Genomic DNA, 71,463 nt, shown 5'->3' with positions numbered 1-71,463 from the left:
CTCATTGAGCCGTCGACACTTTTCGGCAATATCGGCTCTCAGCGGAAGTTGGGAGCGGCGGAGAGTAATCCTTTGGCGAGCCGATTGCACCCTTGACTTAAAGACCGACAGGGTAACAGCGGGCCAGAGCTTCACTTGCAGGGTCATAGGGAGATGAGGCTGGATATCCTCGAGGATGCCTTTGGCTTCCTCGGAATTGTCAATCAGAGTCTCAGTTGAGGCAGAAAGCAAGTCTTTGAGACGCTGAAGTGGACCACGGACCGTACTAGGGTTCGGCTCTCCACTTGCCTTGGAAGAAGTGGGTTCGATGGATTCTGGATCGAACGTCAGCAAGCTCGAGAGATCACAACCCTGATAGGGCAAACAGGGTGAGTTAGCATGCAATGAAGAAATTGATGGAGCTAAGGAGGAGGGGCATACCTCTCCCATTGTAGGAGGAACAGCCGATGACGTGACGATCGGCTTTTCTGTGGACTGAGATGGGTCAGCCACTTGGGCAGCCGCGATCGCCGAGGTGGCTAGGTCCAGGGTGGCGGACGGCATCGGTATCTCCTCAACGTCTCCGCTAGAAGTTTTTTCGGCCTGCAAGAGGAAGTGATTAGCCGATCCACACATGACGACGGGAAAGCATGAAGTATGACCAAGAAGATGATTACATTTGAAACCTCCTGGCTTGATGAAGAGGCTCGTGGGTTCTTACGAGCCCTTTTGACGCAGCGGCGCTTCGTGCGTGACCCCGATCTGCTCGGGGCTTGGGGGGCAGGGGGTTCAGTGATCGACCTTTTCTTGGAAGCCGGCGCTGGTGAAGCCGTCTGGCTCTGGGTGGTGGACCTCTCGGAATTACCCGAGCTCGAGTCCCCCTGACTGGTTTCTTCGGCCCCGCTGGAGGTTCCTTCAGTGGAGGCCTGTAGGAAAGAATACGAGCGTATTGTAAACAAATTGTTGAAAGCGGACAAGTGTCTACAGGGTCTGGACCAACTTACACGCAAGCTTTCTTGGGCCGGAGCTTTATGCTTCAGGGTTTTTCTGGCAGCCACCTTCCTCACTGCCGTCCTCGCCTGAGTCGAGGCTCGGGGGGCAACCGGCCCCGAAGATGCTTTACTCTTGGGAGCCGATTTCGGTGAAATTGGCTGACTCTGCATTATGACTTTCTTCAGGGGTGGCGAGCTCTGGCAGAAGAGAACCACTGGTGCCGGAGGAAGAAATACGAAAGGGGAACCGTCGGCTTGTGTGGGAGCCAGACCATCTTGTTGCTGCCAGGAGAAAGAGTCAGGTCACAGACGATCACCATAAGGCGGTTACAGGAAATGCTTAAGTAATGGTACAGTGCACGGGGATGTCATACTCGGCGTCAAGCTCTCTCAGCAGCGGTCCTAGAGCCCTCCTGAAGACGTGGGTCTTCCACATAGACCACCAAGTTTCAAAACCATCGGTAGTGAAGGAAAAGCGGAGGTCGTGAGGAATTAAGATGGCCAAAGCATCAAAGAAGGTATAACACCTTTGGGCAGTGAGGATGTCAGGCAGTTCAGCTCTACTTGCTGTCAGGTGGTGTAAGAAGAAGTGTGGAGGCACCTGTCCAAGACCAAGCTGTCGGGCTGCCACTACCGGTTGGTAACACTCATAACCAGGCTTTATGATCCGGTTCGAGGTACTCATGCCAATAGGGAGGAAGCAAGGACGAATCATGAGGGAGTACAAATGCTGTGTGCTGGCGTCATCGGCAAAGTCATCCAATCGGAAAGAGACTGGGTTTTCAAAATTCGCCGATTCAGTGTAAGGATCGAACAGGGGGTTGTCCAAACCTTGGAAGAAAATCTTAAACCACCCTGCTGCTTCCTTGGGGATCAGCCTGCTGCCCGGGAGACCATACAGGGCTTGGCCGTAGCTGGTGCATCGAATTTCCTTTCCATTTACATCCGGAAAGGTGCAGGTGGTCAGCGAAGGGAAGTCTGGAATTTGGTTTTGAAAGTATAGTTGGGCCCACAACTGAATGAACCACCAGGGGCCGCCAGTTTTAACTGTCTTTCGAGAGAACAGCTTGACAGACATCAGTTGAAGGGATCGATAAATCTCTCCAAGAAATAGTTTGCCTAGGCCGAGTTGGGTGCCTTTAGCAAGTTCATAGGCCAGGGAGAGGTAATTCTTGGTGGGAGCAAGTGATGGGCCGCAGAATATGAAGTGCTCCAGCCAGAAATTCAGAAAGGCTGTGTGCTCCCTCTCCATCACGGGGCCTTTGGTTTTCATATAACGATTGAGATAGGCGCCCCAGCTGGTACACTCTTTTTTAGAGGAGAGAGTGAAAGGGACTTTTGGCAGTTTGAATGCAGAAGGGCTGGGGGATGCAATGTCTAGCCCTGTGATCATGGCCACATCCAACAAGGTCGGTGTCATAGGGCCATGACCAAACATGAAGCAGTTCAGTGCATCAGACCAGAAGTAGCCGATGGTTTTCAGGATGTTCTCATTCTTCTCAAGAGGAGATAATGATAATGACAGGGCATCGGCTATCCCTATGGTTTCCCAAGTGGCATAGTGGGATTTTGATACTCTATTGTACCATGCCACCCAACCCTCAGGGGGATTAGGCCAAGCTCGCAGGCAGTCGGCCCAGGAAGTCAGATCTAGGTTCTGGCTCACAAAGGGGATTCTGTTAGCTTCGCACGAAATTAACAGGGCAGGACTCTCAGAAGAACGAGGACCGAGGCACATCGAGTTTGCGAGAGAAGGATGTGGCAGAAGAATGTCTGAAACCTAAATTAGTAGCGGAGCGAGACATTAATTCAGGTGTTTGCCATTAATCCCATGTCAAGTCGAACGGCGAGAGGAGGTTGAGGATTACCTTCAGTCCGGAAGCCGTGGTATCGGTATTGGATGATTCCGCCATGGGATGCGTTGAAGGAGCTGGGGGCGGCGCGGTCGAGATCTGTTGTGGGTTGGAACTGCTCAGGCGGCGATTTGGGGATCTGAGTTTGCCTTTTCAGATGGAGGTCGCAGGTTACCGTTTGGAAGGGCGGCTAGGTCGACGTTACTCGCGTTTTTATGATAGAGGCCGATGCGATGCCATCGGCTCTTTTTTGGAGATTGTGTGAATTTGACTATCGGCAAAACAATTGACTGGAAATGCTTCTTCATTAACAAAGGAGGGTTTTTTACAATGAAGAGCCGATTGCTCAGAGAGGAACAAAAGAAGAGCCGATTGCTCGCGTACGACTGATGTTATGTCACTAATCCTCGCTGCCCTCGTCGTCGGCATCGTAGCTATCACCGGCGCTGCTTCCAGGGAACTCCTCGTCGCTGCTGCTCCAGCCCTCGGCCGGAGCTTCTTCCTCTGCGTCGTCATCGTCATCTTCACTATCTGCCCAAACACGGAGACGCTTCGCCGGCGGGTATCCAGTGGAGGAGGAGGAGTCATCTTCCTCCTCTTCTTCCTCCGCATCCTCGTCTTCCTCTTCCTTATCATGGGAAGTGGGATTCCTCCAGGAGGAGGAGTCATCGTCGTTTTCGCTCTCCAGTTCTCCTTCAACGAGGAGGTGGAGGTCGCCTTCCTCATCGGTCAGGGGTATGTCGCCGTCTGACATGAGATCGAAGTCCCACTCGAGCTCCGATATTGGCTCGTTTGGGGAGGAAGATTGGAAAGAAAGGCCGGAGGAGACGGAGAGGGAAGAAGACATTGCTACAGAGAAAGAGGGTTTTTAGTGCCGACAGCAAGAACAGAGGAAGGGGATGAAGGGGGCTAGTCAATCGGCACAGTTTAATAAAGAGGAGCCTAATGGGGGATTTAAAGCCATTGCGGTTTCCAGGGAAATGGTGCTAAAATTATCAAAGTTTTGCAAGAAGTTAAGGAGACAAGACATCATGGTAAAGGATACTGCAACGGTTCTGCTATGACATGACCCGACGAAGGAACGGAGTGATTTTGGAATTGATAATTCCAAAACCAGGGGGGCATGTGTTATCACCAGAATTTGACCAAGTCAGAGGTGGGCCACGATCAAGATGGGCTTGAAGATTATATATGGAGAAAATACGTAGATCGGCCTTATATGCAAAGTTGGGCTAGATTGCCCTTATATCTGTAATATAGTAGATCGTATTTTAGATAGAGTTTTACCCGAGCACGGTTAGGTGCACGCCTAAATTAGAAAGTCCCTTGGACTATAAATATGTATCTAGGGTTTATGGAATAAACAACAACACACGTTCACCCAAACAAATCAATCTCGGCGCATCGCCAACTCCTTCGTCTCGAGGGTTTCTACCGGTAAGCGACATGCTGCCTAGATCGCATCTTGCGATCTAGGCAGCATAAGCTCCACGTTGTTCATGCGTTGCTCGTACTGAAGCCTTGTTGATGGCGAGCAACGTAGTTATCATAGATATGTTAGGGTTAGCATAGTTCTTCGCGTAATATGCTATCGTAGTGCAACCCTTGCATGTCTAGCCGCCCTCATACCTATCTTAGGTGTGGGGGCGGCACCCCGCTTGATCATTATTTAGTAGATCTGATCCGTTACGATTGCTCCTTGTTCTACAAGGATTAGTTTAATATCTGCAATAGTTAGGCCTTACAAAGGGGGGGAGGATCCAGCGGCACGTAGGGTGTCGTTCGCTAGTCCTAAACAGGATGTTCCGGGGATCAACTTCGTGTTGGTTTTTAGGCCTTGTTTAGGATCGGCTTACGATTACCGTGCGTGGCCGCGAGGCCCAACCTGGAGTAGGATGATCCGATTATGCGGTGAAAACCCTAAATCGTCGTAGATCTCATTAGCTTTATCTTGATCAAGCAGGACCACCATATATTCGTGCACCCCGTACGAATCATGGGTGGATCGGCTCCTTGAGCCGATTCACAGGATAACCTGAGAGCCGATCGAGGCTCGTATTTAATGTTTACGTGTATGCCATGCAGGAAACTAAGCGAGGCATCTCCATCACCTTCCTGACCAGGTATAGGTCAGGTGGCACGCCCTTGCAATCAGCATCGGACGTGCGACCAGAAGGCTTTGCGGGCCGTCGCTCGGAGGGACCTCAGCCAGCTGCAGCTCTAGGTTGTTCCCGGCTCTACAGTGTTGACCGTCGCTGCCCGCCGGTGGGTTTTGGCAGTCAACACAAGTTGAAAGCAACCGCTGAAACTTAATCTTCCTTTATGTTGCTTCAATACCTTTTACTTTGAATTATTGCTTTATGAGTTAACTCTTATGCAAGACTTATTGATGCTTGTCTTGAAAGTACTATTCATGAAAAGTCTTTGCTATATGATTAAGTTGTTTACTCATGTCATTACCATTGTTTTGATCGCTGCATTCATTACATATGCTTACAATAGTATGATCAAGGTTATGATGGCATGTCACTCCAGAAATTATCTTTGTTATCGTTTACCTGCTCGGGACGAGCAGGAACTAAGCTTGGGGATGCTGATACGTCTCCAACGTATCGATAATTTCTTATGTTCCATGCCACATTATTGATGATATCTACATGTTTTATGCATACTTTATGTCATTATTATGCGTTTTCCGGAACTAACCTATTGACGAGATGCCGAAGGGTCGATTCTTTGTTTCTGCTGTTTTTGGTTTCAGAAATCCTAGTAAGGAAATATTCTCGGAATCGGACGAAATCAACGCCCAGGGTCCTATTTTTCCACGAAGCTTCCAGAAGTCCGAAGGGGAAACGAAGTGGGGCCACGAGGTGGGGACACAGTAGGGCGGCGCGGCCCAAGTCCTGGCCGCGCCGGCCTAGTGTGTGGCCCCACCAGGACTCCACCGACCTTGCCCTTCCGCCTACTTAAAGTCTCCGTCGCGAAAACCCTACCACGTTCGACGAAACCAGAGAAAACCTTCCAGAGCCGCCGCCATCGCGAAGCCAAGATCCGGGGACAGAGTCTGTTCGGCACGCCGCCGGGACGGGGAAGTGCCCCCGGAAGGCTTCTCCATCGACACCACCGCCATCTTCATCACCGCTGCTGTCTCCCATGAGGAGGGAGTAGTTCTCCATCAAGGCTCGGGGCTGTACCGGTAGCTATGTGGTTCATCTCTCTCCTATGTGTTTCAATACAATAATCTCATGAGTTGCCTTACATGATTGAGATTCATATGATGATGCTTGTAATCTAGATGTCATTATGCTAGTCAAGTGGATTTTACTTATGTGATCTCCGGAGACTCCTTGTCCCACGTGTGTAAAGGTGACAGTGTGTGCACCGTGTGGGTCGCTTAGGCTATATTTCACAGAATACTTATTCGCTGTTATGAATGGCATAGTGAAGTGCTTATTTATATCTCTTTATGATTGCAATGTGTTTTGTATCACAATTTATCTGTGTGCTACTCTAGTGATGTTATTAAAGTAGTTTATTCCTCCTGCACGGTGTAATGGTGACAGTGTGTGCATCGTGTAGTACTTGGCGTAGGCTATGATTGTGATCTCTTGTAGATTGTGAAGTTAACTATTGCTATGATAGTATTGATGTGATCTATTCCTCCTTTCGTAGTGTGAAGGTGACAGTGTGCATGCTATGTTAGTACTTGGTTTGGTTATGTTGATCTGTTATGCACTCTAAGGTTATTTAAATATGAACATTGAATATTGTGGAGCTTGTTAACTCCGGCATTGAGGGTTCGTGTAATCCTACACAGTTAGTGGTGTTCATCATCCAACAAGAGGGTGTAGAGTCTAGCATCTATTTATTTATTCTGTTATGTGATCAATGTTGAGAGTGTCCACTAGTGAAAGTATGATCCCTAGGCCTTGTTACTAAATATCGCTATCATTTGCTTGTTTACTTGTTACATTACATGTTTACTTCTGCAGTATTACTACCATCAATCGCACGCCTTGACAAGCACTTTTACACGCCGTACTACTGCTCATATTCATTCATACCACTTGTATTTCACTATCTCTTCGCCGAACTAGTGCACCTATTAGGTGTGTTGGGGACACAAGAGACTTCTTGTATCGTGATTGCAGGGTTGCATGAGAGGGATATCTTTGACCTCTTCCTCCCTGAGTTCGATAAACCTTGGGTGATCCACTTAAGGGAAACTTGCTGCTGTTCTACAAACCTCTGCTCTTGGAGGCCCAACACTGTCTACAAGAATAGAAGCACCCCGTAGACATCAAACTCCGGCAGGGCTTCGCCTATGCGCTGCAGGAGTTGTGGTGGAGGAGGAGGCGGCTAGGGTTTGGGGAGTAGCTAGGGTTTGGGGTGCCGACCAAGGGGGTGCGGCCAACTTGTGGTCTTAGGGTGGCCGGCCCCCTCCCCTTGCTCCTCCTTATATAGGTGGAAGCCCCAAGTCTTGTCTCCCAAGTCTTCGAATAAGACCCCAACTCCAAAACCTACCTTTGGTGGGAAACCTACTAAAGGGGGGAGTCCTACTCAAGGTGGGACTCCCACCTTTCCTTGAGGTGGGGTGGCCGGCCACCCTTGGTGGAGCCCACCTAGGACTCCTCCCCTTAGGGTTTGGCCGGCCAAGCTTGTGGAGTCCCCTTCCATAGTGCCTTTCTTCCGGACTTTTCTAGAACCTTCTAGAATCTTCCATAAATGCACCGGATCATTTCCAAACTTGGAATATGACTTCCTATATATGAATCTTATTCTCCGGACCATTCCGGAACTCCTCGTGATGTCCTGGATCCCATCCGAGACTCCGAACAAAACTTCGAACTCCATTCCATATTCCATATCTACTCAAACGACATCAAACCTTAAGTGTGTCACCCTACGGTTCGCGAACTATGCAGACATGGTTGAGACTTCTCTCCGATCAATAACCAATAGCGGGATCTGGAGATCCATAATGGCTCCCACATATTCAACGATGACTTAGTGATCGATTGAACCATTTACATACGATACCGATTCCCTTTGTCACGCGATATTTTACTTGTCCGAGGTTTGATCATCGGTATCACGATACCTTGTTCAACCTCGTCTCTGACAAGTACTCTTTACTCGTACCGTGGTATGTGGTCTCTTATGAACCATTCATATGCTTGCAAGCTAATTAGACGACATTCCACCGAGAGGGCCCGGAGTATATCTATCCGTCATCGGGATGGACAAATTCCACTATTGATCCATATGCCTCAACTCATACTTTCCGGATACCTAATCTCACCTTTATAACCACCCATTTACGCAGTGGCGTTTGATGTAATCAAAGTACCCTTCCGGCATAAGTGATTTACATGATCTCATGGTCGAAAGGACTAGGTAACTATGTATCAAAAGCTTATAGCAAATGAACTTAATGACGTGATCTTATGCTACGCTTAATTGGGTGTGTCCATTACATCATTCACATAATGACATAACCTTGTTATTAATAACATCCAATGTTCATGATCACGAAACTATGATCATCTATTAATCAACAAGCTAGTTATACAAGAGACTTACTAGGGACTCATTGTTGTTTACATAACACACATGTATCAATGTTTCGGTTAATACAATTATAGCATGGTATATAAAAATTTATCATAAACACAAAAATATATAATAACCAATTTATTATTACCTCTTGGGCATATCTCCAACAGGAGAGGCCGCCTTTCGGCCATGGAGTACACTGACGAAATCATCGGCGTGAGAAACCTCCTCAGAGAAGCCGAATCTCTCCCCTTTGTAGATCCAGGCGCCAGCTGTTGCAGCAACTCGAGCTCCACCCTTCCTCGCCTCCATGGCGAGTGAAAAGAGGAGATCTTGCAACAGGATTGCGGTTCCCGAAGCCACCAAGGACGCAAATCTTGGCCTTATTTGATTGCATGGACACTCACCTCGCTCGTCACCACATCTAGCTCCCACCATGGAAGCACCGCGATCATAGAAAGAAGAAGAACCCACACCAGATCTGGCCGGACAGATCTGTATTTCCTCCCCCGCATGACGCCAAGCTATGACATAGAGCCAACTCCTAGCACTATGGCTACACATAGTATGTGTAGTTACTCCGACGCATCTCCTCCGCCATCTCCGGCCGGCAAGGCCACCAAGGAGTGCTTAAGATTTGCCAGGCTTTTCTCGGTGGACTCTCAACGATGTTGGAATGAGAGCGAGCAGGGGAGAGGAAAAGTTTGTACGCGCTAACGGATTGGGAATTTGGGATTGGATACTTCATATATAGATTCACACCCTACCATTTTCCTCCGTCTAAGGAAAAGATTTCTTTTAAGATGTACCACCATATGACTACTCAAGACTGAATGACGCAAGTTTCAAGATTGATAAATACCACATACATCTCATTACTGAGAGTACCAATTAACAATTCTCTTTTGAAACAAATGGCGCACTTTACTGATAAAAAACCAGCAAATTGTACATTACATCAATCAATTGTGTGAATGCTTCAATCAAGTCAAGGCGGTCGGATTCATCCAAGATTTTTCAGTAACTACAGCATCGATGAGATTAGTCATCATCAATTCATCATCAACATTGTACCAAGCAGGCACCGACATACATGTCAATGAGAAAAGATGGCCATGATTATTATACGTGCGAAGGCCAATAGCGCGTCAGACCGAGTAAAACATGGGAAATCACACGTAGGCGAGCTGGAAGTGCCTCGTGCAGTCGTGCGTGTGAGTGTGATGCATATAGACACGAAATAATCAAATAAACACAGTTAGGAACTGAGTCTGCGAAATCGCGTCTCTAGCTACCGGGTCGTTGAGGTGTTAATTTAAGCTTCTAATAAGTCCCGCATTGCTTCTCACGACCTCAACAGCTAGTGTAGGTCAGTGCTTGCCATCCGAACACAGCTCGTCGCCTCGTCAGCTAACTTGGACGCAGACACACGAACATAATCAGTACGTTGACAAAACAACACGTAATGGACCATCTCAAAGTCCGCACGTATTGTCGAGTTCAGATTACTAGCAACCTGGCTTTGCGCTGTAGTGCAAGCCTCCTGTACTAACAGTTTCGTCAGCTGCGCTTAGACTAGTTACAATGTAAAGTATTTTTTTTTTTACGGAACCTTGTCAGAGGGCGGGAAGCTCCCCCATTGCATTATAGGAAGAGGGAAAGTGGTCCAGTTAATAAGGGAAACCGGACCCAAAGATCATACATGCACGGTTAATCAAGGGAAAACCGGCGAAGACCGCGCACCTCACACCCCACTACAATCAAGGCACATCATCTGATCCAGATACAAGAGTCCCTAGGCCCAAGACCATCGGACACAACTTGTACCCAACCAACCTGAAACTGCAACCTCTAGAGCACACAAGCAACAAGATGGGTGCTCGTGAAGAACCGCGCGACCACGACTAATCATTGACCTCTACCAACTCTTCGAAAGACTCTGCTAGCCTATGCTCAGCACGCTTGGCAGTCGGAATGCTGCAATCCTTATTCTTCTTTTCAAGGCATCCACTACGCCTTCTGGCACAAGCGGAGCCCCCATCAAGTTGCACAAGGATCGGTGCATCGAGCAACAAAAGCGGCTCAGAGCAGCAGAAACTGCTCAAGTACCCATCCAGCAAGGTGGACGAAGACGGCCCGGTGGCACGCCATTGCCACCAAGCGGTGCGGGCCTCTCCATGCCATCACCCAAAGGACTAGAACCAACAACATTGGCTTGCTTCTCCACGTCTTGGATCACCATCTGGGGCAGGACACCATCCAAACCAGGGGGAGCAACCGAGGTCTGCACATCCATCTCAGATGAACAGCCAGCCACAACATCCGCATATGTCTCCTCACCAACTGTCGTGCTGAAAGGCCCAGTGTTCTCATGCCCGCCCGACGAGGAATTGGCGAGGACAAGGCTGCCACCAATCGCTTCCATAAGATCCCAAATTCTTGAGACCTGATCAGTTCACCCATGCACAGCAGCAACCAAATCGCGAAGAGGTTTGAACACCTCCTCCAAACGAGCAGCGAACATCGCATGATACTAGTTTATAAAATCACTCCTACAATATATGGTATCATAAGGTAGTAGTCTCGCGAATCCCTTTAAGTTGAGTTGCATTGAGTTTAATCCGAGCCAATTAAAGTAGATCGAAGGAAGTATTATAGTTTCATCACATTTTGTAGAATTTAAATTTAAATTTATGTACGTGATGTATTCGCTATTAAATTTTCTAGTTTTACGTGGTATGATACGGTATCTACCTGTGATACTATTCCACCTCTCTACTCATTAATTGTTGTGTGACTTGTGTCACATGAGATTTTTGCCAGCATAATGTATTATACTCCCTCTGTCCTAAAATAGAATGCCTATAATATTTGGATAAAGTCAAACTATATAGAAAAAGTATCAACATCCGTAATCCTAAATTAATATTTTTAAAACCATCATGAAATATATTTTGATATTATGTGCATTTGAAATTTTAGATGTTGATATTTTTTTGTACATAGTTGCATCCTAATTTGGTAAGGAGGAAGTTTTTTTTTGTACATAGTATGATAGTACTACTTTCACTGTTGCTAGTTTTATCATTACTTTTTTTTTTGAGAAACTATCATACTTAATTGATTGACAATCATTGCTTGTGGGCTTACTCTTTTTCTTTGCGTGCCAGACCTGATGGCGATTTGCTGGGTATGGACGGATCAGGGTTGGATTTTTGTTTCTGATAAAATAAAAATGCTCTAAATGACCATGAAAATCTGCATCCACAGGATACAACCTTGAAAGATTCAAATGTTCCATGCACACACAATCTGAATAGGTATTCGCAAAACACTGAAATAAAAATCATGTTGTTTCACCAATGAAGAAATTTGTCTAAGATAATAGAAGACCGATGCAAAGACTGAACTATCATCCTGCAGGCTGGAGTGGAAGAAATCTAGTTACTAACTCCCTTTGTTCACTAGTCCAATATAGAACTTCACTAAAATATTTTATACTATTAGCGAACAGAGAAAGTATTATTTCTAGAGAGTAAATAAAATTGCCAAGCATAAGCCCCGCGAACCAGAAGCCACATTGAGAAGTGCTTAATTAATCGTTTCATCATCGCGACGAAAAGCACATTGTTTGCTCACATGTCAGCTAAGCCTCCCAAGATTGTCCCCTGGTAGTAGCTGAACCTTGAGGATGACTGAATATTGTTCTTCTTTGGAACTTGGAAGACAAAGGCAGGCAGGAGCAAAGCAAATTGAACGGGGATGCCTTCTTGTGGCAAAGGTGCAAGATCAGGAATCAGGTTCTCGCTTCACATCCACCTTGCCTTTCCTTGTACAGAGTACCAAAATCAGAAAAACACGGGAGCGCCTTTCTCCTCTTCCGGATTCAGCAGATCGTAATGGCTAGTTAAGTACTGAACTGACATCAATGTTTTGGATTATCAAACAAGAATTGAGCTAATAAACCTTTCATCATCATCAAAATTAGTAAGGATTACATTTGTACAGCGAGTACCGAATACCGCTCTGAAAGAGAGAAAAAAAAAGGCGCGGACGACGCGGTCCACCACGCGCGTACTCCGCCGCGCCCATCACCCGGAAAGCACGCCCCCGGCAGCGGCGAGGAGCCCGTAGGACGCGTCCCGCCGCACGGCCGCGCCGGCGACGCTGGTCCCGGCGGCCTCGTGCCGGCGCTTCTCGCGGCCGACGGCGCCGCCTTCCACACCGGCGTCGTCGTCCTCCTCCCCGGTCGGCATCTCGGCGCGGCACAACGGGCAGGTGCTCCGGATCCCGAGCCAGGGCGCGATGCATCCGGCGTGGTACCAGTGCGCGCAGGGGAGGCGCACGACGGCGTCGGCGACGGCGATCTCGTCCGTGCAGACCGCGCAGACGGTGCCGGCCACGCCCGGCGGCGCGCGCACGGCCGGCGGGGGCTTCCGCGCCGGCGCCGGCGTTTCCGCGGTGGTCCGGGGGTGGTCGACCGGGAAGGACTCGTCGTCGACGTGGTCGACGACGAGCGGGTTCCGGCCGAGGATGGAGGAGAGCAGGTACCGCGCGGTGATCCAGTCGTCGTCCATGTCCAAGAACGTACCTTTGCTGGTGCTGGGGGATCTGAGAGGCAGGGGGAGAGGAAGAGAAGGGAGAAGGTTTGGGGATGAGCCCTGGTGGGGATTAAATAGGCTTCTTCCTCTGCTACTAGTACTGAAGTTTGTCGCTTTCTCTCTTCAGATGTCGTAGCCAGAGAGTAATTAACGATTCTGTTAGGCGTACGCCGCGTTTATACGTATATCCTTTTATCTTATCCTGGTTTAGGCTCACGTGGTGGAACGGATAACATCATGGCACACTCATTGCTGACGTGACGATCAAAGCGACTCGTGCTACTACAAGAGTTTGTGAATTTCCAACCTCAATAGATAGAGAAAATCCCTAGCTTGATTCAGGGTACGATTGACTTGAAGTGTTGCAGGGTCTGAACTCTGATGTGGTGTATGTATCCCTAGACAAGAGTCAAGAAGGCGAGCAAACGTGGAGGCCGAAACGCAGATCAGAAGAATTGGTGGTAGTAGACGATCGTTGACAGTGCAGTGAGTAGGAGTCGTGCGGGGGGAGATAAGGAGGGGACGCGTAATAGTCGGACCAGATAATGAGATAAGCCAGGCGTTACGTCTTCTCCTTGGGCTCTCTCGGTGAGTGACGATGCACAATGCGTCCATGCGTGCGTGCCGTGGAGGAGCTAGCTACTATCCGGCTCAATTCTATGGGCGTCGAGGTTGATGGGCGCACGCAGAGTCCAGACCGGAGCGAGGACAACTCTGCGAGCGCATGGAGCCGTGGCCAGCAGAGTCCAGACCAACTTGTTGAGGAACCGATAACTTCGGTGCTTTCCGTATCACTGACGTGTACATTTATCTTGGCCACCGTGGATAAGTGAACAAAAACTTTTCTGTAATTCAGCTCAAGTTGCGGAGGTTTTATCCAGTTCTGAATCCCAGCTCTTTTATTTTGGGTACCCAAAGCGTCCATCGAAATTTTTAATCATATCGTAAATATGGAAAATATCTAGCAGAGTGCAGCTTGTGTGAGTGCCAAGCCATATAGGACGAACCCTATGGTTTTACCTTCATACTTATGAACATGGTATTCAAACATTTTATCGTGGTGGACCTACTCTTAGAATACAAACTTTATATTTGCAGCCTTGTTTGGCTTACGCACTGGTTGAAGTTGTCGAGTTCTTGCTTTACCTGAATTCTACCTTTTCATTGGGTACGCATTTGTTTCTGGTGTTTACCACCAACAATGGTCTCGAAGATTTTTTCCGTTCCATCTTTGCCGAATATTTCTCCGAATTTTCTATCCTTCGGGTGCGCGAACAGCGCTTTCGATGAGAGTAGTTGTTGAGGCTATGTTTGGGTACTTCGAGCATAGACTCAAAAGGACTTTATGACCCACTCTATAACATCCACGTTAGCACTGGACTAACCGTGACAACCCAAGCAACTGTGAGCCAACTGTTTAGCCCACATGATAGAATCAGCCAGATCTGTAAAATAAACGGATCAAATTCAATGTTACAATCCAATTTCATCTTGGTAATACTGGTCCAAAACCCACTTGGTCTCCAAGACGGGCCGCAAGAGCCTCCACTAGCAGGGACCAGTGACAAATTTTCATATCTTCGGTGACAAATATTTTTGTCACCTTTCCATATTCGTTGACAAAAAAATTACCGTCGCATCTGATTTTCTATGAGGGGGCTTTGGTGACGATCCTCGTGACCGTCAATTTTTGTCACGGGCATATTTTCGGTAACGAAAGGGTCATGTCACCAAATATCATTTATGTTGTAGTGACGTCTCGTGGAGGCCATGAAACCTATCTGATCATGGCCATGGCAAACAAGAGCTCGAACAAGAGAAACCCAACGAGTTTAGACGAGAAGGATTCAGAAATTGTAACCGTTGCCCGGGGCATCCTTCTTTCAGGCGCAGTCGTACGGATCATCCGCCATGGTCGTTGTCGCAGAAGGTCCAATGTGAGATGCAACAAAGGGGAACCGATGAGTATGGCAGCACGGATGAAGTGGCGTGAACGACGTGCGAGTACAAGGCAACCGACCATGTACAAAACATTAATTACAATTAGTTGGGGTGTTTTTCTCGAATCCAAGTCTACGTTTTTTTCGATAAAAGGAATATATTAATATCGAGAGATACCAATTACACGCAACCTCTGCAACAACACACCACCCTAATGGCACTACGGATGCACACAGCTAAAAAAAAGGAAAAGAAAACTAAGAAACAAAAGTCCCACTACAGTATCTCGGGCCTAACAACAGCAATACATCCACCACCATGACAACAGCTGAATTGCAGACTCTCCAAAAAACGACGCCTCCAAGAAGGGAACAGTGCTCCAACACCGTCGCCGCTCGATCAAAGATCTTAGGTTTTCACCCTGAAGATAGTCCCCACTCTCAAAACAATACCTCAAGCAAGGTCACTGCCAGGCACAACCAGTTAAGACCAGATCTTGGGTTTTCACCCTGAAAGGTAGGAATCTGTGCTTCACATGTGTTGTCGCTCCCACTTTCATACCGCTATTGTGAAGCCCGGACACTAAGCAAGCCCCTCAACAGCGCGGAGACTTGAACCTCCCTTAGCTAGTCCTCCCTTCCGGTCTTCATGAAATTCTCTTCTTTCGACTTTCATCATGGATCCATAGTCACTTGATGTCAACACAGAAAAAGAGCTTCGCGCCGCTCCCTCCAGAACCAAACGGTCGGAATAAACACATGGGTGCGCACGATCGAATACCTCTGATCCAGCAAACTCCAGGCAAAGACTGTTATATTCACCGGCGGAGCCTTCCGAAACTCAACCATCCGGCCAGATCACAAGTCCAGGCCTCCGGTAGGTCCTCCTCTTCACGCAAGAGAGGCTCTAGGACCGCCGCCTTTATTCAGGTCGGACCCCCACGTCGGCGACCATCCCGGGCTGGGCAACCCAACCTTACACGTGCGACGAAATCCTGCGATATCTCTTCGATCCGAGTGGGTTTTGCAAAATAAAAAATCCAACGTGGCACCATTCGAACTCTTTTGTACGAATGTGCAAACGCTTGACAAGTTGCTGTACCACCCGGCCTCCATTTTCAAGTTTGTGTACTAATTTGCTACTAACGTCCAAGTTATATCCCAGATTTTTTTTTTGAGAACTATATATCCCAGGTGTTCATACCTCAAATAACAAAGAGTGCGACGCGCGGCCGGGTCCGAGTGGACGTGCAACCTGGAAAACCTTCCATGCAGTAGAGCCTCGTGGGCCGTAAAAGTCCATTATGCCCAAACAAACAACGGGTCCGATTTTGGAATACAATAATCCTAGACTTACGGACACTTTTGCCTACGGAAACTATACGGGATTATTTGGAGTTATTTGATTGGCTGTGTTTTTAATCCTTGCTGAAAAACCAGACCACGTTCCTGCCATGCAGTGTTATTGTGTGAGTCCGTAAAGAAATTTCTGTAGTAATTTATGTAGAATCGCCGCGTTGCCCATACATGTGGCATTACATGTACAATGGTCTTATCTTAGTCTTATCTTAGAAATGCCACATAAAATAATTGCTGAGTTGGAGGAAAGAGAAACAAAAAAAGATCTTTGCCTTCTCTTGGCTAAGAGATCATCTCTTAGCACAATATGTCTCACCATATTTTTAGGAATGCACGAGACTAAAGATAAGACTAAAAAATAACCCATTGTATACCATGTTTTGTTGTCATATCAAAAGGCATAAAATAAGATTGTCTTATCAACCATTGTACATGCCCTTACTGTTTGGAATATGAGTTGGCAATTTGGTTTGTCGCCGCCCGCTCAGAATCCCTTGCATTTGTTGCGTTCCCTTCCAAAGAAGCACCAACACGCGTAAGAGCATGTCTAACAGGCCCCGTATTTTTTCGCCCCTTAAAACGCGAGTAGAGGGCCCTGTATTCACTTTTCGCTAGCCGAAAACTCGGACGAGCTAGCAGACCCCGTATCCCACCCCGTAAAACAGAATATTCTGTTTTACGGGGTGGGATACGGGGTCTGCTAGCTCGTCCGAGTTTTCAACCCCTTAAAACAGGGTTTTTTGACAAATTGCATATTAGAACCAACACACCATTCACATAAAATAAATGTTTTACATCACACAATAATCGTCATAATTATTACAATAATGTTTTTCGGAAATGTCAACAAATGTTCTAATGGAAGAATTAAACAAATAACAAATGTTTCACACATACAACAAATAGGAAATGAATGTTTCACACATACAACAATGGGAAATAAATGTAATAAATCATTGGCCATGCAACTGCCAATGGTGATCAATCAAATCTTGGGTGAGCTGGTGATGAGTCTCGGCATTTTCAATGCCTCGATGAGCTGCAAGAAAAGCTTCAAGCCGATCAGGGTTCCTCTCGGGCTGCACTCGGGTGCCAACATTGTCATAGAAACATGGCAAGTTTAAACCTCTTTCATCTTCAATGATCATGTTGTGAAGAATCACACAACATGTCATGACATCAACAAGAGTTTCCTTGTCCCAAAACCTAGCAGGACCCCGGACAATTGCAAACCTTGCTTGCAAGACACCAAAAGCTCTCTCAATATCCTTGCGGCATGCCTCTTGATTTCTGGTGAAGCAAGCTTCCTTTCTTGTCAAAGGTCTGTCCTTTTTCTCTTTTATGGACTTGACAAGGGTTGCATAGTTAGGGTAAATACCATCTGTGAGATAGTACCCCATGGTGTACTCATTGTTCATAACTTTATAGTTACAAGGTGGAGCATCACCCTTAACTAGTCTTGCAAACAAAGGGGATCTATTCAAGATGTTGATGTCGTTGAGTGTCCCCGGCAATCCAAAAAAAGCATGCCAAATCCATAAGTCTTGAGAGGCCACAGCTTCAAGAACAATGGTAGCATCACGGCTTTTGCCACAATATATTCCATGCCATGCTTTTGGACAATTTTTCCATGTCCAATGCATGCAATCCAAACTACCAAGCATCCCCGGCCACCCCCTCTTTTCATTGATCTCCATGAGCCTTTTTGTATCATCCTCATTTGGAGCTCGGAGATACTTCTCTCCATACAACTTGATCACCATCTTGGCAAACATACGCACGCAATCCGTGGTTGTTTGCACACCAATGCGAAGGTACTCATCAGTATAATCTGCTGGTATACCGTATGCAATAACCCTCATGGCGGCAGAATTTTTTTGGTATGGGCTAAATCCCATGACTTGGGCAGCATTTCTTCTTTGCTTGAAATAATCGCAATTTGCCTCGCAATCTTTGACGATTCTCTCGAACAAAGACCTACGCATTCGGTACCGTCTACGGAAGAGGCGGGGAGGATAGGTTGATACGTCTCCGACGTATCGATAATTTCTTATGTTCCATGCCACATTATTGATGTTATCTACATGTTTTATGCACACTTTATGTCATATTCGTGCATTTTCTGGAACTAACCTATTAACAAGATGCCGAAGTGCCGATTCTTTGTTTTCTGCTGTTTTTGGTTTCAGAAATCCTAGTAAGGAAATATTCTCGGAATTGGACGAAATCAAAGCCCAGGGGCCTATTTTCTCACGAAGCTTCCAGAAGTCCGAAGGAGAGACGAAGAGGGGCCACGGAGGGGCCACACCATAGGGCGGCGCGGCCCCCCCCTTGGCCGCGCCGGCCTGTAGTGTAGGGCCCCCGTGCCGCCTCTTGACCTGCCCTTCCGCCTATAAAAAGTCTCCGTGACGAAACCCCCGATCTGAGAACCACGATACGGAAAACCTTCCAGAGACGCCGCCGCCGCCGATCCCATCTCGGGGGATCCAGGAGATCGCCTCCGGCACCCTGCCGGAGAGGGGAATCATCTCCCGGAGGACTCTACGCCGCCATGGTCGCCTCCGGTGTGATGTGTGAGTAGTCTACCCCTGGACTATGGGTCCATAGCAGTAGCTAGATGGTTGTCTTCTCCCCATTGTGCTATCATTGTCGGATCTTGTGAGCTGCCTAACATGATCAAGATCATCTATCTGTAATTCTATATGTTGCGTTTGTTGGGATCCGATGAATAGAGAACACTTGTTATGTTGATTATCAAAGTTATGCTTATGTGTTGTTTATGATCTTGCATGCTCTCCGTTACTAGTAGATGCTCTGGCCAAGTAGATGCTTGTAACTCCAAGAGGGAGTACTTATGCTCGATAGTGGGTTCATGCCTGCATTGACACAGGGACGATGTGAGAAAGTTCTAAGGTTGTGTTGTGCGTTGCCACTAGGGATAAAACATTGATGCTATGTCTAAGGATGTAGTTGTTGATTACATTACGCACCATACTTAATGCAATTGTCTGTTGTTTGCAACTTAATACTGGAGGGGGTTCGGATGATAACCTGAAGGTGGACTTTTTAGGCATAGATGCAGTTGGATGGCGGTCTATGTACTTTGTCGTAATGCCCAATTAAATCTCACTATACTCATCATGATATGTATGTGCATGGTCACGCTCTCTTTATTTGTCAATTGCCCAACTGTAATTTGTTCACCCAACATGTTGTTTGTCTTATGGGAGAGACACCTCTAGTGAACTGTGGACCCCGGTCCAATTCTCTTTACTGAAATACAATCTACTGCAATACTTGTTCTACTATTTTCTGCAAACAATCATCTTCCACACAATACGGTTAATCCTTTGTTACAGCAAGCCGGTGAGATTGACAACCTCACTGTTTCGTTGGGGCAAAGTACTTTGGTTGTGTTGTGCAGGTTCCACGTTGGCGCCGGAATCCCTGGTGTTGCGCCGCACTACATCCCGCCGCCATCAACCTTCAACGTGCTTCTTGGCTCCTCCTGGTTCGATAAACCTTGGTTTCTTTCTGAGGGAAAACTTGCTGTTGTGCGCATCATACCTTCCTCTTGGGGTTGCCCAACGAACGTGTGAAATACACGCCATCAAGCTCTTTTTCTGGTGCCGCTGCCGGGGAGATCAAGACACGCTGCAAGGGGAGTCTCCACTTCTCAATCTCTTTACTTTGTTTTTGTCTTGCTTAGTTTTATTTACTACTTTGTTTGCTGCACTAAATCAAAATACAAAAAAATTAGTTGCTAGTTTTACTTTATTTGCTATCTTGTTTGCTATATCAAAAACACAAAAAAAATTAGTTTACTTGCATTTACTTTATTCATCATGTTTCCTTTTAATTTTACCACAAAAAACATACCGGTAGGACGTGGGTCTATAGTTGGGAGAAATAATATAGAAGAATTTTTCAATCATGTTAGTACTATTGAAAATTTTGAAGATAGACACTTGGTAGACCTTGCGCCTACTTATGAAATTGCTGCTGCGCATTTAGTTACTTTGTTGGAAACTAAATTTGTTAATCTTAATCCTATAATCCAACACATGTTTTTCACACTTGGTGATATGGAAGAGGGGGAAAAGAAAGATTTTGTATTAGAAACCCTTCTTAGAGAATTTGGTGGTCTAGCAAGAGAAGCTAGAAAGGTGTTTGCTAAATTTAATATGCTTGGTTCTCCTACTAATTTTGTTAGTCTCCTTGAAAGGATGGATATGGATAGAATAAGATACACTAATAATATTGATGATGGAGGGGAGATCAAAGCACCAATACCATGTAAGCTCTTAGCTATGAATGATGCATTAGAAAATAACTATGCTTGACTAGTTCCTGAAAATTTGTTTGATGAGAGTAGCACACCTAAGACTAATGAAAAGGGAGATGCTGAAACTTATGTATCCAATATACTATGCCTAGTTGAGAAAACTCCACACCCCGCTGAGAATGCATCACCCTTCGATAATACTTGATACACACTTTCTGCGCCTAGCTGAAAGGCGTTAAAGAAAAGCGCTTATGGGAGACAACCCATGTTTTTACCTACAGTACTTTGTTTTTATTTTGTGTCTTGGAAGTTGTTTACTACTGTAGCAACCTCTCCTTATCTTAGTTTTGTGTTTTGTTGTGCCAAGTTAAGCCGTTGATAGAAAAGTAAGTACTAGATTTGGATTACTGTACAGTTCCAGATTTCTTTGCTGTCACGAATCTGGGTCCACCTCCCTGTAGGTAGCTCAGAAAATTAAGCCAATTTACATGCGTGATCCTCAGATATGTACGCAACTTTCATTCAATTTGAGCATTTTTATTTGAGCAAGTCTGGTGCCATTTTAAAATTCGTCAATACGAACTGTTCTGTTTTGACAGATTCTGCCTTTTATTTCGCATTGCCTCTTTCGCTATGTTGGATGAATTTCTTTGATCCATTAATGTCCAGTAGCATTATGCAATGTCCAGAAGTGTTAAGAATGATTGTGTCACCTCTGAATATGTCAATTTATATTATGCACTAACCCTCTAATGAGTTGTTTCGAGTTTGGTGTGGAGGAAGTTTTCAAAGATCAAGAGAGGAGTATGATGCAACATGATCAAGGAGAGTGAAAGCTCTAAGCTTGGGAATGCCCCGGTGGTTCACCCCTGCATATATCAAGAAGACTCAAGCGTCTAAGCTTGGGGATGCCCAAGGCATCCCCTTCTTCATCGACAACATTATCAGGTTCCTCCACTGAAACTATATTTTTATTCCATCACATCTTATGTGCTTTTTCTTGGAGCGTCAGTTTGTTTTTGTTTTTTTTTTGTTTGAATAAAATGGATCCTAGCATTCACTTAATGGGAGAGAGACACGCTCCGCTGTAGCATATGGACAAGTATGTCCTTAGTTTCTACTCATAGTATTCATGGCGAAGTTTCTCCTTCGTTAAATTGTTATATGGTTGGAATTGGAAAATGATACATGTAGTAATTGCTATAAATGTTTTGGGTAATGTGATACTTGGCAATTGTTGTGCTCATGATTAAGCTCTTGCATCATATGCTTTGCACCCATTAATGAAGAAATACATAGAGCATGCTAAAATTTGGTTTGCATATTTGGTTTCTCTAAGGTCTAGATAATTTCTAGTATTGAGTTTGAACAACAAGGAAGACGGTGTAGAGTCTTATAATGTTTTCAATATGTATTTTATGTGAGTTTTGCTGCACCGGTTCATCCTTGTGTTTGTTTCAAATAAGCCTTGCTAGCCTAAACCTTGTATCGAGAGGGAATACTTCTCATGCATCCAAAATACTTGAGCCAACCATTATGCCATTTGTGTCCACCATACCTACCTATACTACATGGTATTTTCCCGCCATTCCAAAGTAAATTGCTTGAGTGCTACCTTTAAAATTCCATCATTCACCTTTGCAATATATAGCTCATGGGACAAATAGCTTAAAAACTATTGTGGTATTGAATATGTAATTATGCACTTTATCTCTTATTAAGTTGCTTGTTGTGCGATAACCATGTTCACTGGGGACGCCATCAACTTTTCATTGTTGAATTTCATGTGAGTTGCTATGCATGTTCGTCTTGTCTGAAGCAAGAGAGATCTACCACCATATGGTTAAGCATGCATATGTTAGAGAAGAACATCGGGCCGCTAACTAAAGCCAAGCTCCATGGTGGAAGTTTCAGTTTTGGACAACAATCCTCAAATCTCAAATGAGAAAATTATTAATTGTTGGTATATGCTTATGCATAAAAGAGGAGTCCATTATCTGTTGTCTATGTTGTCCCGGTATGGATGTCTAAGTTGAAGAATAATCAATAGCGAGAAATCCAATGCGAGCTTTCTCCTTAGACCTTTGTACAGGCGGCATAGAGGTACCCCTTTGTGACACTTGGTAAAAACAATGCATTGTGATGATCCGGTAGTCCAAGCTAATTAGGACAAGGTGCGGGCACTATTAGTACGCTATGCATGAGGCTTGCAACTTATAAGATATAATTTACATGATGCATATGCTTTATTACTACCGTTGACAAAATTGTTTCATGTTTTCAAAATCAAAGCTCTAGCACAAATATAGCAATCGATGCTTTTCCTCTATGGAGGACTATTCTTTTACTTTCAATGTTGAGTCAGTTCACCTATCTCTCTCCACCTCAAGAAGCAAACACTTGTGTGAACTGTGCATTGATTTCTACATATTTGCTTATTGCACTTATTATATTACTCTATGTTGACAATATCCATGAGATATACATGTTACAAGTTGAAAGCAACCGCTGAAACTTAATCTTCTTTTGTGTTGCTTCAATATCTCTACTTTGAATTATTGCTTTATGAGTTAACTCTTATGCAAGACTTATTGATGCTTGTCTTGAAGTGCTATTCATGAAAAGTCTTTGCTATATGATTCACTTGTTTACTCATGTCATATACATTGTTTTGATCGCTGCATTCACTACATATGCTTTACAAATAGTATGATCAAGATTATGATGGCATGTCACTCCGTAAATTATCCGTGTTATCGTTTTACCTTTCGGGACGAGCAGAACTAAGCTTGGGGATGCTGATACGTCTCCGACGTATCGATAATTTCTTATGTTCCATGCCACATTATTGATGTTATCTACATGTTTTATGCACACTTTATGTCATATTCGTGCATTTTCTGGAACTAACCTATTAACAAGATGCCGAAGTGCCGATTCTTTGTTTCTGCTGTTTTTGGTTTCAGAAATCCTAGTAAGGAAATATTCTCGGAATTGGACGAAATCAAAGCCCCAGGGCCTATTTTCTCACGAAGCTTCCGAAGTCCGAAGGAGAGACGAAGAGGGGCCACGGAGGGGCCACACCATAGGGCGGCGCGGCCCCCCTTGGCCGCGCCGGCACTGTAGTGTGGGGCCCCCGTGCCGCCTCTTGACCTGCCCTTCCGCCTATAAAAAGTCTCCGTGACGAAACCCCCGATCTGAGAACCACGATACGGAAAACCTTCCGGAGACGCCGCCGCCGCCGATCCCATCTCGGGGGATCCAGAGATCGCCTCCGGCACCCTGCCGAGAGGGGAATCATCTCCCGGAGGACTCTACGCCGCCATGGTCGCCTCCGGTGTGATGTGTGAGTAGTCTACCCCTGGACTATGGGTCCATAGCAGTAGCTAGATGGTTGTCTTCTCCCCATTGTGCTATCATTGTCGGATCTTGTGAGCTGCCTAACATGATCAAGATCATCTATCTGTAATTCTATATGTTGCGTTTGTTGGGATCCGATGAATAGAGAACACTTGTTATGTTGATTATCAAAGTTATGCTTATGTGTTGTTTATGATCTTGCATGCTCTCCGTTACTAGTAGATGCTCTGGCCAAGTAGATGCTTGTAACTCCAAGAGGGAGTACTTATGCTCGATAGTGGGTTCATGCCTGCATTGACACAGGACGGTGACAGAAAGTTCTAAGGTTGTGTTGTCTTGTTGCCACTAGGGATAAAACATTGATGCTATGTCTAAGGATGTAGTTGTTGATTACATTACGCACCATACTTAATGCAATTGTCTGTTGTTTGCAACTTAATACTGGAGGGGGTTCGGATGATAACCTGAAGGTGGACTTTTTAGGCATAGATGCAGTTGGATGGCGGTCTATGTACTTTGTCGTAATGCCCAATTAAATCTCACTATACTCATCATGATATGTATGTGCATGGTCATGCTCTCTTTATTTGTCAATTGCCCAACTGTAATTTGTTCACCCAACATGCTGTTTGTCTTATGGGAGAGACACCTCTAGTGAACTGTGGACCCCGGTCCAATTCTCTTTACTGAAATACAATCTACTGCAATACTTGTTCTACTGTTTTCTGCAAACAATCATCTTCCACACAATACGGTTAATCCTTTGTTACAGCAAGCCGGTGAGATTGACAACCTCACTGTTTCGTTGGGGCAAAGTACTTTGGTTGTGTTGTGCAGGTTTCACGTTGGCGCCGGAATCCCTGGTGTTGCGCCGCACTACATCCCGCCGCCATCAACCTTCAACGTGCTTCTTGGCTCCTCCTGGTTCGATAAACCTTGGTTTCATTCTGAGGGAAAACTTGCTGCTGTGCGCATCATACCTTCCTCTTGGGGTTGCCCAACGAACGTGTGAAATACACGCCATCATAGGTCGGTACCTCGGCGAAATAATCTTGCATCAGTTGTTTGTGGCCGAGCGCGCGGTTCCGCGGAATGCACATACGCCCCATCACGGATCCTTTCCGCTGATCCAGCAGCTTCATACGGTCCTCCGTTTGCTTCAAGCCGAACAGGAGCAGCATCATCTCCGTCTCGTCGTCGTTGAGCAACTCGTCGATATCCGAATCGTCGGAATCCGACGACGACCAATCGGTCGACGTCGCGTCCAAATCCGCCATGTGCACATCCTCCGAAGCCATCTACCACGGTGTACCATACATCAGCCCCAAATCCGACCAATTTCCCGGCGGCAACGAAGAAGAACGCGGCGGAATACTCACCGGCGACAAACGGCGGAGAAGACCACGGCGGGAGGGCGGGCGGCGCGCGCGGAGGGACGCGGAACTTCGGCGGGGGTGCGGCGGAGGTGCGGCGGGCGTCGACGAACCTCGACGCGGCTCGGCGGACGGCGGAGGGGCGCGGATCTGACGGATTGCGGCGGCGGCGCGCGGGTGGCGGCGGCGGCGCGCGGTGGAAAACGGGTGGGGGGAACTGAAATGTCCGCGCGCTTTCGGAATTGGGATACTGGTTTCGCCCACTATACCCGCTCCCACCCCGCACAAGTAGGGGGCGACGACCCGCTCCGTACTCGAAAACAGCAAAAAACGATACGGGAGCCGTTTTTACGGGGCGTGCTAGACGGCCGGGTAGAGCCGAAACCCTCAAATCGGCGGTTATTATACGGGTTTGCCCCTTTTAGGGGGTCTGTTAGAGCATGTCTAGTAGAGCCCCTAAACCCCTAAATCTGTAAAAATAAATTTTTACAGTTTTTACGAAAAAATCGCAAAGACTAGAGCCCCTAAAACTGTAAAACTGTAAAAAAATTTCCCAGGTCGGACCTGGGAATCCCTTCTTGGCCTGTAGAAACGAGGGTTGGGCAATCCAACCCGTCCCCGACCTGTAGTCGTCTCGGACACGCGCGGGAGGGAACATTCAGCTCGTTCCCCTCTTCCTCCCTCGTCCTCCCCGATCCCGCCCGCCGCCCTCCCGGCCCGCCGCGCCCCGCCTCGCCGCGCCCGCCTCCTCCGCCCGCCTCCGCCGCGTCCCGGCCTCCTCCGCTCCGCCGCGTCCCGGCCTCCTCCGCTCGGCCCTCCTCCGCCTGCCCCGCCGCGCCCCGCCCTCCTCCCGCCCCGCCCTCCTCCCGCTCGACCCTCCTCCCGCTCGGCCCTCCTGCCGCCCCACCCTCCTCCCGCCCCCGACCTCCTCCCGCTCGGCCCTCCTGCCGCCTCCCGCCGCCACCGCGTCCCGGCCTCCTCCGCCTGCCGCCGCGTCCCGGCCTCCTCCGCCTGCCCCGCCGCGCCCCGGCCTCCTCCGCATCGGCTCCTAGCCGCCGCCGCCCCGGTCAAGGTATGTTCTTTTGTTTTTCTTTTGTTTCATTTTGTAGCACTAATTGACGGTTGATTTTTTTGCAGATGGAGATGAACAACGACGTTGTCACGGACTCGATGTCGGATTCGTCGGATTGGTCGACATCCGACGATTCCGACATTGATCTAGTCGAGCACCAGTGGCAGTTGGATGGGCAGCGCCGTGGCGCATGATTTACCTTTGTTCTATTTGATTCGAACAATTATTGTTGTATGGTCCAACATTGTTGTAACAATTTGAATGATTATTGTTTTATGTGCTCAAATGTACTATTTGGTGTTGTAATAATAACTAGAATGATTATTGTTTTATGTGAAATGTGATGATATTTGTGATATGTGAAATGATGATATGTGATGAAAACTGTGATATGGCATATGACCGTTTTAGAGGTTGGGGTTGAGCCAAAGACTAGAACCCTCAAACTGCATTCTTTAGGGGTTTAGGGGTTCTACTCTTTACCCCTGTTTTTCAACCAAAAATGGCTATTTCCAACCTGTAAAACTGCTATAGAGGTTTGAGGGTTTAGGCTCTACTAGACATGCTCTTAGACCTGCTCTAAGCTTGCGATCTACGCTGGGTCTTTCCGAGTTCGTATCTTACTTGGTCGGCTCGAGCATCCTCCATATCATGGCCGAATGCCCGAATCCCTCTCAACATCGCCTCGCGTTCTTGTTGTAAGACTTGCATTACTCTGCCCTACGCGACCTCGCAACCATGGTAGCACTTCCCGCTCGCGACATGGCTGATGACGACCAGGACCAGCACGCCGCCGGGGCCGAGGGAACGGCCACCATCGCGTCCCGGGTAGCCACCATCTGCGCCATGCTCGACGAGCACGACGCCGCCGAGACACCCATGAGCTCCCGTCAGGTCGAAGAAATTTCCGCCATGATCGACGACGTCGCCGCCGCCGCGGCCTCGGAGTCGGAACGGACGACGACCGGCGACAGCAAGAGGACGAGCAACAAGACGCCGGGGTGCATGCGCAGCACCTGCTGCTACGAGAAGCTGGACAAGATAGGTGAGGGCTCGGCCGCTGTCGTCACCGAGGCTCGACACCTTACGACCGGCCAAACGTCGCCATGAAGTCCATCCACGAATGCTGCCGCTCCGTCTCCGGCGGCGAGCTCCTCCGGGAGGCCTGCCTCATGGCCGCCTGCCTTGGCCACCCCTCCATCGTCGCCCTCCACGGCCTCGCGCGCGCCCCGGGCACGGAAAACGAGTACGACTACTCCCTCGTCATGGAGCACGCCGGGCCTTCCATGGACCGCATCCTGCGGGACCGCATGGGCTGCACCGGCTGGCCGTTCTCGGAGCCCGAAGCGCGCCGCGTCATGGTACAGCTTCTATCCGGCGCGGGGGAGATCCACAAGCATAGCATTGTCCACCGTGACATCAAGCCAGAGAACATCCTCGCCGACGGCGCAGGAAACGTCAAGATCGGCGACTTCGGGTCGGCGATGTCGGTGGCCGGGGGGCAGATCAGCGCCGACGCGTACTACGCCGCCGGAACGACCAAGTACAGCGCGCCGGAGATGCTACTGGAGACGCCGGGCTACGACGCGCGCGTCGACGCGTGGTCGCTCGGCTGCGTGATGGCGGAGCTGCTCACCGGCGAGGTGCTATTCAACGAGAAGTCTGCCTCCGACCAGCTGTGGTTGATCTACGACGTGCTCGGCGTTCCGGGCAAGGAGGCGTGGAAGCCCCACGAGTCGTCGTTCGTGGCCAGCAGGGTGCCGCTGTGGCGTCGCGAGCAGCAGCGTCGGCGTCGGAAAGGGCGGTGGCACAGCAGACGGCTGCGCGAGCTGTTCCCCGAGGAGCTGCTGTCCGAGGACGGCTTCAAGGTCCTCAAAGGGCTCCTCACCTGCAACCCCGGCAGGCGGCTCACGGCCGCCGCCGCGCTCAAACTTCCGTGGTTAGCTGACGAAGACAATGCTCCGGTGAAGAACTGCGCGGCCATGCGAGAATTAGAGTCATGTAAACATGTTTTTGCTTCTTTGCTCGGGATTGTTGGTGTTTGAGGCGCATGTGCCCACATCGACCACCACCTTGTACAACTTGCTATATGTCCTGCAGATGAACAGCGAAACGCAAAGCCTCCTGGGTAGCAAGAGTTGATAGATCTGAATTGTTTGTCGAGCACTCGAGTTGTCCATAGTTTTCTCTGCTGTTGTTTGTAATGTTTGGTTGGATCCATTGGCTTTGCGGACTGTCTTTCCTGGCTGCTTGTCTCCCAGGTTATTCTTGTTGCGCTTTACTAAAAGGAAAATGCTTATGTTCGGCCGACCGATCGCGCTAAAAAATCGGTTGCTTCTCCCATGCGCGTCTTTCCGATTGGGCCCATGCACCGCTCTTTAGCTCCTGCCTTATCACCTGCCTTATCCCCTGGCCGTTCCTCAGCCACATGTTTTCAAGTCTCTCTTCGTCTCTCATCTCTCTGTTCTCAGATCTTTGATCTCTCTTCTCCCGGTGGTTTCGCACATGGCCGCCGCCCCGGCACCTAGGACTTAAACCGGTGTAGACCACCACACGCCATTGTTGCCTTCTCACCTAGGCCGCCTCCCACTACGCCCCATCACGTTTCCATGTCGAAGAGCTTGAAATGTCGTGGTGGAAGGAAGGGGCTTCGCCGGTGGGGATGCTACGAGGCGACACCTCTTCCTCCCGTGGCGAGGCGTCCCCTTCTCCTCCTGCAGCGAGGCTGGTCAAGCTCCTCCCCAAGCGAGGCCGTCCCTGCTTCTCCCCCCCCCCTCCATATTGCGGGGAGGGGAAGGTGCTACCAGCCTATATCCTGCTAATGTTGTTTTATTTAATTAATTTTGGTGAGAAAGTTATTCGTTATTGTTGTAAAGTACTACATCATTTTGTTGTGAAGATTTCTAGCAAGCTAAACTGTGAACGTGTTGGATTTTTGTTGTAAATACCGATTCTCTTTTGTTGTTGTTTTTATGGATGGATATTATTGTAAAAGTATCAGTAATTTGAAAGATTTTTTTAGAAATCAGCTGCAAATAAATTTTCCAGGGGAAATATTTTTAAATGTTGTAATCGTCATTATTTTCTGTGGGAAACGGTTGTGATTATTGTTGTAAATGTCTCTATATTGTGATGCAAACAGATTTTCTCAGACTAGGGAAACGTTGATTTTGTTAATTATTTTTTGTTGTAAATGATGGTGGTTAATGTTGTAAATAACTATATAATATGGTGCAAAGAAAAATTTCAGATTGGGTTAATGTTGTTTTGTTAGTAATTTTTGTTGTAAAAGATGGTGGTTAAATTTGCAAATGACTATTATTTAAAATTTGTAATGCGACATTGATTTTTGTCTACACCTGCGTTGTGGTCGGTTTTTGCTGCAAGGTATGCGAGTTGTTTATTCGGAAGATGCGGGAAGGAGAGCAGAGTGGACAACGCCTTTTCCGGGGAGAGCATGTGGGTGACGTCAGGGGAAAGCGACATTTACTGGCCGGGACCATCCAACGGCCTCAGCTGTGTCATCCAACGGCGCGCGCACGACCGATTTTACCCCCAAATCGGTCGGCCGACGCCTAGCGCTCCCCTTACTAAAAGGTAGATTGGGAATAGTAGCTTGTAAAAATCCTTTAACTTGCATGTTATTCATGTGTTGGCTCTTTTGGTTAGAACATTTGGATAAAATTTATGGTATTTACAGTTGGTTCATACTCTTCACTGTCTGTTTCATGGGAAAGATTGCCTAATCAGGTAAAAACACAGTCGATTTGCAGTACTGAGCGATCATTTAAAATGAGTTACTCATAGTGATGATGATCTGGCTGCAAATATAGCTTGTAAAAATCCTTTAACTTGCATTTATTCATGTGTTAGCTCTTTTGGTTAGAACATTTGGACAAAATTTATGGTATTTACAGTTGGTTCATACACTTCACTGTTTGCTTCCTGGGAAAGATTGCCTAATCAGGTAAAAACACAGTCGATTTGCAGTACTGAGCGATCATTTAAAATGAGTTACTCATAGTGATGATGATTATAATGAAGGCATTGGACATACTGAAGATCTGTTTATTATTTTGACTAATGTTTCCATGTACTTCACAAATAAGAAAGAGTGTTTTCATTAATGGTTGTGCCACCTGCTCGCCATTGGGCAATTTGTCGAGGCCTTCGGTTTTTTATGATGCGCGTTGGTGTGATGTCAGGGTGTTGGCTCTGTTCATTGACCCCCCCTCTTATCGGTGATGTAGGATTAGCGAGCTGTCGTTAGTTTTGGTGGCTTCGGTTTGATCTTTTTAATTTTTCTTGTAAGGTGTTGTGAATAATCTAATAAAAATGTGCATCCATTGGATGCAGAAGCTGGTGTGCTATTTCCCCCATTTCAATTTTTTTTTGCCAATTTATAGCAGTGTATAAGACTATTGTGTTGTGTAAGCACTAAGGACTATCTCCAGCTTTGAATGCAGAAGACTAGCAAGCGTTTTGAGCAGCTGTTTGATTATCTCAATCACTATCAGAGAAGACTAGGGGTAACTTAAGAAGAAATAATAGATTTGGAATTCACCAAGTGACAATATGTCTGATTTGCATGTAAGGTATGTCCGCAAGTATTTCTGGGCACATGCATGTAGTTTGGAGTTTCGACAACCTGAAAAAACATACATTCCAAAAATATGATATGTGAGAATCGGAGCCTAGCCTATCACTTATGTATTGGCCGATATATTTTACTTGGCCTAAAAATGCAAAAATAGCTTCGTAGTAACATTGTTACCTCTGAAATTGTTTACCGTTTGAAAATCTTAAATTATATATGCATTTTCCTGAAAATGAAATAAAGTAGGCCATTCTTTTAGCTTCACATTATTTTTGGGGCTGTTGCCTTCAACGAAAATATATAATTGATAGTGTTTTACTGCCATATGTTTATAGTTTTAACAAAGAGAATGAAATTAGTCATATTTTTTTGGTTTTACTTTTCAAAGGAGAGGATGAAGCACTGGTATACTGATCATCATACTGAAAGTGCATGGAGCCCCCATGTGTGGTTTTGGTAATTGATGACAATCCCTATGGACTAATGTTTGCATTGAGTTATATTTGTAGGAGTTGTTCATAGGCAATGCTTGGACCATATGTTGGCTTCAAGATTGCAATAAGAAGCAAATGAAGAATATCAAGTGTCAAGTATGTCTTGAAGGTGAAGATGAAGTGAGCTATCAAGGTTAACTTCAAGACATCAACAAAATGAAGTGCAAGTTCAAGATGAGCCAACTTGAAGAGATCATATGCTTGAAGGCAATGCTTAAACCGTATGTTGGCTTCAAGATTGCAATAAGAAGCAAATGAAGAAGATCAAGTATCAAGTATGTCTTGAAAATGAAGATGAAGCGAGTTCTCAAGGTTAACTTCAAGACATCAATGAAATATTGTGCAAGTTCAAGATGAGCCATCTCGAAGAGATTCTTTGCTTGACTCTTGTCATCCATATGGTGATCATGGATATGTGAAGATGCGCCGAAGAAGAAGCTCTCCCATGGTGGATTATGGGGGAGCAATCCATATGGTGATCATGGATATGTGAAGATGCGCCGAAGAAGAAGCTCTCCCTTGATGGATTATGGGGGAGCAATCCACAAGACTTCGTCAAACAAGCACAATCAAGAAAGGCGTTCCATCTTGTTGCGGTCAAGATCGTCATCATCGAGCTCAAGTGGAATACGCAAGTATAAGGTTTGCTCTTGATAGGGTTTCTTTCTCACCGGTCTCATAGTGTAGTTGGAGACCGGTTTATAGTTTAGTTGCCGTTCTATCAAGAGGGCTCTCGAGTGAGTAACTCGATCGTATCCTTCGGAGAGCTCAAACCTTTGCATCCTTGCATCATCTTTCTTGGTTGTTATTTGGATCTTATCCATGTGATGTTTTAGAGCTTGTACTTATTCTCATGACAAGCTCTAGTTCATCAAGAATAGTTTTTGCACGGGCAACTTGTTGCATTTTCAAGGTTGGAGGCTTTACGGGTATGTCTTTTTTAGATAGGTCAAACCTTTCGTCATTTGTTTCTATCCTCCCTTGCTGGACTATGATGGTTCCCTGCATGATCTTGTAGAGCTTGTTACTAGCTTCGAAACGAGCCCAAGATCATCAAAATCGGAGTCCGGATGCTCAAGTTATGCTCATTCTCGTTTTAATGTTTCTGCCAGTTTTTTTGGGGGGCGGATAATCCGGTCCGAATGGAAATTCCGGTCAAATATCCGGCCCGAGTCCAGGGGCGATTTTCGGGGGGCGGATAATCCGGCCCGGGGGCGGATTTTCCGGCCTGGGAGGCCCCAAACGGTCATATTTCATTGGGAGGGGGTATATAAGACCCGCTTCTTCCTCCTTGGGCTGGGGGGTTTCACTCTCTCTCTTTCTCCCTCCATTGTTGTCCTTCAAAGCTTGCCCTAGTTCTTGATTCCTCCAATGATTCTTGCATATTCTTGAGGGAAAAGAGAGAGAAGATCTAGATCTACATCTTCACCAATCAAATCCCTCTTTTTGTGAGGGGAACCCACTAGATCTTGATCTTGGAGGATTTTGTGTTCTCCTCTTTGTTCTTCCTCTCTTATTCCCCCAATAGCTTTTGTATCTTTGTTGGAATTTGAGAGAGAAGGATTTGAGCATCTTTGTGGTGTTCTTGCCATTGCATTTGGTGCATAGGTTTGAGTTCTCCACGGTGGTTCGTGGTGGTGAAAGCAAGAAGGTTGTTACTCTTGGGTTCTTGGAACCCTAGACGGATTCTAGGCCTTTGTGGCGGTTTGTTGGGAGCCTCCAATTAAGTTGTGGATGTGTGCCCCAATCTTTGTGTAAGGTCCGGTTTCCGCCTCGAAGGAAATCCCTTAGTGGAACCGTGACCTAGGCCTTTGTGGCGAGGGTCACCAGAGATTTAGGCGAGGCGCCTTCGTGGCGTTCGGTGTGTGTGGTGTGAGTACCGCATCTTGGGGTGAGGCCTTTGTGGCGTTGGTGTGCATTGAGCAACCACATCTCAAGGTGAACCTCTTGTGGTGTTCAGGAGCACTAAGCCACCGCACCTCTCCACCGGAGATTAGCACTCGCAAGAGTGTGAACTTCAGGATAAATCATCGTCTCCCGCGTGTCTCGGTTATCTCTATACCCGAGCTCTTTACTTATGACTTTACCTTGTGATAGCCATCGTGCTTGAAGTTATATATATCTTGCTATCACATACTTGCTTGTATTGCTTAACATAAGTTGTTGGTGCACATAGATGAACCATTGCTTAGAATAAGTTGTTGGTGCACATAGGTGAACCATAGTATATAGGCTTTGGGCTTGACAAAGTAAACGCTAGCTTATTCCGCATTTGTTAAGCCCATCTCGTAAAAGTTTTAAATCGCCTATTCACCTCCCTCTAGGCGACATCCGTGTCCTTTTACATACGATGAGGGCAGATGATATGCCAATTTTTTTAATGGGCGGATGATAAGCCGGTTTGTTGAGCTTAGTTGTGTAGTCATATGGTCCATGCACATCCAGCACCACATTTTGGTTTCTAATAATATATGTTCTGTAATATATGGCCTAGGAAATGGTGTATGCGTGTTCACATCGGGTTGAGGGACAAGAAAGCCATGTTGTGAGAAGGTAAAAATACATATAATTCTTTTATATTTTCTTTTTTGCTGTTTTGTGACAACATTAATAGAATGTATTTCCTGTTGCAACTGTGAGTTTTAGAAAAATGTTAGGTAAACATTTGATGATTTTGAACGACTTGTTTTTTGGCGAAAAAGATTGTCCTTTGTAGTATCGGCCGCGGGGTGTACCAGGTTAGAAAAAGTTTCGATCACTGTGTTTTGTTGATATTTTCTTAAAACTACCCCCGATCAAAATTAATTGACTCATATTTGGTATCTACACACTAAAATGCGTCTAGATACATGCGAATCTAGACAAATTTGAGTCAATTATTTTGAAATGGAGGGATATATATAGATATTAATTGTTTTATTGGAAATATATCAAATTTTTTATTAGTAAAAATCCATAATCATGCAAGTCATCATGTGGTCTCTGCATGTTAAATTTCATGAAATGCTTAACGGGATATTTTGTTCGACACTCCTGCACATATACATATGTATTTGACACCATATCATGACACCTATTTCATGTTGTGTCACTATTTGAAAACTAGCTCTAATTACTACTTGATATCTTATAACAGATTCTAAAAGAAAAATAGAAGTCATTTTAGGATGCTTGGAATGGAATGATGATAATATCATAAATCGGTACTTGAAAGATGATGAAAATGACATAGTTCCGGGAGATTGTATGACTGTGGATGAACCCCCTAATAACATCAAAACATCTAAAAATATGTATCTATTTTAGAACCCCTTCCAATATCTAATTTTTGGAAGAGTATACTTAAAGCAGTGCTCAACAATTTAAACCGAGCCCTCCAACTTGCAAACCAAGTTTCCACTATTCCAAAAAACTCATACCTGTATGAATCTTGTAAATGCATTACAATCTTAACTGGTTTATTGAACACACAATGTAAAATTTCATGCATATACAATGCTCTGTTGGGTCATTTGGTTTTTAATTTGATGCATTGTCCTCTTGGAGCCTTGGCCTCTTATCCTCCAACAAAGTGTTGCACCACGCTGCCCTTCTCATCATTTTGCAATTGGACATCGGGCAAGAGGATAGGCTTCTATCTTTGAGAGCCCAACTTAAGAGGAAGGTTGTGAGCCTCGCGGTCATTGAGCGCGCTCGCATGAGGCAATGTTCGAGGATCTACAACTTGCGAGAGGGCGACGCTAATACCAAATTCTTCCATATAAAGATCAATGGGCGTAGGAGGAAGAACCACATCCACCGTCTAAAGCTTAACAATGGGTGCATTACCGATCATGACCATAAATAGAAAATCATTTTTACCACTTCAAGGACGTCATGGTCAAAGGGCAACATCGTCGGACGGGTTTCAATTGGGCCAGCCTAAACTTTGATGACCCGGATTTGGACTCCCTTGGTGATAGCTTCACGGAGGGGCGAGGTCTTGAACCCTATCAACCTTCTTCCGGTGGCAAGGCCCCTAGACCGAACGACTTCACGTGAGCTTTTTACAAACATCGTTGGGGCATCATTCGGGACGATGTTATGCGTGCCATTAATCTCTTTGGCGATCTCCATGTGGCCAACTTTCATTGGTTGAACCCCGCCAACATTACTCTTTTGCCCAAAATGGATGGTTGAGAGAGCCTTTTTGTGGGCGGGCACGGATAAGGTTTCCGGTGGCAGATGAAAAGTTAATTGGGATATTGTTTGTTGACCCAAAAGCCTAGGCAACCTCTGTGTCCTCAATAGCGAGTTTTTTTGCTAGAGCACTTCGTTTGAGATGGCCTTGGCAAGAATGGAAGGAGCCGTCTAAGATTTGGGTGGGCCTTGGAAACCCTTGCGATGACACGGATATGGACCTCTTCTATGCTTCCACGACTATCACTTTGGGCAATGGGGAGAAGACTCCCTTTTGGAAGGCGTCGTGGCTCAATGGCTCCAAGCCTATTGACCCCCCTCATTTACAAAATTTCCACGAGGAAGAATTGGAATGTCAAGAAGGCCATGTCCGATAATGGGTGGATCTCCAAAATCAAAATGGACGTGGAGTTTACCCTTGAGCATATCCGCCAATACATCTCTCTTTGGAGCAAGCTTGCGGAGGTCACCATTCATGATGACCACAAGGATGAGATCACTTGGAACCTCATCGAAAGCGGCATTTACTCCTCTAGCTCCGCATATAGGGCTCAATTCTTTGGGGCTATGCTCGCCCCGACCACATCCTCGGTGTGGAAGTTTTGGGCCCCGCCTAAGATCAAGTTCTTTATGTGGCTTGCGCTCCAAAATAGGCTTTGGACCAATGATCGGTTGGACAAAAGAGGGTGGCCTAATGGCCGGAATTGTTCGCTTTGCAACTAGGCTTTAGAGTCCGTTGACCATCTTATTGTTAATTGCCGCTTCACCATTCGCCTTTGGGGTCTTCTCAAGTAGTGGATTGGCTTCCAACCCCTTGGCCTCCATGAGTGGCCTACTACACCTCTTCATTCTTGGTGGAGTATGATGACGGAGCCGAAAGATTTGGCTTCCCTTGCTCTTCTTGTGTCTTGGGAGATTTGGAACGAAAGAAATGACCGGGTTTTCAACAACTAGCATGCTCCCCACTCGGTGATTCTCCAAAAGATCAAAGTAGAGGCTAGACTTTGGATCCTAGCGTGTGACACATGTATGGAAAACTTAATGCCGCGAGACTAGACTTTCCTTTTGTTGGGTCATGGGTTGTAACCGGTTAACTTGTAAAACTCCTCCTTCTTAATTAATGAAATAGAGCAAGGCTTTTGCCCTCTTTTCAATTTTTTTTGATGCATCCATATGATGATGGAGCACTACATTTTCAGGTGCCTATGATTAGTATTTACACCATGTTTAGTTGTACATACTTTGCACATGATTTTTTTACATTGTTGCATAATGTATTTATAGAAAGGTTTTCAACTAAGGAAACAATTTTTGGTACATATTCTAAAGTATGACGGAAATGAAGCTTTGAGCAATATCCCTACCATTAAATGAAGCCTTATAAATCACATAAATATGTGTGGACTTAAAAAATTATCATCAATTAATAAATAGTAGACATTATGTTGCTTAGTTGTTAATTTTAAATATTTTTATAACTAATTATAATATTACATCATTTCAAATATAAGAAATTTTGGGGAAATGTGAAATGGAGGAAGTATACATTTATATGATCACAAATTTTAATTGAAAAATTTTGTGTTGACCGTGTGTTACAAGCTTTCCTCATATGGTTGTGCATTACACACATTTAAGTGGCTCGGTAAAAAGACTTGCTAAAAAATAAGATTCAAAATAATATATTTCTATTATATACAGTATATAATACATGCCTGCCATATTCATTAGACTGTCTAAAATTTTAGACTCTCTCCTCATTTTCTTTTCTCTACATTACCAAAATCATATATAACCACCACATAGAGAGAGTGATTCATGATCTTTTTACATTCCCTAACCCCCACTCCGAGCCACCAAAAACCCTTCTCGTTTTCCTCTCCTTTCTTCCTCATCGCCGGATCTCGTCTCCGGCGACTCCTCCCAATATCCCGTCTCCGACTTGCCTCCCGCCGCACCTCCAGTGGACGCGCGAGGTCCGCATCACCGGCATGGAGGTCGCGAGCTCGCCGCCCGTCGGTCCGGGTTGAGCCGGCCCTCCCTCGATCCCGCACAGGCGCCGGCCGTCCGCACGCGCGCGCGCCGGCCTCTTCCTCCAACGGCCGTCGACCTCCCTCTCTCCCCGACCTGCGCCTCCACGCGGTGGCCTCTTCCAGCTAGGGGAGCTTCCACCCTAACCCTAGCAGCAGCAGGCGGCCCCGCAACCTGCACCTCCACGCCGTTTCTCACCCGCAGCAGGACGCCGGCGACCGGATCTGCATCATCTCGAACCTCCAGCTGCAGCTCCAAATTGCTTAAATCAGCTCCGAATAAAAAAGGTAGGATTTTTTCAAGTATCCATACGTCTATGCCTGCTGTTTTCTGTAACTTCTTAAGTCTTGACTCTTGTTTGGTCCTTTTTTTTTTGTTGCTCTGGGTTTGCCAATCAATGGCAGGCTATTTGATAGTGGTTGTTTTTGTTCGCCCATCTTTCTTATTTATTTATTTATTTATTTATTTATTCTTTTAACTGTATATGTGACACTGCTTACTCCTGCCTGTTACAGAGCGATGGAGGAGGACCAATCTGCAGTACTGGTCGCTGAAGGTGCCATCAAGAGCATCAAACTTAGCCTATCCACCGAGGCTGAGATAGTACGTTCTCCTTTTTGATGGTTTTACTAGTGATTCTGGCATGTAGAGATGCATGCTCAACTAAAAACATATCAGTTTGATTCTTCTCACTGTATGCGACCTTTTATCTTCTGCAGTGTACTTACTCTATAAACGACTGCCCTGTTACTCATCCCAGTCAACTTGGGAATCCTTTCCTTGGCTTACCACTTGAGTCAGGGAAATGCGAGTCATGTGGTGCCTCTGAAAATGGCAAATGTGAAGGTTCGAAAACAACAATTTCTCATTAGTTTTTCTTCTTGCCGCAAATGTTGTCCTTTAGTGGCCAGTATCCCTGTTTCTCTTATTGTACTAACAAAATTGATACAAACTTTTAGGGCATTTTGGGTACATTGAGCTGCCTGTACCTATATATCATCCATGTCATGTCAGTGAACTTAGGCAATTACTGACCTTGGTATGTTTGAAGTGCCGTCGTATGAAGAAAGGAAAGGTTTGTATATGCCAAAATAGCTTAGCCTTACTCTTTTATTTTTCTACACAGATTTCCCTGTTTTGATTTAAGTCATTTCATGTCTCAGGGCAAACAGAGCAATGGAAAGGAAAATGTGTCAGTAACGGCATGTCACTACGCTGACTGTCGGGTACTCGTCAACTCTATTCCTCTTTACACCTTCTGAATTTGACCTTGGTCTCTATTTAGTCCACGTAATACTAGCTTACTGGTACTTAACTTAATCAAAAGTCCGGTTGAAGACTTGGTAATCTCAAGTATGATTGTAGGTTTGCCTTTTTATTTATTTATCAAATTGAAGATATGAATTAAGGCACATAGTTGTTCATCGATTGGGAAGTTTTTATCTGTAGACCCTAGGGAAATGCCATAATAGTGTACCTGATTCAATTTTATGTTGGCAGGTGACATGTTGTCACCAAAACTTACACCACACATAATCCAGTAGTGTTATCTATTGAGATTATACTATTGAAACTTGGAAGTCTTCCAACAACCATGGCATCAGAGATCATCATCAGTAACATTTTGTTTTGTGTGGATGGCTTCCTACTTTACAGCCTTAGTTTTGCTGCTAGTTTTGTGCCAGCACTATCACTATGACAGTATGGCACGTGTTATGGGATGAGTGTCAACTGATGTTCCTCAACTTTATTTAGGCTCTCCCGGCACTATCTGTGAAGGAAACCAAGACAGCAGATGGTGCATTTCGTTTAGAGCTGAAAGCACCCCCCAAGAAACACATGACGGAACGTTCTTGGAACTTTCTTGACCAATATGGATTTCACTATGGTGGAGCCTCCCACAATAGGATATTGCTTCCGGAAGAGGTAATAATCTCATCTTGTTCTGTTTTCAAGATGTCATTGTAGTTTCTTGGATGCTGAAGATCCAGCTAAGCATGGGTTTACCTAGGTACTTTAAGTTCGGGCAGATTTTTTTGCCGTTAGAAACGTACCAAAGAATCTCAAGAAAATTACGGTGCAGTACATCATGGTACAGTCGTGCACATGAGATTTCTGTACCAAAATCACAGTGTGTTCAAAAGTGGCAAGTGGTATCAAATATATGTGAAGTATATATTTGCTGACACCTTCCCTTTTCTGTTTCTCTGGAGCGGTACCCCATATCACCATGGTATTTTGAGGGTATCGCCTTATCTTATCTCAACTAGTACAACATGCAGGGATTTTCCCGTACTTTTGACTCAAAAATTTGCAAATGACTAGTGGATTGCGGATCGTGCCAGATCGGATGTTTGAGAAGTGTTGCTGGATAAGATTAGCTGGAGCATGTGTGCCCCAGATATATTTTCTGTTTTTCCATTTACATCTTTCTCACATGAATTACCTTTCCTCCCTGGCCCTGTTTGGTTCAGATAAAACTATTGGGCCATGTTGGCTCTTCCTCAAGAGATTAATTTGTGCCGCTTACTTTTGAAACACGTAGCATTGGTTTATCACTTATAGAACTTACATAACATCACTTGGCTGTAACTAGTTAATGTTAGTAAGGCCAAGTACCTTCATTTGATCATGTTAATTAATGGTTGATGAAAAAAGAAGGAAATGCATTTCTTTTATGGTAACTAAGAAGTTGTCATCTCTCAGAAGTGGCATATGTACAGTTACAATCTGTAGGGTGGTATATCATGGAATGTTAGTCTCATGAGTGGCATGTATTCGTTACCCCTGAAAACATGGTAATGTCTAAAGCAAGGATCACCATACCCAAGGCCCTACAGTTATCCCTTGATTATTTCTTACGGAGTCACTTATTTTTGTTTTGTAATAGCAACCTGCTATCTGTTTGTGTATTATTTGCCAGGCTCTGAATATACTGAAGAAGATTCCGGATGAGACGAAAAAAAAGCTAGCTGCACGGGGATACATCGCTCAGTCTGGTTATGTGATGAAATATCTTCCAGTACCCCCTAACTGCCTCTATATTCCAGAATTCACAGATGGGCAGAGCATCATGTCCTATGTTAGTCTGGTTACTGAATCTTCGTGATTTTATTGATTGGTTTGTACCTACGAATAATGTCCCATATTTTATTTGCTTCTTGTTTCAGGACATCTCTATATCTTTGTTAAAGAAGATACTTCAAAAGATAGAGCAGATTAAAAAATCAAGAGCTGGTCCCCCAAACTTCGAATCACATGATGTTGAATCAAGTGATTTACAACTTTCTATTGGCCAATACATACAGCTCAGGGGTACTACAAAGGTACGTATCATGATTTTGAAGTAAGTAACCTAATTATTCATGTCTACATGGTAAAACATGGTGCATGAATTAAAATAGCTGCAAAACAAGCTCTAGCTGAAATCCATATAAAAAAAGCTCTAGCTGAAATGAACCAAGTTTGAGTCAGGCCTTCCAAGCTTGTTTCTAAACTATCACCTAGTTAAGAAGTAGGATTACAATTGGTTGCATTAGACGGCATGATGCTTGTTTACAAAACAAGTTAGGAATGTTAACAGTATGAATGTATGATCGTGTATATCCTCGTTTGAGCTTTAAAACTTTAAAACTTCTTCCAGACAATCATAAAGAAGAGTTTTCTGAGCACTCTTCAATTTTTATGGTTGAAACTCTTTCAGTTTTTTGACCTTGCCCACGTATTTTGTTACCATCAGAACTAGAGAACTCCTGCACATTTACAGGTGTTCTTGGTGTGCTGAACCTCTGCTTACAATAATTTATCATCGCCATTTGCATTTATTTTCTGATCAGATTCATTGGTGTCTAGTTTAGCGTGGTAACTTGACTCTTTTGTTCTGAAGGGTCCTCAAGACGCAAAGAGATATGCAATTAGCACTGATTCATCACATTTATCAACAAAACAATGGTTAGATAAGATGAGGACATTGTTCATCAGCAAAGGGTCAGGATTTTCATCACGCAGTGTACTTACTGGAGATCCCTACATTGGAGTAGATGTAGTTGGCCTGCCTTCTGAAGTGGCAAAAAGAATAACTTTTGAAGAACAGGTTACAGACATCAACATTAACAGATTGCAAGAGGTTGTTGACAAGGGAGACTGTTTGACCTATAGAGATGGTGAAACAACATATGCAATCACTGTAGGATCGAAAGGATATACCACACTTAAAGTGGGTCAAACGATCAGTAGAAGAATCGTTGATGGTGATGTTGTGTTCCTGAACAGGCCACCTAGTACTCACAAGCATTCCCTCCAGGCATTTAAAGTATACATCCATGATGATCATACAGTCAAAATCAATCCCCTTATATGCTCTCCTCTTGCAGCAGATTTTGACGGTGATTGTGTGCATATTTATTACCCTCAGTCACTTGCTGCAAAAGCTGAAGCCTTGGAGCTTTTCAGTGTGGAGAAGCAACTGACGAATTCACACAACGGGAAAATAAACCTGCAGCTATCTAATGACAGTTTGCTAGCTCTGAAACACATGTCTTCAAGAACCATGTTAAGAAAAGAATCTGCTAACCAGCTGGCCATGCTTCTGTCCCTTTCTCTTCCTGCCCCTGCTGTGGTCAAGTCAAAGCCATACTGGACAATCTCACAAATATTGCAAAGTGCGTTGCCAGCAGAATTGACTTGTGAAGGGGACAGATTCCTAGTCAAGGACAGCACTGTCGTAAAACTGGATCTTGCCAAAGAATCTGTCCAGGCTTCATTCTCGGATCTAGTGTCTTCCATTAATTGTGTAAAGGGTCCAGGAGATGCGCTCAAATTCTTAAATGCGCTGCAGCCCTTGTTGATGGAATTTTTACTTCTGGATGGTTTTAGTGTAAGTCTGCAAGATTTTAGTGTGCCCAAGATTCTGTTGGAAGAAGCACAGGAAAGCATAAAGAAACAGTCCGCTGTACTGGAGCAGTCAAGGTCCTCGAAAGGCCAGTATGTGGAAATGCGTGTTGACAACAATCTAAAGGACGTCAAACAACAAATTTCAGATTTTGTCGTGAAGTCCTCTCATCTTGGTCTTCTGATTGACCCAAAGAGTGACCCATCAGTGTCAAAAGTAGTTCAACAGCTTGGCTTTGTTGGTCTGCAACTCTACCGTGAGGGGAAGTTCTACTCGAGCCGTCTCGTGGAGGACTGTTTCTCAAATTTTGTGAATAGACACCCACCTGTTGGAAATGAAGTCCAGCATCCTCCAGAAGCTTATGGTCTTGTGCAAAGTTCATATTTCCATGGTCTCAATCCTTATGAGGAGCTGGTGCATGCTATATCCACAAGAGAAACTATCATCCGCTCCTCAAGAGGGTTGACAGAACCAGGAACTCTGTTCAAGAGTCTAATGGCCATCCTGCGAGATGTAGTTGTATGCTATGATGGAACTGTGAGAAACATCTGCAGCAATTCAATCATGCAACTTAAGTACAGAGAAGATGATGCCACAGATTTTCCAAGTGATATAACTCCTGGAGAACCGGTGGGTGTCTTAGCTGCCACTGCAATCTCCAACCCTGCTTATAAGGCTGTCTTGGATGCTTCTCAAAGTAATAATACTTCATGGGAGTTGATGAAGGTAATAGCATTGTAAAGTATTGTAGAGTCAAATATTATATGCATTGCAACTCAAGTTATGTCCTAACTACTGTTTAATATTCTTAACCTAACAGGAAATACTTCAGACCAAAGTTAACTATAAAAACGATACGAAAGATCGAAAAGTTATCCTGTTTCTTAATGACTGCTCTTGTCCCAAGAAGTTCTGCAAAGAAAAGGCTGCTATTGCAGTACAGGGCTGTCTAAAGAAAGTCACTCTAGAAGATTGTGCCACTGATATCTGCATTGAGTATGTATACCTGTCCAGTCAATTTTAGAGTTACTTTCATTTTAGTATTTGTTGTCATACTCAACTTTAGACCGACAATTACTCTAGAGGACTGTTTTTAGTATTTGTTGTCATTTGTGCTGAATGACATGAATATGGCATTTTCATTTTCAGGTATCAGAAACAAACAAGTTTAGATGGTACTTCAGAAGCTACTCCAGCATTTGTTGGTCATATTCACCTTCAAAAAGTATTGTGGTGTTTTCTACTCCCTCCGATCCAAAATCAGTGTCACATGGGAAGTATATTTCATTAAATGTAAATGATATATATCAACATATGGCTTTATGTATTTCTTGCAGGCACATTTAGAAACAGCAAACATTAGCACCGAGGATATTCTTCATAAATGCCAAGAAGTTTCTGTGAAACATGGGATGAAGAAAGGACATCTCGCACACCTGTTTAAAAAGATTACTTTCTCTACTTGGTAAACTATTTGTTCTCTACTCTGCAATCATTTTTTCGTTACATCTTACATGACATAGTTATTGGTCAGGAAAGAGGTAGGCCTAGCTTGTAGTGGTTGCTGGTTGTTGGTGGCTTAATAATGTTCCTTCAGGGTATTTTATACTTGGTGTTCTTGATCAAGATGGTAATATTTATTTCAACATGGGAGCTGAATATTTGATGTAGTTCGTAACTATTTCCTTTCATGTTTTATACATAGATTCTTTAACATGCTTCTTAACATGCATGCATGTTGTGTTGCAAACATAAACTGAGACGAGGATGATGAGAATACCTAGATGTTAGCAAGTAAAATGTTTAGGGAGAAGGACGTTCTTGTGTATGAGAGGAGGGAAGTCCTACTGCTAACCTTTCTTTAGTGGTTACTATATTGTGTAAAACAAAAATCAACCCACTGACATGCATCCCTGAATTAAAATTGCCAGCGGTGGGTGAGCTGCTGCCTGCTGGGATTGATTTATAACCAACTCAAAATAACTGAGACAGCAAGTGAGAAGAAGATTGGTAACCTCAATAGTAGCAATGTCTTTGCCACCCAAATACTCCATTAAAGTAGTACGGTCATAACAAAAAGAAAGGGTAGGTGATACTGTAATGAACTAATGATGAAAATGTTTTTCAATTGATTGATGGTACTTAATACTCCCTCGAACTGCAAATAGTAGAAGCCGGTTTAGCTTTTTGTACAAGAACTAAGTTACACATGAAATGAGTTTAGTGCCCTTGAATAATCCCACATAGACTAGCCCATTCTCTTACACAATCAATTTTCTCTTGTTGTTTGAATATTTATTGCAACCCTTAAACATGACACCAAGGGCGTAATTGGAAGGAGTAAACTGTGCCAGTTACTGAACGACTTATACATGGAGTAGTCACCAGTTATATAGAATGTCTACATTGGCTTGTTTGCAATCAGAGGGAGAACAGTGTTTTCTGCCTGTTCTTTGCTTAGCATGAGGTTATCTGTTCCGTAATAATGATACTAGAACATGGTTGAGTTATGGTACTATGTTCTCAGCTGCAGTATATCCAATCTCTATCTGCATCCCAAATCAGTTTGGAGATATACATTTCAATGATTTGGTACCTTGCACCCCTGGGGCTGGGACATGGTTGCCTGGACACAAGTAGTATCAGTATATTATCGTTTCGGGAATCATCACTCTTTGTTATTAGCATACTGTTCAGTGTTGCTATTCTTATATGATTTACCGTTGTCTGTTTCATGTGATATAATCTCTGATTACTGATATTTATTAGAGTTAACCTAATGTGTAAATTTTCCTCCTTGATCCTAGCAGTGATTGTTCCTTCACACAAAAGCCGATTGATGGGAAGGTTCCATGTTTGCAGTTTTCTTTTTCTGAGGACATTCCTATGTTATCTGAATCCGTTGAGAAAGCTGTGAATGTGCTAGCCGATTCTATGTGTGGTGTGCTTCTGGATACAATCATAAAAGGTACTGTAAGCTGCACAAACTAGTCTTCTTCCATGGAAATTTCGTTCACTGGATATTTCAAATTACAATCATTCTCTTGTTAAAATATAATTTCGTTCTCCTATCTTATTGGAAAAAAGATCTTATGTAGTGCACCTTTTAATTTTTTCAACACTGGCTCGCATATAAATTAGAGAATTCCATCAGTATAGTCACGTAGTTCACCTTTTAATTTTTTCAACACTGTGTTCTTGGATGAGCCTATTGTTCTCAGTGGACTGGTAGTTCTGTATGCCTGTTCTTATGGTACCTGTGTAAGGATTGGCCCTTGTCTTTGTATTCAGAGTTCCTGGTTGTTAAGATCATTAGGGGGTACTGAACTCTGAACCCAAGGAAGAACCAAAACAGTAGATTTTCACGCTTGTATCTTCTAATGCCTATTCCTTTTGGATGGTCCTTCTATGTACTATGTATACCAGCACATTTTAGTGATGAATATGCATCTTTTTGTGTAATAGATTATAGATGGCCACTTAACTGAGATTATGGTACAACATCTTACATATATTGTGATTGAAACAGATGATTCATATCTGTGCCTACAAAGCATGTATACCGACACATTTTAATGATGAATATGTATCTTTTTATGTAAAGATGGACTTAACTGAGAATATGGTACACCATTTACATATATAGTGATTAAAATGGATAATTTGTATCTGGGCCTACAAAACAACATCATGTTTCTCTTGGCAGTTGGCATTTTGTATTTTTAAAGGGGTTGTCATTTGCAGTGCTCTAGCTGTGATTTAGACATATACTTTTCATTTTTTGGATACCACTAATTTTTGTGCAAGTTTATGCTCAAGAAATTCATAGATGTACTCTTTTCAGCTCATTAATTCTTCTCAATTAATAATTTAGGAGGTGTATAACAGATATGTGTGTGAAGGACTTTTAGTTCAACTATTTTTTCATTTGCTCTCCTCTACAGGTGATCCTCGAATTCAAGAGGCCAAAATTACGTGGGTTGGGTCTGATGCAACGTCTTGGGTGAAACACACAAAGAAGGCATCAAAGGGTGAGCCAGCACTAGAAATTGTTGTTGAGAAAGGTGAAGCTTTGCAAAATGGTGACGCATGGAGAATAGCGATGGATGCATGCATCCCAGTAATGAACCTCATCGACACACGAAGGTCCATACCTTATGGTATTCAGCAAGTGCAGAAACTTCTTGGCATAGCATGCTCCTTTGATCAAGTTGTCCAGGTTTGCCTTCTTGCATCTGGAGAGTTTTCTTTTGGCACCTTTTTTTTTTGTAAAGCTGAAGAGGTGTTTTATTTAAGATCCACCCTTTGGTCACAAAGATTTCAAGTCACCGGTAGAGCTCCCTTTTTCTGTAAATTAGAATGGTCTTCTAAAAATAGTCCCAAGATTCCCCAGAGAAACCAGCAAGCAGATACAGTTCGTTCTCCTTTCTCGTAGTAATACCTGGTCCATTTTTAGCAAGTACTAGCTAAATACCTCTGCTTAGCTATGGATCAACAAATTTGACCGTCTCAGCATGTCAAACAATTGTTGCCGTGCTCCATTGCACTGGGCATTATCCCATTTCTTGTCCAATCACTTGACTAGGCATCTAGGGGTTGTTTGCGGGATCACTAACATTTGTATTTTTAGATTTGGAGTTGGTGGATGGGAATTAAGGATGCAAATGTCTTTCTTGAGACGAACTGTAAATTATCTCAAATAGTTTTCCCCAATTTGACGAATCATTGCTTCACATCTTTTCTTCGGGAAGCTAAGACCATTGCTTTCATTAGCACCATTCTTGGGCTCCAGTGGGATTTTTTTTTTTTGTAATTCTTAGGGATGCTATAAGACAATTGCTTTCATTAGCATCGTTCTTGGGCTCCAGTGGGAAAGTTTCTTTTTTCGGTAATTAATGGGACTGTGAGAAGGGAGCGTGAAGAAAATTAGGTCATCAGGAAAGCTGGCCAACTAGCTACCCCATGTTTATGGGCCAAGTTGGCTACATAGGAATTGCTACTATCAATATTGTATACATACGAGGTATGGGCCCCTGAACGGCATGGGCCTTGCTCTGGCATTGGGATCGCACAAGTGACTGGACGACCACTAACTCAAATCTTCTTAAGTTGGGAAGAAAAATATGGCCCACCTGTTTATAAGGGCACAGCATGATAGTTTTAAGTTCTTAAGTTAGTACTTACCAGGGGGTCCTTTTGAGATATTACTTGTTACTTTTTCCCTGATATATTCCAACGGTTTTAATGCTGACAGAGAATGTTGAATGATAGAACATTCATTTAGGAATGTCAAGTTTGGTCAATCTCTATTCAATTGTTACTGGATTTTGCGTATCCTTGGCTGTGTGTACATGGACTAATACTGCGAAGAAAGAGTAGTGTTATCTTTGCTGCGATCATCTATTCGTATATTTCTTTTATCAGTCCAAGTTGGCCAGATTTACTTGACTGTACCTATACCACAGGGACTGGCTAATTTTATTAGGGGTGAGTGTTCAATTATTTTAGTTTGGTAAATACGGTTTTCCAGCAAATATGTATAGGTGTGACTAGCTAATTTATCATTCAAATTTGTTGGCATCAGTAGATAGTACCATCTTTAAGATCAGTGTCTAGTTAGTCACAGCAGGCTAGTTCGGAGATGTATAGCTACTTAGCAATTTACCTTTCATCCTGTTTGACTCAAGTGTTACGCAATGCTTATGACGTCAAACAATTTCTGCAACAGTTTTTTGGTTGTGGATTTGGGCAGCGCCTTTTCTCAACTTTATCTTTGAACCCTATCTTAATAGGTATTCTTTTGCTTGATGATTTTTGCAGCGCCTTTCAACAACTATGAAAACAGTTGCTAAAGGAATTCTTAAGGACCATCTGGTACTTGTGGCAAACAGCATGACATGCACTGGTAACTTGAATGGGTTCAACAATGCTGGTTATAAGGCGACCTTCCGTTCATTAAAAGTTCAAGTACCTTTTACAGAGTCCACCTTGTTCGTAAGTTTATTTCTAAGATCTTTTGATTTGAGTTTATCACAACATGCACTATGCTGATGTCCTGGTCTTCTTTTGTAGACCCCTATGAAATGCTTTGAGAAGGCTGCTGAGAAATGCCATTCTGATTCATTGGGTTGTGTGGTCTCATCATGTTCGTGGGGCAAGCATGCAGCACTTGGCACTGGGTCATCTTTTGAGATTCTTTGGAACGAAAATCAGGTAAGCTGGTCTTTCAACCCACTGCCACTGGTGCTTATTGTTCATATTATTAATGGATCTTTAGCCAATATTTACGTAGTCAAATGAATTACCGTTTTACTACAACACTTGGCAAAGTTAGATACTGCTATAAAGTTCTGCTACTACATGATGTGGTCTAACAATGCTAAATTACACCTTTGTGTTTTAATTTGACCATTGCAGCTAAAAAGCAACAAGGAGTATGGTGATGGCCTGTATGATTTCCTGGCATTGGTGAGGACTGACCAAGAAAAGGCTAGATACACATTCCTGGACGATGTGGACTACCTTGTTGAAGACAATGCGATAGATGATATGTGCTGCTTATCACCAGTACTGGATGATATGCCCACTTTTGAAGATTGTCTTGAAGAACAAGTTACCGAGAAGGGTGGCCCATGGGATAATGGCACAACGGCGAATGCAAGAGACAATTCTTGGAATGTGCATGCGACAGTGGAGAATGATTCCGCTGATTGGGGCGGCTGGGGCACTGAAAAGATAAAGGATAAGAAGACTGTGCCAGAAGAACCAGCGGATACTTGGGCTGATCAGAGTGCTAAGAAGGATACTGATGGAGGTGGTGGTAACTGGGGGAAGCAGCCAGCAGATCAAGGAAATTCATCTTGGAATGTGCCCGTGACAGTGGAGAATGAATCTGCTGATTGGGGGGGCTGGGGCACTGAAAAGGCGAAGGATAAGAAGACTATGCCAGAAGAACCAGCTGGACTCGATACTTGGCCTGATCAGAGTGCCAAGAAGGGTACGGATGGAGGCGGTCGTAACTGGGGGAAGCAGCCAGCAGATCAAGGCAATTCATCTTGGAATGTGCCTGCGACAGCGGAGAATGATTCTGCTGATTGGGGTGGCTGGGGCAGTGAAAAGGGAAAGGGTAAGAGTGTTCATGAAGAACCAGCTGAAATCAACACTTGGGCTGATCAGAGTTCTAAAAAGGATACAGATGGAGGTGGTGGTAACTGGGGTAAGCAGCCGAACATGCCAGCATCACCATCAGTCAGTGCATGGGGCAAAAATAATTCAGATGGAGGTGATGGTACCTGGGAAAAGCAAGCCAGCTCTTGCAAGAAAGATGTTGACCAGGCCTCTTGGGGAAATGAGCCAGGGCCACTGTCAAGAAATACATGGGACGACAAGGTTTCTAAGCCGCATACTGATGCACAGAATGATTCCTGGGGAAGTGTGGCAGCTAAGACTCGGACTTGTACTGCAGAAGATGTTCCTTGGGGAAGTACTCAAACTTCTTCTGCGGAGCATATGGATGCACAGAATGATTCCTGGGGTAATGTGGCTGCAAAGGCTGCTTCACCGTCAGATAATGCGTGGAATGCTGCTCCAGTTTCCCAGGGAAACGAGAATTCAGAAGCAAAGGAGCCAGATGCTTGGGATGGCTGGGGTTCTGCTCAAGCCAATGACTCCAGTACTGATGATTTGAACAAGAGCAGTGCTTCTAACAACAGCAAAGGCTGGAAATCAGATGGATGGGCTGCCAAAGAAAGCCGGAGAGACCAAAGAGACAATCTGGGTAGGCCCCCAATGAGACCTGTGGAGAGGCCACCAAGACCACGGTTCGAACTACCAGCTGATGCAAAAACGATTTTACACGAAATTGAACCTATTGTATTATCGGTCAGAAAGATCTTCCGTGAATCATGGTAAATCACCTCACAATTTCTTGCGCTTTGTGTTCTTCATAGTATGCTATCAAGTTTTTAAAAGGTCCTAACAGATCAAAAGTATGCGACATGCAAAACAGCTACTCTGTACTTTGTTTACACCGTCTTAAATATTTACTTTTCATCTTTATCTTAAAATATTGCAGCGATGGTGTAAATCTTTCCCTGGAGGATGAGAAGTTCATCAAGGAGAAGATTCTGGAGCACCACCCTGAAAAGGAGAAGAAGCTGTCCTCTGAAACTGATCATATAATGGTATGGGCTCTTGTGCATTCTATGTCTACCGTGATGCGCTATAGTAGAGTATGAAATACAGCAATTTGGTTTATGGGTGTGTGATGGGCTCATTTGATTTGTTGCAGGTTAACAAGCACCACACGTTCCAGGAGAGTCGCTGCTTTTACGTGGTGTCATCAGATGGAACACAGACAGACTTCTCATACATCAAGTGCCTGGACAATTACGTGAGGAAGAGCTATGCAGAAGAGCCCGCCGAACTGGTCTCCCAGATGTACTTCCAGAGGCGCAACCGTGATCGAGCACCAGCTGAGGCTTCTCAACCAACTCCGGCAGAGAACTCGCAAGCCACTCCACAGGAGGTTCAGCTAGAGACTCCAGCCCCGCTGGCAGAGACCTCGCAAGCCACTCCACATGAGGCTCAGCTAGAGGCTCCAGCCCCGCTGGCAGAAACAGCTTCACAAGAGGCTCTAGCTTCTCCATCAGCGACCCAGCAAGAGACCCCAGTGGCGACTCCACAAGAGACTCTGGCAGCCACAGAGACCATCAACAAGTGGGCTGAAAAGCCAGATTCTGATTCAGCATGGGGTGCAGGAGCCTCTGATGATAAGTGGGCCTGATGATGTCTTAGGGCGTGGTGTAGAAGCAACTGAACCGATGTACATACAAGCCTAGCTCTTCTGTTAGCATCACATGCTAAAACCTTTCTGCTTTGCCCCGACTTAGTGTAGAGGGCTGACAGTAGCTGTCTTTTAGACCTGATGGGCCGCTATTCCTGTGTCCCTTCCAGACGAACTCTTCATTCTGGGAGATGGAATCGTGTGGTACTGCCTTCCTTAGTAATCGTGACTAGTTTCGACCTGTCTTTGATCTCCTTGGTTGCTTGCTATCATAGTTTGAATGATATGATGTTAGTCGTATCTTGTTGTTGCTGTTTGTAAGGCGTCATACCATCAGTTTATCTGGTGCTGAAACTTTTACAGAGCCTGGGAGTTCGACTTGGTGCTACCATGTGACTGATAAAGGACAGTTCCTTGTTATGAACTTGTAGTGCCCTAGGCATTTTTTTGGGAAGTCAGCCATAGGCATAGAACTTGTGTTAGGGTAACATGTTTGCTTTTGCTTACAGTCAAAGCACCAGTCAGGTGGTGCGCTCTTGCTGATGCGATGCTGTTGATCCCATCCTGGTTCTCGTGGGTGTATTAGGTCCATAGAATTCCGCTTTCCAACGATCCATGGTTTCAGTTGGACCACTCTCTGCAGTGGATGGCAGCATAATCTGTTCTTGCCAACACTGAACCTTGTTGCAAAATTCCATCACCCACATGGTAAGAAATCTTCTAAGAGCACTAAGCTCCCAGGGTTCTACGTGCCCAGCTAACTCCAGTTTCGTTTTGGTTCCGTTTTGAGTTTTGCTTGTGAGGTCGCCTGGTGCCACGAACGGAGCTACGTGCCCAGCTAACTCCAGTTTCGATTTTTCAGAGTCGGTTAGTTAGGGGCTTTGGGGTCAAATCGGAAAACATGTGGGGAAGAATCCTATCGGATAGCCTTATTGTTTCACCGCCGACCCATCAGTAGCTCCTGTTCCTCCCTTCAGATCCTCGCGTGGGGAGCGGCTGTCCAGTGGAAAAACGGCCGGTGGAAACACGGCCGCCGAGTGCACACCACCTCCTACAAACCAGCCCCCATTCATCTATCTCGCGAAGTGGAAGAACACGCTCAATGCCTACATCTTTGGCGTCGTTGCAGCCGCCGTTGAGTTGCCATGGAAGGCGGCAAGAAGGAGCACACAGACCTACGTCCCCGTCTGAGTTTCGCCCTGGGAGGTTCTATGGGTTTGTGATCCGTCTGTCGTATCGGCTGCATCCCTGCTTGTGCCTGGCAGATCCGTCCTTCCAGATGCAGATCATTTATGTTGATAAGGTTATCTTGATTTGGTCAAATACATTTTATCTTGTGGGTTGGACCTCATATTTGGTCAAATACATTTTAGATCAATTTTAGAATGTATATTGCTCTTATCTTAATTGACTTATGTTGCCTTTGGGTAGGTCAAATGACACATGGGAAGTTGTTTTTGTTAGAGTATATATCTGTATATCCATATGTTAGGGGGTTTCCTGCATATTTGCGCATGTACATGTACTATATATTGTGGCCTTTGGTCCTCTGGTAATACAACAAGCATATTCCCTAACATGGTATCAGAGCAAAATCGGTCCTCTAGTTGAGCTTGTTCCCGGTTGTCGTTGCCGCTCCCGGCCACTCCTCCGACCGTCGGCCGCCGCCCCTCCGGCGCCGCTCTCCGCCCCCAGCCGTCCTCTCCAAGTCCCGGCCGCCGTTCTCCTAGTCCCGCCCTCCCTCGTGCGCAGCTCGTCGCCGGCCGTCCGCTCCGCCACCGGCCCTGCCACCCGCTTCGCCGCCCTCTCCTCCCCCGGTCGGATCTCTCCTTCCCCGGCCGACCCTCTCCGCCCCGGCTTCACGCGTTTCCGCCACCATCCCGCACGCATAGTTTCCATCGGGTTTGATCCCGATTCGATCTGGTTCTGAGAAAGAAAAAAAAGAAAGAGAGAGATGTCTTCCTCGTCGGGCTATGTTGCGATTCCTCGCTGCCCGGTGATCTTTGATGGCGCGAATTACCCTGATTTCGCTGCCTTCATGCGCGTCCACATGCGCGGTCTTCGTCTTTGGGGTGTGCTTTCTGGCGAGGTCTCATGTCCGCCGCGCCCCGTTGCTCCTACGGTGCCTGTTGCACCGACGCCCGTTGCCCTTGCCCCTGATGCTACTCAGGCGGATAAGGATGCAGCCAAGAGTGCTGATGATACTGCTCTGGCTGATTATGACCGGAAGGTCCAGGACCACTCTACTGCCGTTGCGACTTACCGGCTGGATCTGACTGACTACACTCAGTGGATAGATGAGGATGCTCGTGCTGCTGCTGTTCTCACCTCCAGTGTTCTGCCTTAGTATGCTGCTGAGTTCATGGGTATTCTCACTGCTGCTGCTCAGTGGGCTTTTCTTCGTCATCGCTATCAACCGTCTAGCGATGCTCTTTACCTGTCTGTGGTCCGCCAGGAGCATGCCCTTCAGCCAGGGTGATTCTACTATTGATGAGTTCTACACTCAGAGTGCTTCTATTTGGCGTCAGCTTGATTCTCTTCGCACAACTGTGTGTGCCACCTGTCCCTGCTGTCTGACTGTGTGCGCGGATCTGGAGTTTCAACGTGTCTTTTAGTTCTTGTCGCGACTCCGTAAGGAGTTTGAGCCGCGCCGTGCATAGCTGCTTGCCCGTGGTCGTGTTCCGCTCTCTGAGGTACTGGCTGAGCTTCGTGCTGAGGAGACTCGTCTTCGTGGTGTTGGTCTTCTTGAGGTTCCCTCTGTACTTGCTGCTCGTGGCCATCCTGTGCCGTCTGCTCGTGGACCTCCTATGCCGCCTGCTTCGTTGTAGTCTCAGGCACCGCCGATACTCTCTACTCATCCAGTCCAGGGCCAGAGTCAGCCTCAGCAGCCTCGTGGTACGATCGCACCTCCCTGCACCTATTGTGGCAGGTTTGGCCACACTGTCTCTAGCTGCTAGCAGAGGGATCCCAGCTTACGTCAGCGGCACTATACTCGTCGGCTGGTTCTTCAGGATATTCTGCTATTGTGCTATCTGATCAGGACATTATCCGTGGTCTTCGTGGTCTGCTTGCTGCTACAGGCTCTTCCTCGACGGTTACTGCTGGTTCTGTGCCTGGCTATTCTGGCACTACGCGACCACCACCTTCTACACAGTCAGGTACGTCATCCCCGTGGTATCTGGATTCTGGAGTTTCTTTTCATATGACTTCTGCGTCTTCTATTCTCTCTGATCTTCGCTCTCTTGTTTCTCCTGTCCGTGTTATCACAGCTGATGGTACCTCTCTTCCTGTTTCCAGTCGATGCACCCTTTCTACTTCCTCTTTCTCTATTCCTGATGTTTCTCATGTTCCTAGTCTTAAGAAGAACCTGTTTTCTGCTAGTCAGCTTACTGATTCTGGCTGTCGCGTCATTCTTGATGCTGATTCTTGTACTGTTCAGGACCGCTGTACACATGCCCTGGTTGGAGCTGGCCCTCACAGCCTTGAGTCCCCGGGGCTCTGGGAGTTAGACTGGCTTCGTGTTCCTCCTGCTGACATTTCATCTGCCAGTTCTCCTGCGGTTGCTGCTTCTGTCACTGGATCTTTTCAGCAGTGGTCTGGGTCACCTCTGTGGCTCCCGTTTATCGTCATTAGTTCGTAGTGGTATTCTGGGGTCTGTCTTAGGAGATGTGTCTTTGCATTCGTGTCAGGGTTGTAGGTTAGGCAAACAGATTCAGCTTCCTTATCCTACTAATGCGTCTGTATCTGAGTGACCTTTGGATTTAGTTCATTCGGATGTTTGGGGTCCGGCTCCCTTTCCTTCAAAAGGGGGTCATCGATACTATATTTTGTTTATTGATGATTTTTTATGGTACACCTGGTTGTTTCTTATGCACTCTCGCAGTGAGGTGCTCTCTATTTATCAGCGTTTTGCAGCCATGGTTCATACTCAGTATTCCATGCCTATTCGTGTGTTTTGTGTTGATTCTGCCGGAGAGTATATCTCCCAGCACCTGCGTGGTGTTCTTGCTGAGCAGGGCACCCTCGCTCAGTTCTCGTGTCCCGGCGCCCATGCTCAAAATGGTGTCGCCGAGCGTAAGCATTGTCATATTCTTGAGAGTACCCGTGCTATGATGATTGCTTTTTCTCTTCCGCCGCATTTCTGGGCTGAGGCTGTCACGACGTCGACTTACCTCATTAACATTCAACCTTCTGCTGTCCTTCAAGGTGGAATTCCTCTCGAGCGTTTTTCTGGTAGCTCTCCAGATTACTCAACTATTCGTTTATTTGGTTGCGTTTGCTATGTCCTTCTCTCTTCTCGCAAACACACCAAACTGACCGCTCAGTTTGTTGAGTGTGTTTTTCTTGGATACAGTGATGAGCATAAGGGCTATCGCTGTTGGGATCCTATTGGTCGTCGGATACGCATCTCTCGTGACGTCACGTTTGATGAGATGCGTCCCTTCTATCCTCGCCCCACCTCGGGTACTTACCCGGTGGATTATATCTTTTTTTTGGATGCACCCCCTGCTGTCCCTTCTCCTCCCCCTCCTAGTTCTGATGCGCCCCCTTTGATTTCGGCGCCATCCTCTCCTCCGTCTAGTTCCCCTAGTACTCCTCGTTCTCCGGTTTCGGATCCTTCCGATGCTGTTCCTTCTTCCTCTTCTTCTGATGAGGTGTCCTCTGCCGATTAGCTTCCCCCTTCACGGTCTGTTCGTCAACGTCGTGCTCCAGCCCGTTACTCTCCTAGTTAGTATGGTCTCTCTGTCGTCTCCGAGCCGACTTCTTATCGGGATGCCGAGCGTCATCCCGAATGGCAGCTTGCCATGGCTGAGGAGATCGCTGCGCTTATGCGCACTGGTACCTGGGATCTTTTTTCTCCCCCTTCTGGTGTTCATCCTATCACGTGTAAGTGGGTCTATAAAATTAAGACCCGCTCTGATGGATCTCTTGAGCGCTATAAAGCGCGTCTTGTGGCTAGTGGTTTTCAGCAGGAGCATGGTCGTGACTATGATGAGACTTTTGCCCCTGTGGCTCATATGACCACTGTGCGTACTCTTCTTGTTGTTGCTTCTGTTTGACGCTGGTCTGTGTCCCAGCTTGATGTTCAGAACGCTTTCCTTAATGGCGAGTTGAGTGAGGAGGTTTACATGCAGCCTCCTCCTGGGTATTCTGTTCCCGATGGGATGGTTTGTCGTCTTCGACGTTCTCTCTATGGTCTGAAACAGGCCCCTCGTGCCTAGTTTGAGCGTTTTGCCTCTGTGGTGACTGCTGCTGGATTCTCTCCTAGTTTTCATGATCCAACACTTTTCGTTCACACTTCTCCTCGTGGACGCACTCTTCTTCTTCTCTATGTTGATGATATGATCATTACTGGTGATGATCCTGAGTATATTGCCTTTGTTAAGGCTCGTCTTTGAGATCAGTTTCTTATAACTGATCTTGGTCATCTTCGCTATTTTCTTGGGATTGAGGTTTCCTCCACTTCTGATGGCTTTTCTATCTCTCAGGAAAAGTACATTCAGGATCTTTTTGCTCGTGCTGCTCTTGGGGATGAGTGCACAGTTGATACTCCTATGGAGCTTAATGTTAAGCTTCGTCCTACTGATGGTGATCCTCTTCCTGATCCCACACGTTATCGCCATCTTGTTGGGAGTCTTGTTTATCTTGTTGTCACTTGTCCCGATATTTCTTATCATGTTCATATTCTGAGTCAGTTTGTCTCAGCTCCTACCATTGTTCACTACAGTCATCTCCTCCGTGTTCTTCGTTATCTTCGTGGCACGATTACTCGTCGCCTTTTCTTTCCTAGTTTCAGCTCTCTCCAGCTCCAGCGCTACTCGGATGCCACGTGGGCGAGTGATCCTACGAATCGTTGTTCACTTTCTGCTTACTGTGTGTTTCTTGGTGGTTCGCTTGTTGCTTGGAAGACGAAGAAATAGGTAGCGGTTTCCCGTTCGAGTGTTGAGGTTGAGTTGCGGGCTATGGCTTTGTTGATTGCTGAGGTGACCTGGTTATGGTGGTTGCTTGCAGATCTTGGGGTCTCTGTTACGACACCCACTCCACTTTTTCTGATAGTACATGCGCTATCCGTATTGCACGTGATCCGGTCAAGCATGAGCTGACCAAGCATATTGGTGTTGATGCTTTTTATACACGTGCTCAGGTGCAGGATGAGGTTGTTGCGGTTCATTATGTGCCTTCAGATTTGCAGTTGGCGGATTTCTTTACAAAGGCACAGACTCGAGCGCAGCATGACTTCTTACTCTCCAAACTCAGTGTTGTGGATCCACCATGAGTTTGAGGGGGGTGTTAGAGTATATATCTGCATATCTGTATATTGTATTTCCCCATATGTTAGGGGGCTTCCTGCATATTTGCGCCTGTACATGTACTATATATTGTGGCCTTTGGCCCTCTGGTAATACAACAAGCATATTCCCTCGCTAGAACCTGACCGTTTATTGTTCAGGTCAACTGATACTATTTTGATATTGTTTGTATACCGTTTTTCAGTTTTATGTATTGCTCAACTGCTCATTATTTCAAAACTTTATCTAGAAAGAATAATACAATTATTGGATGTTGAAAGAACATGGAGCCCCCATGTGTGGTTTTGGTAATTGATGACAATCCCTATGGACTAACGGTTGCATTGAGAATCAATCTTAGGACATGTCCATAGCCATATGATGGTGTCAAGGTTGCTAGATGGAGAAGATCGAGGACAATGAAGAAGACGAATGAAGATGGTGTTGAAGATGAAGAGAGATGAAGATGGCGTAGAAGATGGATGAAGACGGTGGCGTGCGTACAAGATCGAAGAAGACGGTGGCGTGTAAGTTGGAGGAACACAGTGGCATGTACAATGATGAAGAGGGTGAAGACGGAGCTTGCCGACTCGAGAGGAAGAGGAACGCGCAAGGATAAGGTTTGTGCTCGATAGGATAGTAGGTCGCATCATCGGAGAGAGCTCAAACCTTGCATTGTGTTTCTTAGTTCTTCTTGGTTCTTATCCATGAGATAAGTTAGAGCTTGTGTTCATTCTCATGACAAGCTCTACTCATCGGAAACGGATTCCGGATGCATCGCATGTTGCATGAGCAAGGGTGATGATTTTCCCGATATACCATATTGAGAGGTTACACCTCTATGACCATGAGAAAATCATCACTCATTCTTTTACATGTTTTCACCTTGTGTAGTGGTAGCTCTCGTCGTCCTCTTTTCGGCAAAATTGGTTTCACCTTAATCGAAGTTTCCTAGCTTGGGATATTGCCGTTTTCGTATCGCAGTTTAAAGAAAAAGAGGGAAGGGCGGTAGTACCGGTCAGGTGCCGGTTTGGTCTCTATAAGAAAATGGATCTGGTCCGGTATTGACCCGGTACCGACCCAGTAGTACCACTCGAGCGGTAGTACCGCTTGTGGTACCGCTTTGGGCCGATTTTTGACCGTTTTCTGCACAGTTTAGCGTGTGAACGATAGTACCGCTTTGACAAGCGGTAGTACCGCTCGGGCGTGAATCTGACCGTTTTTCTGCCTCCAACAGCTATATTTTGAGCCCCCTATTTATACCTCTCTTCCACCTCCGACCCAAACACTTCTTCCCCTCCATTCTCTCTCCTCCATTGTTGACCTTGAGTTGTTTCTTCCTCCTCTTGATCCCCCCACTATTTCTTGCATATTTTTGGGGGAAAGGAGAGAGGAGATCTACATCTAGAGCTTCACCAATTGAATCCCTCTCCAAGTGAGGGGATCTTGCTAGATCTAGATCTTGGAGTAATTTGGTGTTCCTCCTCTATTTTGTTCTTCCCCCCTTATTCCTCCAATATCTTTTGTAGCTTTGTTGGAATTTGGGAGAGAAGAACTTGGGCATTTTAGTGGTGTTCTTAGTCATTGCATTAGGTGCATCGGTTTGGGTTCTCTCCGTGGTTTCGATCTCGTAGAGGGCATGTTGACCTTAGTGGTGTTGTTGCCTTAGTGGCCTTGTTGCCTTCGTGGTGTTCTAGCCTTTGTGGCCTTGTAGCCTTTGTGGCCTTGTCGTCTTTGTGGCGTTGTAGCCTTTGTGGCGGTGTTGCCTTTGTGGAGTGTGTTAGCCTTTGTTGTTTGGGAGCCGGTTGTGGTGCGTTGGTGTCTTGGTGGCTTTGTTGCCGGTGTGGCGTGTTGTAGCCTCTTGTGGCCTTGTACTTGAGAGCCTCCGTGTTGTGGAGTTGCCTCAAGCTTGATACTTGGGAGTTTGCCCAAGCTTGTACGGGTTCGGTGACCACCCTCAAGGGTCCTGTTGTGGGTATACTTTATGGGTATATCAACGGCACGGCCTTGATCTGGCAAGCCCGGGTGGCCCACAGACGGTGATGTGGCATGTGGCCCATCGGGCGGCCGAGTTGCTGTAGATCCTGAAGGATGAAGTCCAGTCCAGGAGCAAGGAGCCGGATCCCAACCGACCTATGAAGGAGGCCGGATCCGTGAAGGCCCATGAAGTATCCGGATCCAGCACGACCCTGACGGAAGGCGGATCCTTGACGTACACGACAAGATATTGTATCGTAGTTAGGTAACTTGTATTCCGGCTAGGACTCTCCATGTAAACCCTAGATCCGTGCGCCTTTATAAGCCGGATCCTGGGAGCCCTAGAGGCACGATCACAACCACAACTCATTGTAACAACGCGAAAGCGCCCAGATAATTCCAGACAAGCAGCAGTAGGCCCTGTCATCGTGCAGGTGTTCCGAAGCTGGGTAAATCGCGTACCACCGTCCCGAGTGCACTCCGCCCTATGGCCCCTACTTCTTCTCCCCCTCGTGAGGATCCCTCCTCTGAGGTACCGTCGAATAGGCAACGACAGTTGGCACCCACCGTGGGGCCAGCGGCGTCTGGAGGCTGGAACCGGGAGGGTTCCTCCATGGGAAGCTACGACAACACCATCGCTGTGGAGCGCGTCCTTTACGCCGAAAACCTTCCGATCGTCCCTCCAGACGAGTGCTAGATTCCGGCTAAGACAAACCCCGTCAAGCTCTCCATCGTACCAGTCGGCGGCATACACATCTTCATCGGCGAAGCCGTTGATTCCGATGGAAACGCTCTGGTAAGTAACGCTGACGCGACCGCCGCTGAGCAGGACGCAGTCACGAAGATCCGATCTGAGATGCAGGAGCTTCCTAAGGAAGATTCCGCCTTAGATCTAGAAAAAACAAAACCCACCCAATCCGCCCCTGAGCAGGAAACAAAGGTGGAAGACCAATGCAGATCCACCTTGGTCTCCCAGGTGTTGGAAAAGAAAAGGTGTCACTTCGTGCATTACCTCGCACATACCGCTGGAACCGCTCCTCCTCCGGAAGACGCAGGGCCCATGCAGGTTGACGATACCGGAACCGACGACGCCCCGGAACAGCATGAGGCTGCCGGAGATAGCAGTGCACCGGATCAGCAGGATGATGCCGGAGAAGAATCAATCCTGGGCAACCTCAGCCCAGTCTATGGATACAGAAGAGTACAACCGCCTCACGAAGGAATTGGAGGACGAGGAGGCAGCTGAGGCGGAATCTGTCCCGCCCAAGCAGGTCCTCGCAACCTTGGCTGCGCTGGATCAACGGGAATCAGAGGATGAAAATACCCACTCCGACCCACAGCCATCCCATGCAGGATCTCCGCTCTCGCGGGAACGACCGCATAAGGAAGTCTTGTCTCCGGAAGAACTGGTTGAGCAAGCAGGCATGGATGCAATCGCACACTCGGATATCCTCAACAAACCCATTACTCCCGAAGACCCAGCAAACGCGGAAGCCCTAGAAGCCAAAAGGCAGGAGATGCTGGCCACAGCCAAAAAGTTTGCCACCACCGCAGCCGCAATGATTGACGAGAGGAAGGAGGCCGCGAACTTCGTGGGCAATTTTCTCCAGTGAGAACGTGAGGTGGACGAATCACTGGCAAAAGTCAAGCAACTCGGGAAGCATTGTGAGGACAAGATCATTGAGGCTCAACAGGAGGCTGATAGGATTAGGCGAGAAGCTGTGGTTCCTCGCAAGATCACCTTCGCGACTCCAACCGAGCAACAGCCGTTTGCCACTCCAAAGGATAATATGAAGAAGGTTGCGGAGATCTTGAAGAAAAAAGACGAAGAGATCAACATCGACTACGTTCGTATGCTCGTTGCTTCAGCAATGAAGCAGCAGAGCAAGGAAGATACTTCGCGCAGGTTGGAATCCAACCCGGATCATTGCATCTCTACCGCGCAAAAGGACGCCTACGACAATCGCCATCGCGATGATGAATCGCGAACCGGATCCTCGAAACGCAGAAGGAAAACCAGAGAACACCCAAATCCAATCCCTGTACCATCAAAGACGCCTCCGTCAGATCCGAAAAAGGGAAAGGATGCAATGTACACTGGTAAGGACAAGTACCGTAACCCCTCACCTCCGCCGAACGGATACCCGCGTCCTCTGCCTCCTCGCCGCCGTAGTCCAGCTGGAAACACCAGACCCCATGGGCCTGGTGGAATCAATATCCGCGACAACGTGCCACCCCCAAGGAACAGGAACAGGGAGCGAACGCCGGAACCTCGCCGGGGCCAGATCAATGATCGCGAGCCTGAGCCCAGGAGGAGTCGGAACAAAGAACGCGACCCGGAGCCTCGCAGAAGCCGAAACGGCGAAGGCAGCCAGCACCAGGGTGAAGGCAACCATCGAAGCCGGAGTCAGCATCGTGAAGGGCGGGGAGAATCAGAAGGCGGAAGAAAAAGGTCGCATCGGCCCCCTCGCAGGTCTCCCTCACCACCACCTAGCGGTGGAGGCGGAGGTGGAGGCGGAGGTGGTGGCCGGAGATCTCGCTCACGCTCAAAACCCCCCCGCAACGGCTCGCGTGATGCGCGGGAACGCCTCAATGAATACAAAACTGACTACATTGGCCCAAAATGCTTTGGCAGGATGATTCGAGAGGAACCAAAGCCAAGGATGAACCTCAAGCTACCCGAAAACCTGAAGAATTATGATGGCACAGAAAGGCCGGATACCTGGATTGAGGATTACTATAATGCAGTAACCTTCGCCGGAGGAACCCCTAATATCGCCTGCCGCATGCTTCAGCTGTACCTTGTAGGTCCAGCCCGGATCTGGCTCAGCGACCTTGAGAAGAACTCCATCTTTTGCTGGTTTGACCTGAAAACCGCCTTCGAAAAGCACTTCAGGGGCACCTACAAGAGACCAGCCACAACAAGCGACTTACAGGCATGTATCCAGAAGAAGGGAGAAACATCAAGAAACTTCCTCACACGATGGTTGGCAACCAGGAACGAGTGCGAAAACGTTGATAATCGCACAGCCATGCACGCCTTCATAGGTGGATTGCAGAGAGGAGGACTGCTGTGGCACAAGCTCACTTGCTTGGTCAATGCAAATAAACTGACTTTGGATGACATGATCACCATTGCCAGCGATCACACTGCCGCCGATGACGACGCAGGCAGAGATCTCGCAGCTACAGCAATTCCCCTGCATCAGCAGAAGAAGAACCGTGATAACGGTAACAATAGCGGCACTAAGCGGAAAAATCCCCCTGATGACCAGAAGAGTGGCAGATCCGAGATGGTCGCCATGGCTTTCCAACGCGGAGGTCAAGGAGGCGGAAGAGGCCGCGGTCGCGGAGGTGGCGCCGGCAGAGGCCAACAGCGTGGTGATGAAGTCACCGCTGCTGGAACCCGCACCCCCCAAACCTGTGAAGAGTACAGAGACATGCCCTTCCTGGCCCATTTGGATCCGGCTACAGGGAAGTCCACTCACACTAACCGCAACTGCAAATGGGTCAATGATCTAAAAAATGACCCGGAAGTAGGATACAAGCGAGCCCGGAAGCACCGCCCACGCGGCAAAGGAGGCAAGGGCAAGAACAAGGACAAATAGGAAGATAGTTCCGAGGCGATGGATGAGGATGATGCTTCGCCGGATCCCAAGGAAGGATCCGCAGCTAAAACCAACCCCTTCGGCAAAAAGAGCGCAGGCGCGTACCACACTTTCCTCGGAACCCCAACAGTCCACGCAAGCAAGTCAGCTTTCCGGATCCTGAACGCACAGTTCCGGCTGTGCCGCAGTATGTCAGGTGGTCGGAATTCCCGTGCACGTTTGATAGGCAAGATCATCCTACCATTGAGCCAAAAGAATGGTACGCCTTGGTTGTAAGTCCCCGCATCGACGGCTATGACTTCTCCAAGTGCCTCATGGATGGTGGAGCCAGCCTGAACATTATGTACCTGGAGACTCTAGAACGGATGAACCTTACCAAGGAACAGCTCAAACACAACACCACTGAGTTTCATGGTGTAGTTCCGGGTAAAAAGGCGAATTCCCTCGGCAGCATCAGATTTCCCGTGGCCTTCGGCGATGTCAATAATTTCCGCGAAGAGATGATCACGTTTGAGGTCGTGCCTTTCAAGAGTTCCTACCATGTCATCTTCGGCAGGCCCACCTACCACAAGTTCCACACAAGAGCGTGCTACATCTACAACAAACTCAAGATTCCGGGTCCCAATGGTATGATTACCGTATCCGGAGACTACAAGAAGGCTCATGAGTGCGAGTTGGGCGAAGCCGCCTTCGTAGAGTCCATGATATCTGGAGAGGAGTTGCAAGGCTACAGAACCACGGTGGATCTGACAGAGATGCATACCACCAAGAAGCAGATCTCCGAACAGAAAACTTCGTTCAAGGCCGCGATAGAGACCAAAAAGATCGACTTCAAGGAAGGAGATTCTACCAAGCAGGTCTCAGTCGGAGCCAACATGGACCCCAAATAGGAAGACGCGCTCGTCGAGTTCCTCCGCGCTAACATGGACATCTTCGCATGGCAGCCTTCTGACATGTCCGGAGTACCTATGGAACTTGCCGAACACTACCTCAACATAAATCCGGGGGCTAAACCGGTGAAGCAAGCTATGAGACGCTTTGGAGATAAGAAGCGTCACGCCATAGGAATGGAATTAGGAAAGTTACTAGAGGCAGGTTTCGTAGTAGAAGTTATCCATACTTACTGGGTCGCAAATCCCGTCCTTGTACCCAAAAAGAATTATGAAATACTAAGAATGTGCATCGATTACTCTGGCTTGAATAAGCATTGTCCGAAGGATCCGTTTCCCCTGCCGCGCATTGACCAGGTCATTGATTCGACGACAGGGGCGGAACTTCTGTGTTTTCTTGACGCATATTCCGGGTATCACCAGATCCGGATGAAGAAGTCCGACCAAAAGGCGACCTCGTTCATCACCCCGTTTGGCACTTACTGCTATGTTACCATGCCTTTTGGTTTGAAAAACGCAGGTGCCACCTACCAACGTACGATGCAGCGGTGCCTGAAAGACCAAATCGGCTGGAACGTGCACGCTTACGTCGATGACATCGCGGTCATGACCCGGAAAGGATCCGACTTGATTAGCGACCTCACAGAAACCTTTGAGAACCTCCGACGGTACAAGATGATGTTGAATCCGCTGAAGTGCGTCTTTGGCGTTCCAGCTGGAAAACTTCTTGGCTTCATCGTCTCTAATAGGGGCATTGAGGTTAACCCGGAGAAAATCAAGGCAATCCTGTGCATCAAAAGGCCAACTTGTCTCAAAGATGTGCAACGATTAACTGGTTGTGTCGCAGCAATCAGTCGGTTCGTTAGCCGTCTTGGCGAGAAGGTGCTACCCCTGTACAAGCTGCTAAAGAAGACAGACAAATTTGTCTGGGATGACGCAGCAGATGCAGCACTTCAAGGGTTGAAGGAAATACTCACCTCCCCGCCTATCCTAGCTGCACCAGAAGAGTCAGAGCCCATGCTCCTTTATCTGGCAGCTACCAACAGAGTCATCAGTCTCATCATCGTGGTGGAGCGACAGAAAGAAGGGCACGAGTATGGAGTCCAAAGGCCTGTCTACTACATTAGCGAGGTACTGACGGAATCCAAACAAAGATATCCTCACTTTCAAAAGCTAGCCTATGGCGTATTTCTAGGTAGCAGGAAGTTGAGGCATTACTTTCAGGAGCATCCAGTAACAGTCGTGAGCAAAGCTCCGCTGTCAACGATTGTCAATAATGCTGACGCAACATGACGCACAACAAAATGGGGCATTGAATTATCCGCCTTCGACATCAACTACAAAGCCAGGACTGCGATCAAGTCCCAGATCTTGGCAGATTTCGTCGCAGATTGGACAGAAGCTCCGGATACAAATTTGGAGCCGGAGCCAGAAACATGGGTTATGCACTTCGATGGATCCAAGCAGCATCAAGGCTCGGGAGCCGGAGTCACCCTGAAGTCCCCTACCAGAGAAGAACTGCAGTACGTTCTGCAGATCCACTTTGAAGCTACAAACAACATGGCGGAATACAAGGCTCTACTACACGGTCTGCGCATCACTAAGGAAATTGGGATCAAACACATCATTTGCTGTGGAGATTTCGACCTGGTGGCACAACAAGTAGCCGGAACCTGGAACGCAAGAAACTCCGTCATGGCGGCTTACAGAGACGAAGTTGATGAGATCGCCAAATGCTTCCTCGGATACGAAGTCAAGTACGTCAGGAGAGACGATAACGCAGCGGCAGACATGCTATCCAAGCTCGGATCTGGCAGGAAACCAATTCCGCCTGGTATTTTCCTGGAGCATCTACGGATACCCTCGGTAGAGGGTGCTAACCCGGAAAATCCAGATGTGGCAGTTTCTCCAGCTAGGGAAGTGATGTTCATCACTCCGGCCTGGACACAGCCTTTTCTGGACTACCTCATTGATCAAAAGTTGCCAGAGGACGAGGTCCTCGCACGACAGATCATCAGACGAGCAAGATCCTACACAATCATTGACGGACAGCTCTACAAACGAAGCGCAACAGGAGTATTTCTCAAATGTGTCTCCAATCAAGACGACATTGAAATCCTCAGAGAGATCCATGCAGGGGACTGCGGGCATCATGCCGCCCCCAGGTCACTCGTTGCAAAAGCTTTTCGGCTTGGGTTTTACTGGCTCACAGCTAAAGAAGATGCTGACAAGCTGGTAAAGACCTACCGAGGTTGTACTCAACCAAACGCTCCAGCCCAAGAGCTGAAGACCATCCCTATCACCTGGCCATTTGCAGTCTAGGGGCTCGATATGGTTGGAAAGCTAAAGAAATCATCTCCTGGCGGTTTTGAGTACCTCCTGGTCGCTGTTGATAAGTTCAGTAAGTGGATCGAGGCAAAGCCAGTGAGAAAAGCCGACGGTGCTACGGCACTAAAATTCGTCTGCAGCCTCGTTGTGAGATACGGCATCCCACACAGCATAATCACAGATAATGGAACAAACTTCGCGCAAGGAGAATTAAAGGATTATTGTGAGGACGTAGGGATACGGCTTGACCTCGCTTCTGTGGCTCATCCATAATCCAATGGTCAGGTCGAAAGGGCCAATCACTACAAGAAAAGTTGCCATGGCCGACGAAGTTGAAGTCGCGCCGTGGTTGCTGGTGTACCATGGCCGACGATTTTGGGTCCCTCCGTGGTGCATGTCAAAACATTTTTTTTCTCGTTTTTGAGGCCACCTAGCCCGACGAAAGCGGCCAAAACGTCGCGTATGGTGGCCCGGGACGTGGTGCATCTCGAAATCTCGGGTTCGCCGGCCGAGTCAATGCAAATCCGCACCGCCGAGGGATGTAGGGCCCAGATGGCAGCCTCTCTGGCATTGTTTTTTTTCTCGATCGCGCCATCTCGTTCAACGTTCTCCGATCGAGCCGTTTACGATGCAGGATCATGGGTCCCGCATGTCATCCTCTATGAACCAAAATTCTTTCTATTCTTGGATTTTTTGACCCCCTGATTTCTGGCTACTTCCTTTTTCTTTTGATCCCTTGCCACCTTGGAAACGTTGAGACCGTTGCTGCTAAATGGGACCCGCATGTCATCCTCTATGTGCAATCAACTTTCTTTTCTTGGAGTTTTTTTTGGCACCTCATATTTGGTCACTTGCCTTTTTTTTCGATCCCCTGCCGCCTCTCAAACGGTGATACCGCTGCTGCTAAATGGGACCCGCATGTCATCCTCTATGTACTATAAAACTTTCTTTTCTTGTATTTTTTTTGGCACCTCATATTTGGTCACTTGCCTTTTTTTTCGATCCCCTGCCGCCTCTCAAACGGTGATACCACTGCTGCTAAATGGGACCCGCATGTCATCCTCTATGTACTATAAAACTTTCTTTTCTTGGATTTTTTTTTGGCACCTCATATTTGGTCACTTGCCTTTTTCTTTCGATCCCCTGCCGCCTCTCAAACGGTGATACCGCTGCTGCTAAATGGGACCCACATGTCATCCTCTATGGACTATAAAACTTTCTTTTCTTGAATTATTTTTGGCTCCTGATATTTGGTCACTTGCCTTTTTCTTTCGATCCCTGCCGCCTCTCAAACGGTGATACCGCTGCTGCTAAATGGGACCCGCATGTCATACTCTATGTGCAATCAACTTTCTTTTCTTGGAGTTTTTTTGGCACCTCATATTTGGGCACTTGCCTTTTTCTTTCGATCTCATGCCACGTTTGAAACGTTGAGGAACCTGCAGGCTCATGGGACCCGCATGTCATCCTCTATGTGCTATAAAAGTTCATTTTCTTGGTTTTTTTTCACCCTCTGATTTTTGGCAATTTCTTTTTTCTTTTGAACCCCTGCCGCCTCTCAAACGGTGATACCGCTGCTGCTAAATGGGACCCGCATGTCATCCTCTATGTACTATAAAACTTTCTTTTCTTGAATTATTTTTGGCTCCTCATATTTGGTCACTTGCCTTTTTCTTTCGATCTCATGCCACGTTTGAAACGTTGAGGAACCTCGGGCTCATGGGACCCGCATGTCATCCTCTATGTGCTATAAAAGTTTCCTTTGTTTGATTTTTTTGACCCTCTGATTTTTGGCTGGCGTTTTTCTTTTGATCCCCTGCCCCCTTTGAAACTTTGAGTAAGCTGTTGGCTCGAGGGACCCGCATGTCATCCTCTATGTCCATCAACTTTCTTTTCTTGGATTTTTTTTCACCCCCTAATTACTAGCTACTTTCTTTTTTCTTTTGATCTCAAGCCGCATTACAAACATTGAGACCGCTGCTGCTAAATGGGACCCACATGTCATCCTCTATGTACAATAAAGTTTCTTTTCTTGGATTATCTTTTGCTCCTGATATTTTGTCACTTGCCTTTTTCTTTCGATCTCATGCCGCCTTTGAAACGTTGAGTAAGCTGCTGGCTCATGGGTCCCGCATGTCATCCTCTACGAACAATAAAAGTTTCCTTTCTTGGAGTTATTTTTTACCCCTAATTTCTGGCTATTTGCCTTTTTCTTTTGATCTCCGCCCCTTTGAAACGATGAGGACGTCATGGTGTCGGTCCCACATGTCATCCTCTATGAACAATAAAAGTTTCCTTTGATGGATTTATTTTGAACCCCTAATTAATTTCTGGATATTTCCCCTGCCGCCTTGGAATCGTTGAGGATGCTGCTGCCTCATGGGTCCCGCATGTCATCCTCTCAGAACGGTAAATGTTTATTTTCTTGGATTTTGTTGACCAAACAATTTTTGGCTTATTTTTTCTTTCGATCACCTGCAGCCTTTAAAACGTTGAGGACGCCGCTGGCTCACGGGTCCCACATGTCGACCTCTATGAACAATAAACGCTGAGGATGCAGCTGCCTCATGGGTCCCGCATGTCATCCTCTCAGAACGAAAATGTTTCTTTTCTTGGATTTTTTACCAACAGATTTTTGGTTTATTTTTTCTTTCCATCCCCTGCCGCCTTTAAAACGTTGACGACGCTGTTGGCTCATGGGTCCCCGATGTCAGCCTCCCCGTACAAGAAACATATGATATCTTGATTATTTTGCAGACAATAAACAATGTATTGCGCTCTGAGCTATTTCAAACGGATAATTAAATCTTTATTTTTACATAAACAAACTTATATGTTGAATCTCCTTGTTTTTTTGTCTTTGCGAAGCATAGGACTTTCCTGTTTTTTTAGAAAATTCGGAACTTTCCTGTTTTGGAGTGGGCTGAAATTGTACGAGTCAAAAGGCCAAGCAGGATAGTTCGAAGGCCCAGATGCCCAGATGCAGCCCAATTGAAATCTTTCTTCTTGGATTTTTTTCACCCCCTGATTTCTGGCTACTTCATTTTTCTTTTGGTTCTGCCGCCTTGGAAACGTTGAGACCGCTGCTGCAAAATGGGACCCGCATGTCATCCTCTACGTACAATAAAATTTCTTTTCTTGGATTATTTTTGGCTCCTGATATTTGGTCACTTGCCTTTTTCTTTTGATCCCGTGCAGCCTCTCAAACGGTGATACCGCTGCTGCTAATTGGGACCCGCATGTCATCCTCTATGTACAATCAAGTTTTTTTCTTGAATTATTTTTGGCTCCTGATATTTGGTCACTTGCCTTTTTCTTTCGATCTCATGCCACGTTTGAAACGTTGAGGAACCTGCTGGCTCATGGGACCCGCATGTCATCCTCTATGTACTATAAAAGTTCATTTTCTTTGTTTTTTTCACCCTCTGATTTTTGGCTATTTCCTTTTTCTTTTGATCCCCTGCCGCCTTGGAAACGTTGAGTAAGCTGCTAGCTCATGGGACCCGCATGTCATCCTCTATGTCCATCAACTTTATTTTCTTGGATTTTTTTGACCCCCTAATTTCTGGCTACTTTCTTTTTCTTTTGATCTCAAGCCGCATTTGAAACGTTGGGACCGCTACTGCAAAATGGGACCCGCATGTCATCCTCTATGTAAATAAAGTTTCTTTTCTTGGATTATCTTGGGCTCTGATATTTTGTCACTTGCCTTTTTCTTTCGATCTCATGCCGCCTTTGAAACGTTAAGTAAGTCACGGCTCATGGGTCCCGCATGTCATCCTCTACGAACAATAAAAGTTTCCTTTCTTGGAGTTATTTTTTACCCCTAATTTCTGGCTATTTGCCTTTTTCTTTTGATCTCCTGCCCCCTTTGAAACGATGAGGACGCTGTTGGCAGGTCGGTCCCACATGTCATCCTCTATGAACAATAAAACTTTCCTTTGATGGATTTATTTTGAACCCCTAATTAATTTCTGGCTATTTCCTTTTTTTCTTTGATACCCTGCCGCCTTGGAAACGTTGAGGAGGCTGCTTCATCGGTCCCGCATGTCATCCTCTCGTAACGATAAATGTTTTATTTTATTGGATTTTTACCAACCGATATTTGGTTTATTTTTTTTTTAGATCCCCTGCCGCCTTTGAAACGTTGACGATGCTGCTGGCTCATGGGTCCCTGATGTCAGCCTCCCCGTACAAGAAACATGTGATATCTTGATTATTTTGCAGACAATAAACAGTGTATTTCGCTCTGAGCTATTGCAAACGGATAAATTAAATCTTTATTTTTACAACTTATATCTTCAATCTCCTTGTTTTTTGTTTTGGCGAAGCATAGGACTTTCCTGTTTTTTTTTTTGAGAAAAATCCGAACTTTCATGTTCTGGAGTGGGCTGAAATTGTACGAGTCAAAAGGCCCAGAAGGATAGTTCGAAGGCCCAGATGTCCAGATGCAGCCCAATTGAAATCTTTCTTTTCTTGGATTTTTTTCACCCCCTGATTTATGGCTACTTCATTTTTCTTTTGATCTCAAGCCGCATTTGAAACGTTGGGACCACTGCCGCACAATGGGACCCGCATGTCATCCTCTATGTACAATCAAGTTTCTTTTCTTGGATTATTTTTGGCTCCTGATATTTGGTCACTTGCCTTTTTCTTTCGATCTCATGCCACGTTTGAAACGTTGAGGAACCTGCTGGCTCATGGGACCCGCATGTCATCCTCTATGTACTACAAAAGTTTATTTTCTAGGGGTTTTTTTTCACTCTCTGATTTTTGGCTATTTCCTTTTTCTTTTGATCCCCTGCCGCCTTGGAAACGTTGAGTAAGCTGCTAACTCATGGGACCCGCATGTCATCCTCTATGTACAATCAATTTTCTTTTCTTGGAGTTTTTTTACCCCCTAATTTCTGGCTACTTTCTTTTTCTTTTGATCTCAAGCCGCATTTGAAACGTTGGGACAGCATGTCATCCTCTATGTACAATAAAAGTTTATTTTCTTGGATTATTTTTCACCCTCTGATTT

General features: G+C 46.0%; 3 protein-coding genes and 1 long non-coding RNA gene across 6 annotated transcripts; 3 read left to right on the top strand and 1 right to left on the bottom strand.

Moving 5' to 3' along the window:
• Positions 1-12,332: 12,332 nt before the first annotated feature.
• LOC127300365 (uncharacterized) lies at positions 12,333-13,152 on the bottom strand. Its single transcript, XM_051330470.2, has one exon. It carries the CDS (start codon positions 12,955-12,957, stop codon positions 12,472-12,474), a length of 486 nt encoding a protein of 161 aa, XP_051186430.1. The 5' UTR covers positions 12,958-13,152; the 3' UTR covers positions 12,333-12,471.
• Positions 13,153-27,476: 14,324 nt separating this feature from the next.
• LOC127304885 (putative cyclin-dependent kinase F-2) lies at positions 27,477-28,415 on the top strand. Its single transcript, XM_071820950.1, has one exon. It carries the CDS (start codon positions 27,477-27,479, stop codon positions 28,413-28,415), a length of 939 nt encoding a protein of 312 aa, XP_071677051.1.
• A 294-nt stretch (positions 28,416-28,709) lies between these two features.
• Positions 28,710-33,303, top strand: LOC127300364 (uncharacterized). 2 transcript variants are annotated; one of them, XR_007851127.2, is made up of 3 exons: positions 28,762-29,967; positions 30,825-30,965; positions 31,477-33,303. It is a non-coding gene; the product is annotated as an uncharacterized lncRNA (long non-coding RNA). The 2 variants fall into 2 exon arrangements; XR_007851126.2 differs by having other exon boundaries at positions 28,710-29,967; positions 30,825-33,303.
• A 4,162-nt stretch (positions 33,304-37,465) lies between these two features.
• LOC127300363 (DNA-directed RNA polymerase V subunit 1) lies at positions 37,466-51,650 on the top strand. Of its 2 annotated transcripts, none has more exons than XM_051330468.1 (19): positions 37,466-37,958; positions 38,187-38,274; positions 38,391-38,517; positions 38,631-38,746; positions 38,835-38,897; positions 39,427-39,597; positions 40,595-40,753; positions 40,842-40,997; positions 41,558-43,288; positions 43,383-43,558; positions 43,712-43,787; positions 43,900-44,027; positions 45,373-45,530; positions 46,507-46,781; positions 48,383-48,556; positions 48,635-48,775; positions 48,980-50,469; positions 50,637-50,745; positions 50,853-51,650. In XM_051330468.1, the coding sequence occupies exons 2-19, from the start codon at positions 38,191-38,193 to the stop codon at positions 51,345-51,347; spliced, it is 5,829 nt and encodes a 1,942-aa protein (XP_051186428.1). In that variant the 5' UTR covers positions 37,466-37,958; positions 38,187-38,190; the 3' UTR covers positions 51,348-51,650. The 2 variants fall into 2 exon arrangements, with proteins under 2 accessions (XP_051186428.1, XP_051186427.1); XM_051330467.2 differs by having other exon boundaries at positions 45,370-45,530.
• Positions 51,651-71,463: the final 19,813 nt, after the last annotated feature.

This window comes from Lolium perenne, chromosome 5 (genome assembly GCF_019359855.2).
Source record: "Lolium perenne isolate Kyuss_39 chromosome 5, Kyuss_2.0, whole genome shotgun sequence".
Taxonomy (NCBI): domain Eukaryota; kingdom Viridiplantae; phylum Streptophyta; class Magnoliopsida; order Poales; family Poaceae; genus Lolium; species Lolium perenne.
Note: the sequence above shows the minus strand (reverse complement) of the source record. Positions and strands in the feature narration are given on the sequence as shown.

Coding starts and splice junctions, on each gene's coding strand:
- LOC127300365 (XM_051330470.2), bottom strand. CDS start 12,957: ATGGACGACGACTGGATCACCGCGCGGTACCTGCTCTCCTCCATCCTC.
- LOC127304885 (XM_071820950.1), top strand. CDS start 27,477: ATGAAGTCCATCCACGAATGCTGCCGCTCCGTCTCCGGCGGCGAGCTC.
- LOC127300363 (XM_051330467.2), top strand. CDS start 38,191: ATGGAGGAGGACCAATCTGCAGTACTGGTCGCTGAAGGTGCCATCAAG. Junction 40,754..40,841: donor GGCAGAGCATCATGTCCTAT/GTTAGTCTGGTT, acceptor TTCTTGTTTCAG/GACATCTCTATATCTTTGTT. Junction 48,776..48,979: donor TTCTTTGGAACGAAAATCAG/GTAAGCTGGTCT, acceptor TGACCATTGCAG/CTAAAAAGCAACAAGGAGTA.